This window comes from Budorcas taxicolor, chromosome 20 (assembly GCF_023091745.1).
Source record: "Budorcas taxicolor isolate Tak-1 chromosome 20, Takin1.1, whole genome shotgun sequence".
NCBI classification, from domain to species: Eukaryota; Metazoa; Chordata; class Mammalia; order Artiodactyla; family Bovidae; genus Budorcas; species Budorcas taxicolor.
In genome coordinates, this window is record NC_068929.1 from 41,676,486 (window position 1) to 41,748,574 (window position 72,089).

General features: G+C 40.0%; 1 protein-coding gene across 1 annotated transcript; it reads right to left on the reverse strand.

Annotated features, from left to right (window-relative positions):
• Positions 1–20,989: 20,989 nt before the first annotated feature.
• Positions 20,990–51,910, reverse strand: IL7R (interleukin 7 receptor). Its single transcript, XM_052659308.1, has 9 exons — positions 51,829–51,910; positions 46,894–47,032; positions 32,680–32,837; positions 27,127–27,284; positions 24,905–25,073; positions 23,526–23,711; positions 23,106–23,199; positions 22,115–22,190; positions 20,990–21,493 (listed from the first exon to the last, which is right to left on the reverse strand). The coding sequence occupies exons 1-9, from the start codon at positions 51,908–51,910 to the stop codon at positions 20,990–20,992; spliced, it is 1,566 nt and encodes a 521-aa protein (XP_052515268.1).
• Positions 51,911–72,089: the final 20,179 nt, after the last annotated feature.

A 72,089-nucleotide genomic window follows, 5' to 3' on the forward strand; every position in this document is an offset into this window, starting at 1 on the left:
CATTCATTCAATCAATAAATACTTATTTAGCAAATACTGCTCTAGGTGCTGGGAATTTAGCCTTGAGCAGAAGACATATGATATATTTACTTATGAACATTCAATATAGAAGACAAAATTCTGAAGTTCAAGGTGTAGGTCTGGATGACAGGAAAATCTTGAAGGTGAAAGAGCCAATTAATATAATAAAAAAGGTAAATGTACAGGAGAGATTGGATGACTGAAGGAGCAAGTTTCTGGAGATGAGGGTAGGACTGAGGTAAAGGACATTAATAGTGATATTGTCTTCTACTGAGAGAGGGGCAGCTCATTTTTGATGAGGGAAAGAGTTGGTAGAGGCTTATGGGGATCTGGGAGCTTTCTAGATAGAGATAGTAGACAGAGAGGAGACCCAAGTTATGACTTGGTTTTCTTAAAGTAGTGGCATAATCATCTGAGAATGAGAAGGACTGAGATTCCGTGGAGGACTTGATGTGAAGGTTTGTTTAGTGATGGAGTACATTAGCATAGGGTGCTGCCAAATAAATCAAGAAAAACACAAATTTGTAAGGATACTGTTTGGCAGCCTTATGAGATTTTTTTTTCACTAGGACAGACCAGCAGAGTCATGCAGGCTCCTCTTCAACATGTATTTTTTCTATATGATATTTGGAATAACATATGTATATATGTACATGTTGGCTACACATCAGTTATTAAATATGATTATTTCTTGGGAGTGGGATTGGGGAGCAAGGTCTTCTACTTGTTATGCAATATATGTCTATGTTTCTTAAATTGTAGGGAAGAGGCAAGTGTTATTTTAGTAATAAAGTATTAATAAATATTTAATGAAGTAACTCAGCATATGAAAATACTGTAATCAAAGAGTTTAATGAAGTCTTTGTGCCTTTTATTGTATTTAAAAAATTTGATTAACTTGTGTCCAAATGTGCAATCATTTCATTTGCCTATACTGATCATTTAATTTCCTTCTATGTAGTATTTACACTTCTTACTTTTTTCCTTGTCTGCTTGTATTTCCCAGAATTTCTAGGACAGTGTTAAATGCGATGACAATGGAATTTCTTTTGTGTTATCTCTAAATTCAATGGAGTATAACTTTTAATATTTCACCATTGACCATGATCCTAGTTTATCTTCCATTCTTATTTTACTAAAGCTTTATGTTTAAAAAAATCTTAAGTGCCACTCAGATCTACTTTGGCAGTTTCATACTATAGTTCATAAAAGTTGATTGATATGTTAAAAAAGAGATTTTAGACGGAGGCAGTCCTAAAATGGCAGAGGAATAGGATGGGGAGACCACTTTCTGCCCCACAAATTCATCAAAAGAACATTTAAATGCTGAGTAAATTAACAAAACAACTTCTGAATGCCAGCAGAGGACATCAGGCACCCAGTAAAGCAGCCCGTTGTCTTCGAAAGAAGTGTCCCTCCCTCCCCACAGTGCGACTGAACAAGTGAGCCTAAAAAAGTGTCCACCACCGCCCCTTTGTGTCAGGGTGGAAACCAGACACTGAAGAGACCAGCAAACAGAAGCTAAAACAGAGGGAACTTCCTTGGAAGTGACAGGTGCAATAGATTAAAACCCTGTAGTTAATACCGACTACATAGAAAGGGCGGAGAAGGCAATGGCACCCCACTCCAGTACTCTTGCCTGGAAAATCCCATGGATGGAGAAGCCTGGTAGGCTGCAGTCCATGGGGTTGCTGAGAGTTGGACACGACTGAGTGACTTCACTTTGACTTTTCACTTTCGTGCATTGGAGAAGGAAATGGCAACCCACTCCAGTGTTCTTGCCTGGAGAATCCCAGGGATGGGGGAGCCTGGTGGGCTGCTGTCTATGGGGTCGCACAGAGTCAGACATGACTGAAGTGACTTAGCAGCAGCAGCGGCACATAGGAAGGGGCCAATAGATCTTGAGAAATATAAGCCAGACCAAGGAACTATCTGAAAATGAGCTGACCTCACACTGCCCACAACACCAGAGAAAGTCCTAGATATATTTTTACTATCATTTTTTAAAATAAAAAAAATTAAGTCCTCTATTACCCCTTTAATTTTCATTTTTATAACCTACTATTACTTTGCAAAAAAAAGAGACCTTATTTTTTAAAGCAAACTTCATATATATATATATATATATATTATAATTTTTGTGACTTTTTTTCCTTTTCTTTAATATTGTATTTTTGAAAATCCAACCTCTACTCTAGATTTTTAATCTTTGCTTTTTTTTTAAAATTAATTTTGTACCTTTATGAACACAAACTTCAGTACCCATTTTCACTTGGGAGTGAGATTACTGGCTTGACTGCTCTCTCCCCCTTTGGACTCTCCTTTTTCCCCACCAGGTCACTTCTATCTCCTCCCTCCCCCTTCTCTTGTCTACCCAACTCTGTGGATCTCTTTGTGTGTTCCAGATGGGGGAGAACATTTAGGAACTGATTACTGGCTGGATCTGTCTCTTTCCTTTTGATTCCCCCCTTTATCCTCCTGGCCACCTCTGTCTCCTTCCTCCCTCTTCGCTTCTCTGTATAACTCCATGAACATTTCTGAGTGGTCCAGACTGGGGAGCGCACATAAGGAAATGATTACTGGCTAGCTTGCTCTCTCCTCTTTTGATTCCACCTCAGTTAAATGGTGTCCCTGATGAGATGCATCCACTCAGAACCTCTGAATATGACTTACTTGGAAAAGGGTCTTTGCACACTGCCAGGTGGTGCCTTGGAGAAGGCAATGGCAACCTACTCCAGTGCTCTTGCCTGGAAAATCCCATGGACGGAGGAGCCTGGTGGGCTGCTGTCTATGGGGTCGCACAGAGTCAGACACGACTGACGCGACTTAGCAGCAGCAGCATCTCATGGCTCAGACAGTTAAGCATCTGTCTACAATGCGGGAGACCCAGGTTTGATCCCTGGGTTGGGAAGATCCCCTAGGAAATGGCAATCCACTCCAGTATTATTGCCTGGAAAATCCCATGGACAGAGGAGTCTGGTAGGCTATAGTCCATGGGGTTGCAAAGAGTCGGACATGACTGAGTGACTTCACTTCTTCACCTCATCTCATTTGGGTCACCTCTAACTCCCTCCTCCCTCTTCTCTTCTCCATGTAACTCTGTGAACCTCTCTGTGTGTCCCTCACTGTGGAGAAACTTTTCATCTTTAACCTAGATGTTTTATCAATGGTGCTGTATAGATGGAGAAGTCTTGAGGCTGCTGTAAAAATAAGACTGAAAACCAGAAGCAGGAGGCTTAAGTCCAAATCCTGAGAATACCAGAGAACTCCTGACTCCAGGGAACATTAATTGACAGGAGCTCATCAAACATCTCCATACCTACACTGAAACTAAGCACCACCCAAGGGCCAACAAGTTCCAGAGCAAGGCATACCACACAAATTTTCCAGCAACACAGGAACACAGCCCTGAACTTCAATATACAAGCTGCCCAAGTCACTCCAAACCCATTGACATCTCATAGCTCATTATTAGACACTTCATTGCACTCCAGAGAGAAGAAATCCAGCTCCACCCACCAGAAAACCGACACAAGCTTCCCTAACCAGGAGATCTTGACAAACCACCCATACAACCCCACTCACAGGGAGAAAACTCCACAATAAAGAGAACTCCACAAACTGCCAGAATACAGAAAAGCCACCCCAAACACAACAATATAAACAGGATGAAGAGACAGAGGAATACCCAGCAGGTAAAGGAGTAAGATAAATGCCCACCAAACCAAACAAAAGAGGAAGAGATAGGGAATCTACCCGATAAAGAATTCCAAATAATGTTAGTGAAAATGATCCAAAATCTTGAAATCAAAATGGAATCACAGATAAATAGCCTGGAGATAAGGATTAAGAAGATGCAAGAAAGGTTTAACAAGGAACTAAAAGAAATAAAAAAGAGTCAATTTATAATGAATAATGCAATAAAAGAGATCAAAAACACTATGGAGGGAACAAATAGTAAAATAACGGAGGCAGAAGATAGGATTAGTGAAGTAGAAGATAGAATGGTAGAAACAAATGAATCAGAGAGGAAAAAAGAAAAACGAATTAAAAGAAATGAGGACAATCTCAGAGACCTCCGGGACAATGTTAAACACCCCAACATTCGAATCATAGGAGTCCCAGAAGAAGAAGACAAACAGAAAGACCATGAGAAAATACTTGAGGAGATAATAGTTGAAAACTTCCCTAAAATGGGGAAGGAAATAATTACCCAAGTCCAAGAAACCCAGAGAGTCCCAAACAGGATAAACCCAAGGTGAAACACCCCAAGACACATATTAATCATATTAACAAAGATCAAACACAAAGAACAAATATTAAAAGCAGCAAGGGAAAAACAACAAATAACACACAAGGGGATTCCCATAAGGATAACAGCTAATCTTTCAGTAGAAACTTTTCAGGCCGGGAGGGAACGGCAGGACATACTTAAAGTGATGAAAGAAAATAAACTACAACCCAGATTACTGTACCCAGCAAGGATCTCATTCAAATATGAAGGAGAAATCAAAAGCTTTCCAGACACTCAAAAGCTGAGAGAATTCAGCACCACCAAACCAGCTCTTCAGCAAATGCTAAAGGATCTTCTCTAGACAGGAAACACAACAAGGGTGTATAAACTCTAACCCAAAACAATAAAGTAAATGGCAATGGCATCATACTTATCAATAATTACCTTAAATGTAAATGGGTTGAATGCCCCAACCAAAAGACAAAGACTGGCTGAATGGACACAAAAACAAGACCCTTATATATGTTGTCTACAAGAGACCCACCTCAAAACAGGGGACACATACAGACTGAAAGTGAAGGGATGGAAAAAGATATTCCAGGCAAATAGAGACCAAAAGAAAGCAGGCATAGCAAGACTCATATCAGATAAAATAGACTTTAAAACAAAGGCTGTGAAAAGAGACAAAGAAGGACACTACATAATGATCAAAGGATCAATCCAAGAAGAAGATATAACAATTATAAATATATATGCACCCAACATAGGAGCACCACAATATGTAAGACAAATGCTAACAAGTATGAAAGGGGAAATTAATAGTAACACAATAATAGTGGGAGACTTTAATACCTATGGATAGATCAACTAAATAGAAAATTAACAAGGAAACACAAACTTTAAATGATACAATAGACCAGTTAGACCTAGTTGATATCTATAGGACATTTCACCCCAAAACAATGAATTTCACCCTTTTCTCAAGCTCACATGGAACCTTCTCCAGGATAGATCCCATCCTGGGCCATAAATCTACCCTTGGTAAATTCAAAAAAATTGAAATCATACCAAGGATATTTTCTGACCACAATGCAGTAAGATAAGATCTCAATCACAGGAGAAAAACTATTAAAAATTCCAACATATGGAGGCTGAACAACACGCTGCTGAATACAAACAAATCACAGAAGAAATAAAAAAGAAATAAAAATATGCATAGAAACAAATGAAAATGAAAACACAACCTGAAACCTGTGGGACAATGTAAAGGCAGTGCTAAGGGGAAGGTTCATAGCAATACAGGCATACCTCAAGAAACAAGTAAAAATTCAAGTAAATAACCTAACTCTACACATAAAGCAACTGGAAAAGGAAGAAAGGAAGAGCCCCAGGGTTAGTAGAAGGAAATAAATCTTAAAAACTAGGGCAGAAATAAATGGAAAAGAAACAAAAGATACCATAGCAAAAATCAAGAAAGCCAAAAGCTGGTTCTTTGAGAGGATAAATAAAATTGACAAACCATTAGCCAGACTCATCAAGAAACAAAGGGAGAAAAACCAAATCAATAAAATTAGAAATGAAAATGGAGAGATCACAACAGACAACACAGAAATACAAAGGATCATAAGAGACTACTACCAGCAACTATATGCCAATAACATGGACAACGTGGAAGAAATGGACAAATTCTTAGAAAAGTACAACTTTCCAAAATTGAACCAGGAAGAAATAAAAAATCTTAACAGACCCATCACAAACACAGAAATTGAAACTGTAATCAGAAATCTTCCAGCAAACAAGAGCCCAGGTCCAGATGGCTTCAGAGCTGAATTCTACCAAAAATTTAGGGAAGAGCTAACACCTATCCTACTCAAACTCTTCCAGAAACTTGCAGAGGAAGGTAAACTTCCAAACTCATTCTATGAGGCTACCATCACCCTAACACCAAAACCTGAAAAAGATTCCACAAAAAAAGAAAACTACAGGCCAATATCACTGATGAACATAGATGCAAAAATCCTTAACAAAATTCTAGCAGTCAGAATCCAACAACACATTAAAAAGATCATACACCATGACCAAGTGGGCTTTATCCCAGGGATGCAAGGATTCTTCAATATCCACAAATCAATCAATGTAATACACCACATTAACAAATTGAGAAATAAAAGCCATATCATTATCTCAACAGATGCAGAGAAAGCCCTTGACAAATTTCAACATCCATTTATGATAAAAACTCTCCAGAAAGCAGGAATAGAAGGAACATAGCTCAACATAATAAAAGCTATATATGACAAACCCACTGCAAACATCCTCAATGGTGAAAATTTGAAAGCATTTCTCCTAAAGTCAGGAACAAGACAAGGGTGCCCACTTTCACCACTACTGCTCAACATAGTTTTGGAAGTTTTGGCCACAGCTATCAGAGCAGAAAAAGAAATAAAAGGAATCCAAATAGGAAAAGAAGAAGTAAAACTCTCACTCTTTGCAGATGACATGATCCTCTACATAGAAAACCCTAAAGACTCTACCAGAAAATTACTAGAGCTAATCAATGAATATAGTAGAGTTGCAGGATATAAAATCAACACACAGAAATACCTTGCATTCCTATACACTAATAATGAGAAAGTAGAAAAAGAAATTAAGGAAACAATTCCATTCACCATTGCAGTGAAAAGAATAAAATACCTAGGAATATATCTAGCTAAAGAAACAAAAGACCTATATATAGAAAACTATAAAACACTGATGAAAGAAATCAAAGAGGACACTAATAGATGGAGAAATATACCATGTTCATGGATCAGAAGAATCAATATAGTGAAAATGATTATACTACCCAAAGCAATCTATAGATTCAATGCAATCCCCATCAAGCCACCAACGGTATTTTTCACAGATCTAGAACAAATAATTTCACAATTTGTATGGAAATACAAAAAACCTTGAATAGCCAAAGCAATCTTGAGAAAGAAGAATGGAACTGGAGGAATCAACCTGCATCACTTCAGACTGCTCTACGAAGCTACAGTCATCAAGACAGTATGGTACTGGCACAAAGACAGAAATATAGACCAATGGAACAAAATAGAAAGCCCAGAGATAAATCCACACACCTATGGACACCTTATCTTTGACAACGGAGGCAAGAATATACAGTGGAGAAAAGACAGTCTCTTTAACAAGTGGTGCTGGGAAAACTGGTCAGCCACTGTAAAAGAATGAAACTAGAATACTTTCTAACACCATACACAAAAATAAACTCAAAATGGATTAAAGATCTAAATGTAAGACCAGGAACTATAAAACTACTAGAGGAGAACATAGGCAAAACACTCTCCGGCATAAATCACACCAGGATCCTCTATGATCCACCTCTAAGAATATTGGTAATAAAAGCAAAAATAAACAAATGGGATCTAATTAAAATTAAAAGCTTCTGGACAACTATTAGCAAGGTGAAAAGACAGCCTTCAGAATGGGAGAAAAGAATAGCAAATGAAGCAACTGACAAACAAACAACTAATCTCAAAAATATATAAGCAACTCATGCAACTCAATTCCAGAAAAATAAATGACCTAATAAAAAAATGGGCCAAAGAACTAAACAGACATTTCTCCAAAGAAGACATACAGATGGCTAACAAACATATGAAAAGATGCTCAACACACTCATTATCAGAGAAATGCAAATCAAAACCACAATGAGGTACCATTTCACACCAGTCAGAATGGCTGCTATCCAAAATTCTACAAGCAATAAATGCTAGAGAGGGTGTGGAGAAAAGGGAACCCTCATACACTGTTGGTGGGAATGCAAACAGTACGGACACCATGGAGAACAGTGTGGCGATTCCTTAAAAAACTAGAAATAGAACTGCCTTATGACCCAGCAATCCCACTGGTGGGCATACACACTGAGGAAACCAGAATTGAAAGAGACATGTGTACCCCAATGTTTATCGCAGCACTGTTTATAATAGCCAGGACATGGAAGCAACCTAGATGTCCATCAGCAGATGAATGGATAAGAAAGCTGTGGTACATATACACAATGGAGTATTACTCAGCCATTAAAAAGAATACATTTGAATCAGTTCTAAGGAGGTGGATGAAACTGGAGCCTATTATACAGAATGAAGTAAGCCAGAAAGAAAAACACCAATACAGTATACTAACACATATATATGGAATTTAGTAAGATGGCAATGATAACCTTGTATGCGAGACAGCAAAAGAGACACAGATGTATAGAACAGTCTTTTGGACTCTGTGGGAGAGGGCAAGGGTGGGATGATTTGGGAGAATGGCATTGAAACATGTATAATATCATATATAAAATGAATCCCAAGTCCAGGTTCAATGCATGATACAGGATGCTTGGGGCTGGTGCACTGGGATGACCCTGAGGGATGGTACAGGGTGGGAAGTGGGAGAGGGGTTCAGGATGGGGAACACGTGTACACCCATGGTGGATTCATGTTGATGTATGGCAAAAACAACACAATATTGTAAAGTAATTAGCTTCCAATTAAAATAAATAAATTTATATTAAAAAAGAGATTTTACAGTGTAGCATATTCATCAGTATTTTGCTGAAGGATGTATTAAACCCCTATCTAATTAAACTATTTCATAGGATATAAAATAATATTTCACTATTTTCAGTGGGTAACAGTGTTTTTAGCTTCATGCCAAAGTGTTTTCTGATGATTTTGCATTTTATCTAATGGCTAGTGCAGCAACTTTGCAGCAACTAATTTGTTATTAAAAAAAAAAATCTCCTTATTACTCATTAAGAAAAGAACTTTTCTTTTCTCCTCCTAAATGAGTAATCTTTACCCAGAGTAGAAAGGCATTTACCCTCATGATTTATGATTTAGGAATCCGCCAGATTAAAACTCAAGTATTAAGCATTGAAACTTTATTTTTCAAACCTCTGTGGCTTTGTAAGTTGTTAGTGTCTCATTTCACCAGTGTCTTGAACAGTGTTAACATGTCTCTTGGACCCACCAGGTTTTACGCATCACACTTTCTCTGTCTGAAAAACTGCCTCATTGCAAGCTGTATACAAATCCCACACAAATGCCACAAGTTATTAAAATTTAGAAGCTGAGTTAGACTTCAAATATGGGTCTAAAATATGCTAAATAAATGAGCAAACAAAATTAAATGTAGATATTCATCAAAGAAAGGAAGCTTTGGAAAACTCTTCCCCTCCTTACCGACCCTCTTGTTTCCCATTTCTGTGGTTATGGTGGTTAAGAGTGCAGCTGGGGAGGTAACTGTGGAAGAGAAAACTGACTCCTTGCACGTGGCTGCCCAGATGGGCTGTTCTCTCAGGCGTGCTGTGCCCGCCTCTGCCTAACTTGGCTTTCTTCTGTCTCGAATGGTGATGAGGAATTACCTTGACTAATACAACATCATTCACTAACATTGATCCATTCAATATATTTATGACTGAGTGTCTTCTAGATTTATGATTGAATGCCTTCTAGATTTTAGACACTGTGTTTAGTAGCAGACATAAACCCCAAGTAAGTCACAGTCCTGTCAGGGTACTCAGAAGCACATAGGGGCATCAGACAAATTGTTGTTTAGTCAGTCAGTTGTGTCCAACTCTTCTACTATCTGATGGACTGTAGCCTTCTAAGCTCCTCTGTCCATGGGATTTCCCAGGCAAGAATACTGGAGTGGATTGCCATTTTCTTCTCCAGGGGATCTTCCTGACCCAGGGATTGGACCTACATCTGCATCAGCAGGTAGATTCTTTACTACTGAGCCACCAGGGAAGCCCATCAGACAAGACAGGCAAAAACAAATCAGTGTGATGACTATAGGGGTAAATATATAGTGCTATAAGTTTCCTTCATAAACTCTGACACATGATATTTATTGTGTCATATGTCTAATTAAAATCCTCCCAAGTACCCTCTTCTCCCATCAGTTCAGTTCAGTTCAGTTCAGTCACTCAGTTGTATCTGACTCTTTGCGATTCCATGGACTGCAGCACGTCAGGCCTTCCAGTCCATTACCAACTCCTGGAGCTTGCTCAGACTCATGTCCATTGAGTTGGTGATGCCATCCTCTCATCAACCATCTCATCTGTTGTCCCCTTCTCCTCCTGCCTTCAATCTTTCCCAGAATTAGGGTCTTTTCTAATGAGTCAGTTCTTCACATCGGGTTACCAAAGGATTGGAGCTTCAGCTTCAGCATCAGTCCTTCCAATGAATATTCAGGACCGATTTCCATTAGGATTGACTGATTTGATCTCTTGCAGTCTAAGGGATTCTCAAGAGTCTTCTACAACACCACAGTTCAAAAGCATCAATTCTTTGGTGTTCAGTTTTCTTTATAGTCCAACTCTTACATCCATACACAACTACTGGAAAAAACATATCTTTTGCTAGATGGACCTTTGGCAAAGTAATGTCTCTGCTTTTTAATATGCTATCTAGGTTGGTCATAGCTTTTCTTACAAGGAGGAAGAGTCTTTTAATTTCATGGCTGCAGTCACCATCTGCAGTGATTTTGGAGCCCAAGAAAATAAAGTCTGACACTGTTTCCATTGTTTCCCCATCTATTCTCCATGAAGTGCTGGGGCCAGATGCCATGATCTCAGTTTTCTGAATGTTGAGTTTTAAGCCAACTTTTTCGCTCTCCTCTTTCACTTTTATCAAAAGGCTCTTTAGTTCTACCTCACTTTCTGCCATCTGTGTATGTAAGATTATTGATATTTCTCCTGGCAATCTTGATTTCAGCTTGTGCTTCACCCAGCCTGGCATTTTGCATGATATATTCTGCATATAAGTTAAATAAGCAGGGTGACAATATACAGCCTTGACATATTCCATTCTTGATTTGGAACCAATCTGTTGTTCCATGTCCAGTTCTAACTGTTGCTTCTTGGCCTGCATAGAGATTTCTCAGGAGGCAAATAAGGTGGTCTGATATTCCTGTCTCTTGAAGATTTTACCCCATACACTACAACAAAATCTTAGACTGGCATGCCACATGCTTAACCACTGGTCCCACCAGTACTACCAAGTGCCATCTCATCCATCACTCAACATACTCTCTGGACCAAGGATGCTAAGTTAAGGAGATGCCCAAAGACAGCTTCCACTGAACCATGTGCTGAATGAACTGGCATTCTCCACTCTCTCTCTGAGATACTTTGACTCCTGTATTGGAACTTGGATGCTGTCAGGCTTTCTCCTAGGGCCCAACAAGTAAGATATAAAGTCACCCAAATCAGTTATGTGTTCCCAAACTTGTTTAGGCCTGTTGGACTTTATACTGTAATTACAGGATGCAAGCTGGGGAAATGTCAGTATGCATGGAAAGACTGCTGTTGATCCTGGAGAACTACCTCCAGTGGTTTGAAAAGACTCACTGAAGTCATGTTGAAAGGTTATTGCTGGCAAACAGGGTGGGAAAAGTGATGGTAAAAGACTGGAGTGGAGAGACCCTTTAAAAACCTATGCATCTACACTTAGGTATCTTGGAAAGTGTTTGAAAATCTTTTTTCCATTTTAAAGAAAGCAAAACTAGAAGGAGTAGATGATGTGCTACTGGCATATGTCACTTAAGAAAGACAATGTGGAACTGCAACCAACGACCCAGAGGAATAGCCTTGGCCTTAAGAATGAAACTAGATCACTTTCTAACACTGCACACAAAAACAAACTCAAAATGGATTAAAGATCTAAATGTAAGACCAGAAACTATAAAACTCCTAGAGGAGAACATAGGCAAAACACTCTCCGACATAAATCACAGCAGGATCCTCTATGATCCACCTCCCAGAATTCTGGAAATAAAAGCAAAAATAAACAAATGGGATCTAATTAAAATTAAAAGCTTCTGCACAACAAAGGAAAATATAAGCAAGGTGAAAAGACAGCCTTCTGAATGGGAGAAAAGAATAGCAAATGAAACAACTGACAAACAACTAATCTCAAAAATATACAAGCAACTTATGCAACTCAATTCCAGAAAAATAAACGACCCAATCAAAAACTGGGCCAAAGAACTAAATAGACATTTCTCCAAAGAAGACATACGGATGGCTAACAAACACATGAAAAGATGCTCAACATCACTCATTATTAGAGAAATGCAAATCAAAACCACAATGAGGTCCCACTTCACACCAGTCAGAATGGCTGCGATCCAAAAATCTGCAAGCAATAAATGCTGGAGAGGGTGTGGAGAAAAGGGAACCCTCGTACACTGTTGGTGGGAATGCAAACTAGTACAACCACTATGGAAAACAGTGTGGAGATTCCTTAAAAAATTGCAAATAGAACTGCCTTATGACCCAGCAATCCCACTGCTGGGCATACACACCGAGGAAACCAGAATTGGAAGAGACACATGTACCCTAATGTTCATCGCAGCACTGTTTATACTAGCCAGGACATGGAAACAACCTAGATGTCCATCAGCAGATGAATGGATAAGAAAGCTGTGGTACATATACACAATGGAGTATTACTCAGCCATTAAAAAGAATACATTTGAATCAGTTCTGTTGAGATGGATGAAACTGGAGCTGATTATACAGAGTGAAGTAAGCCAGAAAGAAAAACACCAATACAGTATACTAACACATATATATGGAATTTAGAAAGATGGCAATGATGACCCTGTATGCAAGACAGCAAAAAAGACACAGATGTGTATAGCAGACTTTGGACTCAGAGGGAGAGGGAGAGGGTAGGATGATTTGGGAGAATGGCATTGAAACATGTATACTATCATGTAAGAATCGAATCACCAGTCTATGTCTGATGCAGGATACAGCATGCTTGGGGCTGGTGCACAGGGATGACCCAGAGGGATGTTGTGAGGAGGGAGGTGGGAGGGGGGTTCATGTTTGGGATTGCATGTACACCCGTGGTGGATTCATGTCAATGTATGGCAAAACCAATACAGTATTGTAAAGTAAAATAAAGTAAAAATAAAAATTAAAAAAAAAGAGAGCTGAATGGGCATGCACTCGTATGTTTTAAATTTAAATAAGATGCACAAGTGCAGGCGGGTGCGATGGCGCACAAGCGCAGCCGAGAGGAGCTACCCCACATCCGAGGTCAGGGGAAGAAGCCGGAGGACCCCATGACTGAGGGGCAGCAGCCAAGAGGAGCCACTCCTCGTCTGAGGTCAGGGGCAGTGGCTGGGAGGAGCTAGCCCCTGCCCGAGGCCAGGGGCGGCTGCTGAGAGGAGCAACCCCACGTCTAAGGAGTGGTGGCTGCACAGGCACAGGAGGGCCTAGAGGAGCTACTTCATGTTCAAGGTCAGGAGGGGTGGCGGTGAGGAGATACCCCTCATCCAAGGTAAGGAGCAGAGGCTGCGCTTTGCTGGAGTAGACGTGAAGAGATACCCCATGTCCAAAGTAAGAGAAACCCAAGTAAGACAGTAGGTGTTGTGAGAGGGCATCAGAGGGCAGACACACAGCAACCATAATCACAGAAAACTAGTCAATCTAATCACACTAGGACCACAGCCTTGTCTAACTCAATGAAACTAAGACATGCCCTATGGGGCCACCCAAGACGGGCTGGTCATGGTGGAGATGTCTGACAGAATGTGTTCCACTGGAGAAGGGAATGGCAAGCCACTTCAGTATTCTTGCCTTGAGAACCCCATGAACAGTAGGAAAAGGCAAAACAATAGGATACTGAAAGAGGAACTCCCCAGGTCAGTAGGTGCCCAATATGCTACTGGAGATCAGTGGAGAAATAACTCCAGAGAGAATGAAGGGATGGAGCCAAAGCAAAAACAATACCCAGTTGTGGATGGGACTGGTGATAGAAGCAAGGTCCGATGCTGTAAAGAGCAATATTGCATAGGAACCTGGAATGTTAGGTCCATGAATCGAGACAAATTGGAAGCGGTCAAACAGAAGATGGCAAGAGTGAACGTCGACATTCTAGGAATCAGTGAACTAAAATGGACTGGAATGGGTAAATATAACTCAGATGACCACTATATCTACTACTGCAGGCAGGAATCCCTTAGAAGAAATGGAGTAGCCATCATGGTCAACAAAAGAGTCTGAAATGCAGTACTTGGATGCAATCTCAAAAACTACAGAATGATCTCTGTTTGTCTCCAAGGCAAACCATTCAATATCATGGTAATCCAAGTCTATGCCCCAACCAGTAATGCTGAAGAAACTGAAGTTGAATTGTTCTATGAAGACCTACAAGACCTTTTAGAACTAACACCCCAAAAAGATGTCCTTTTCATTATAGGGGACTGGAATGCAAAAGTAGGAAGTCAAGAAACACCTGGGGTAACAGGCAAATTTGGCCTTGGAATACAGAATGAAGCATGACAAAGGCTAATAGAGTTTTGCCAAGAGAATCCACTGGTCATAGCAAACACCCTCTTCCAACAACACAAGAGAAGACTCTACACATGGACGTCACCAGATGCTCAACACCGAAATAAGATTAATTATATTCTTTGCAGCCAAAGATGGAGAAGCTCTATACAGTCAGCAAAAACAAGACTGGGAGCAGACTGTGGCTCAGATCATGAACTCCTTATTGCCAAATTCAGACTTAAATTGAAGAAAGTAGGGAAAACCACTAGACCATTCAGGTATGACCTAAATCAAATCCCTTATGATTATACAGTGGAAGTGAGAAACAGATTTAAGGGACTAGATCTGATAGATAGAGTGCCTGATGAACTATGGATGGAGGTTTCATGACATTGTACAGGAGACAGGGATCAAGACCATCCCCATGGAAAAGAAATAGAAAAAAGCAAAATGGCTGTCTGGGGAGGCCTTACAAATAGCTGTGAGAAGAAGAGAAGTGAAAAGCACAGGAGAAAAGGAAAGATATAAGCATCTGAATGCAGAGTTCCAAAGAATAGCAAGAAGAGACAAGAAAGCCTTCCTCAGTGATCAATGCAAAGAAATAGAGGAAAACAACAGAATGGGGAAGACTAGAGATCTCTTCAAGAAAATTAGAGATACCAAGGAAACATTTCATGCAAAGATGGGCTCGATAAAGGACAGAAATGGTATGGACCTAACAGAAGCAGAAGATATTAAGAAGAGGTGGCAAGAATACACAGAAGAACTGTACAAAAAAGATCTTCACAACCAAGATAATCACGATGGTATGATCACTTACCTAGAGCCAGACATTCTGGAATGTGAAGTCAAGTGGGCCTTAGAAAGCATCACTACGATCAAAGCTAGTGGAGATGATGGAATTCCAGTTGAGCTGTTTCAAATCCTGAAAGATGATGCTGTGAAAGTGCTGCACTCAATATGCCAGCAAATCTGGAAAACTCAGCAGTGGCCACAGGACTGGAAAAGGTCAGTTTTCATTTCAGTCCCAAAGAAAGGCAATGCCAAAGAATGCTCAAACTACCACACAATTGCACTCATCTCACATGCTAGTAAAGTAATGCTCAAAATTCTCCGAGCCAGGCTTCAGCAGTACGTGAACTGTGAACTTCCTGATGTTCAAGCTTGTTTTAGAAGAGGCAGAGGAACCAGAGATCAAATTGCCAACATCTGATGGATCATCAAAAAAGAAAGAGAGTTCCAGAAAAACATCTATTTCTGCTTTATTGACTATGCCAAAGCCTTTGACTGTGTGGATGACAATAAACTGTGGAAAATTCTGAAAGGGATGGGAATACCAGCCCACCTGACCTGCCTCTTGAGAAATCTGTATGCAGGTCAGGAAGCAACAGTTAGAACTGGACATGGAACAACAGACTGGTTCCAAATAGGAAAAGGAGTATGTCAAGGCTGTATACTGTCACCCTGCTTATTTAACTTCTATGCAGAGTACATCATGAGAAATGCTGGGCTGGAAGAAACACAAGCTGGAATCAAGATTGCCGAGAGAAATATCAAGAACCTCAGATATGCAGATGACACCACCCTTATGGCAGAAAGTGAAGAGGAACTAAAAAGCCTCTTGATGAAAGTGAAAGAGGAGAGTGAAAAAGTTGGCCTAAAGCTCAACATTCAGAAAATGAAGATCATGGCATCTAGTCCCATCACTTCATGGGAGATAGATGCAGAAACAGTGGAAACAGTGTCAGACTTTATTTTTTGGGCTCCAAAATCACTGCAGATGGTGACTGCAGCCATGAAATTAAAAGTCGCTTACTCCTTGGAAGAAAAGTTATGACCAACCTAGATAGCATATTGAAAAGCAGAGACATTACTTTGGCAACAAATGTCCATCTAGTCAAGGCTATGGTTTTTCCTGTGGTCATGTATGGATGTGAGTTGAACTTTGAAGAAAGCTGAGCGCTGAAGAATTGATGCTTTTGAACTGTGGTGTTGGAGAAAACTCTCGAAAGTCCCTTGGACTGCAAGGAGATCCAACCAGTCCATTCTGAAGGAGATCTGCCCTGGGATTTCTTTGGAAGGAATGATGCTAAAGCTGAAACTCCAGTACTTTGGCCACCTCATGCAAAGAGTTGACTCATTGGAAAAGACTCTAATGCTGGGACGGATTGGGGTCAGGAGGAAAAGGGGACGAGAGAGGAAGAGATGGCTGGATGGCATCACTGACTCAGTGGAGGTGAGTTTGAGTGAACTCCTGGAATTGGTGATGGACAGGGATGCCTGGTGTGCTGCAATTCATGGAGTCACAAAGAGTCAGACATGACTGAGCGACTGAAGTGTACTGAACTGAAGATGTTCAAAGTAGCTATGAATTATTTTTCATGAAAGCGTCCTGTATCTAAGTTACAAAAGTAACCGCCAACACCCTGCTCTTCCCATCTGAGACAGATAAGAAGACAGCGTCTCCTGTATTTGAAACTCCCCAGATGGTTCAGGGGCTGCCTCAGCTCCATCACTGTTGAACAAGCTATTTCTTTTGCTGGGAAATGCCCTCTCTCTGCTCCATGCTCTGTTACCTGATACTCTCCTATCTACTTTTCACTGGCTTCACACTACTTCTTCTTGGTTGTTGTTGTTTTTCAGTGGCTCATTTGTGTCTGATTCTTTGTGACTCCATGGACTGCAGCACGTCAGGTATCCCTGTCCTTCACCATCTCCCAGAGTTTGCTCAAACTCATGTCCATTGAGTACATAATACCATCCAACAATCTCAACCTCTGTTGCCCTCTTCTCCTCTTGCCCTCAGTCTTTCCCAGCATCAGAGTCTTTTCCGCTGAGTTGGCTCTTAGTATCAGGTGGTCAAAGTATTGGAGCTTCAGCTTCAGCATCAGTCGTTCTGATGAATATTCAGGGTTGATTTCCTTTAGGATTGATTCCTTTTCTGCTCAAATTAGCCAGAGTTAGCTTCTATTGTTTTATACTAAGGTTCATGATTCATATTTTGACTCATTGCTCTGGTACAACATTGTTAACTGTTGCTCTGTGTCTTTGTCCCTTGTGATTATGAGCTGGAAATATCCCATCTTATGAGTCCAGCCTAGGACAAAGTAATGCAGAGCAGATCCTCAACAAATTACTAATTCATTTACAAATGAATGACTTGACTGATGAAAAAAGTTTCCTATGAAAACCCCAGGCCATAAAATGACAGCAAATGACCCTGATACATCTCCAGTGGCTGAGGAGAGGTGTGGCCCATTCTAGTTAGCCTTCTATTCCTATTTCAAGAAGACAAGGGCAGTCACAGAGAGTTCTGTAGCATTTAATTAAATATATGATTGTAACACACATTGGATACATGTAATATACTTAGCAGCTCTGCAGAATGTTTGTAATGCATGTGGAAGTACACAGTCAAATTAGAGACTTTCAGTGTAGTGAACAATGGATATTTTATAGAATACCTTCAAAAAAAAACCACTGGACTGGCAGAAATGCCATCCAATCTGCATCATTTTAGCTGTCTCATCATGTATGCTCACCATCTTCCTGGTCAATTCCAAATCTTGTAGTCTCTTTTGAAATGCTCTGAAAACACAGGTATGCACATCAGAAACAGGCCATACTTGACTTTTCTGAAGTCAATTCCCCTGAAAATCAGAATGGAAGGTAAAATGTCTGTCGAATAAGCCAGGGTCTTCTAGCTTCAGATATGGTTATTTAATTGACCAATTTTGCTGCCTAATTATCAATTTTCATTTCATGTTGTAAGAACTAACAGTTTACATCTCTGATTTATACACTGTCCCTGACCAGGAGTTTTTCTGTTTTAATGAAATCCCAAAGGGAGTTGGTCAGAATAAATTTGTCATCTTATACATTGTCCCTGAGTACATAATCAAGCATTAGCAGCAGTTATGATTATAAGAGTATGATACATAGATTTTATATAACTCTGGTAACAGAGACATTCACTCACTGAATTCAAATGATAATCTGCATTAAACAACATTAAAACAGGATTTTAAAGCTGGAGGGAACTTGATCTTCCTTGAGACCTATCCCTTTCTTTCTTTGAGAGATGATTTATTTACATGAGGGATACAAAGTTACAACTTCCAGTCCTAACTTGACATGTAAGGTTGAGTAACTTACCTGTCCTGTCCATGTAACCAGTTTTCACATAAGGCAAAGATAATGAAAATAAGTAAATAGGACCTCTGTGACTAAGGTGCAAGAGGGCTAGCTTGTGAGGTTTCCTGTGATAACCTATTCCTTGAGACTTTGTTCACATTTCTCCAGAAGGTAAAGACCCCACGTCTACCTGTTGGCAAATGTCTCCTGCTCACATGCCAGGCAGATTCTGTTTTTCCTCCACACAGATGAGCACCCCTTCTTGTGGCATTTTCCCTGACTGTCTTCCAACAGGGCACTTTAAACATGCCTCCATTACAGCATTATTAAAGGTAGCATATTAAAGCTACCTTTTATTAGATATTTAAGGGCAGAGTCCCAATCTTGTCTTTGACCACTGTGGCTGGCACAGAGCAAGCTTTCCATAAATACATACCAAGAAAACTAAGTGGATAATGCTAATGGATAATGGAAGTGCTTTGAAAAATCACAAAAGCACTGAGCAAATCTAAGGGATTATGGGACTATAGTCATTACTACTGATTCAGAGAAAAGGCCTTGGAAGGCACTTTGAGGAACTCCCTTCAGAGACATTACAAAATAAAACCAACACAAAAATCAAAAAAATTAAAAACACTTGGTCTCCTACCCAAACAAACTAAAAACAGAACAAAGAAAAAATGCAAAATGTAAACAACAACAACAACAAGGGCCAACTCCCAAACAACAACATTGATCTTAGACCGGTGTCCTTGGTCTGTGTACACCCAGAGTCCGGGTTGTGTTGGGGGTGGTCTGGGGATCTATTAAAAGGTATCAACTGCACAGCCCTGAGCTGAGAGTGCTCTGCTGTCTTAACTTGGCTTGAGACAGTCTCTAATTATTTATCTGGACCAAGTAATGCAAGAGGACACACATCATATATTCTCTAAACCTTCAAGAACATGGCACAATTGGCTCGTGTGCAGCATGAGCTTGTAATTCCTTCTCCCTGAAGTTTTTGGCAGCATTCATACTTGTAGAAATTGGGGACAGCAGATGTATTTGGGTTGGGGAGTCTCTACACACAGAGGAGAGTTTGCCCTGGCTCGTTGCTCAAATACACCAGTGTCCAGAGTCAGTAAGAGGTTCTTCCATTATCAAGGGAGGTCATTGGGTGGGAGGAGCAAGAGGGTCCTACCAGTGAGTAACAATAGAAATTCTGGGCATCTAGTTGATTCTCCTTTAAGCACTTGTTAAGAAAAATAGAATAAAATGGGCTTTGTAGCTTTTTGTAGACATGGCCAGTTGTGGTGCTTCATACATCATGAGACCATTCCTCCCCACCATCTTCCTTGTAGCTCTTTTAGTTCCAGTGACCACAGGTCCCCATTTTCCTGGGATATTTCAGTTTACAATTATTGTCCTGGAGTGATAACTTATAACTTTTGTTTTCACTTGCAAAATTGACCCAGTTTGGACAATGCAGGGGTCCCCAACTTCCATAATCTAATGCCTGATGATCTGAAGTGGAGCTGATATGATTATAACAGAAATAAAGTGCAAAATAAATGCAATGCACTTGAATCATGCTGAAACCATTCCCACCCCCACTGCATCATCCTTGGACAGACTGTCTTCCATGAATCCAGTTTCTGGTGCCAAAGAGGTTGGAGACAAGTACATTATAGAGTGACCAGGATCTAGGTGAAGTTTGGCACTGGAGAGTAGGACAGTCCCTGACTGAGGAAGGCATGTGACTTGGAAGAGACTCCTGGGCAGCAAATCTTGATTCTACCTCTTGCTGAGTGGGGAACATGGACAGATTAATTAAAGCCACAGTTTCATCATCTGTGACACAGGGAATGATGCTAATTGAGCCCACCTCCCAGGATTACTGTGAAGACGCAGTGAGACAAGATGTGCAGAGCGTGTAGGACAGCACTGGGGACATAGTGAGTCCTGATCATGGTATCCAACACTCTGTTCTCCTTTTCCTCTTTCTTCCCTTGCTCCCTTTCTGTCCCCCCCACCAACCCTCTGTCATTTTCTCCACCCTTTCTTTCCCCCTTTCCCTTTTTTCCTTTCTGAAAGAAATGAATCATTGCGTTGCCTGAAACAGAATGCCCCTGTCTCCTGCCTCCTGCCACAGAAGTGCTGCTTCAGAATCCTGTGACCACATAGAGGGGCCACATCCAATTTGTTTGTTTGTGCTGTTGGGGAGAGTGGGACTCAGTCATCTTCGTTCATCATGATGGTTCTGATCTTGGGTTTCTTACAACTCACTGGTTTTGGTAGAAGCTGGACATGGTGACATAGGCTTCTTCTTGACTTGATCCCAAGGAAGTGAGGATGGGCTGCCCCTGGGCAACAGGGTTTAATGTCAGGATTCCGGGTTGGAATGGAAACGAAGGGGACAGGGAGCTGTTTGTAGTTCCAGGTCCGAGGAGCAGGTCCTGGTACACTAGAGGTCTGCTCTTGCCACCTTCCCTGCCATTAGGAGACCTGGAGGAGGGAAGCCCAGGGGCATCACACACACTGGCATTCCCAGCCAAGCATCTGAATGGTGACTCTCCTCTGAAAATTTTAGGCGTAATGCCTGCTTGCTCAGAGGGCCAGCTGGGACCCTGCATCCCGCCTCTGAACCTCTGCTTCTCACTCTCCTCTAGCTGCAGAGAAAGAGGGTCTTGCAGGAAGCCTTCTGCTTCATCTCTAGCTTGAATGCCATCCACCTTATGAATCTGGCAGTCCAGGAAACTTTCAGGATTGAAACTCACATTCAAATTCTGCATCAAAAAAGAGAGAAGACATTAAGACTACGCCAGACAGATATATCAGCAAATGATCTGTTCAGGAGAAGAGCTAAAAACTTTCTGACAAGGGTTTGTTTACAGGGGATATCAGAGAAAGGGTTTCCCTGGTGGTGCAGAGGTTAAAAGCATCTGCTTGCAATGTGGGAGACCTGGGTTTGATTCCTGGGTCGGGAAGATCCCCTGGAGAAGGAAATGGCAACCCACTTCAGTATTCTTGTCTGGAGAATCCCATGGATGGAGGAGCTTGGTGGGCTATAGTTCATGGGTCGCAAAGAATTGGACACAACTGAGCAACTTCACTTTCACTTTCACCCAAGTTCTAGCTGCCTCTGCCTCTGGAGGTGCTGTGACATTTCAGCATCTAAAGTGACCACTTGCCCACCCCTGGGGGAGCCCAGGAAATTCTGAGACTTGTATTGCATTTTAGCTTCCTACTTACTTCCAGAAACCTGCCACTGGCATCATCTGAGGGACCCTAGTTATGTGATGCACAAAAGACCAGCACTTGAGGTTCAGCCTGTCCACATCCTACAATGCCATTCTTGGCTATTGGGATGCCTTTTACAGAGTGACAGAAGTATCAGAAGCACTCACTTTTTTTGGTTTCTTGCACAGTTGTTCCAGAGTCTTCTTATGATCAGGGAGACTGGGCCATATGATAGGCTTAATTCTGAAATAAGAGGACATTGACAATGAAATGAAAGAGTAGGGAGCAGACACATAAATCTTCCCACTTATTCTGAGCTAGTAGTCAGAAGAGCAGATTTTTCCCCTTGGCTCTGTCTCACTAGGTGGATGACCTTGGACAAATGACCTGCTTTCTCTGGGTCTTGCTGTCACATTGGTCCATGGGGAGGTTGGACCAGAGACCGTGGTCAGTGATCTACTCTGTGAACAAGACAACAATGATATACCCCTGGGAACGAGCCCCAGAGAAAAGGGACAATGAGGCTTGGCAATGGTGTAGCTATGAAAGTAAATTATGATCTGCTCATCTACTTCCCAGAATAGGCATTGTCATTTTACTCTTCTCTTCACTGGCAGCAACTCCTCTGTGCCGATTTTAATGGAAGAGAAACATATTTTCTAAGTTGCCCAGGGAAATTGCTTTAGGTTGGTACTTTCCAAACTGGAGTATCTTGGGGATGTGTGACACTCTGAGGACATCTTGCTAAGACATTAATAACCTGATGGGTCGTGTCTAAATGATGAAACAAGCATGGCCTTCTCATGGGGCAGAAGGCAAAAGGGCCTTGAGTTTGTGTGCTGAAGACTTCAAAAACATCCACATTTCCCAGGGTGCCTTCACTTGCACAAGCATTCTGGAGGGATGGCTCTTAGTCTCTTAGGACACTTTAGTGGAAAGGTTTGAGGGGAGGGCTTATCTTGTGTTCAGTTTCTATATTTTTACCTCTTGTGAAATTAACTATGGAAATTCACCAGTGCCTGAGGACGAGGATGGGCACTGTAATTCCTGAAATACCTTATTTCCCTTTGTAGTTTTCTTATCCATAAGTAGGATTAGAGCTCTGTCTGGAATCCCAAATAACCGTAACCACTCTCTTGATTAGTTAAAGAAATTCACCTTTTTTTCCATAACACACAGGCCAGAGTGACCATCAGAGCCACAGAGAAGAAGCTCAGAATGCTGATAGTTAGTAACACAGGATCCGTCTCCCCTGGAAGGCAAGGACAGATCTTGGTTAGTAGTCGTTAAGCATGTGATGGGGAAGACTTTCAGGATGCTTTGAGTTTGTTGAATAACTTGAGCCCATTTAATATTTCTTAAAAGTTGCTTTTCAGTAAAGAGGATGATGTACTAGCTTTTATGGGGGAATTTTAGCTTCAGTAAGTGGCACTGTTGCCAAAATTCAGCCTCTGTTTACTGGTGCTGAATAGAAATATATAGACAGTATTTTGGGTGAATTAGAAAAGATAGAGTTTACTGTTTTGCCAGGCAAAGGGGGTCACAGTGGGCTAATGCCCTCAAGACTATGTGACCTGCCTTGGATGGGAGAATGAGAAGTCTTATAGTATTCAAAGAGCAGAGCATGATCAACTTGTGGACATTCTTCTGATCGGTTGGTGATGAGGTAATGGGGAGTCAGCATCATCAACCTTCTGGTTCCAATCAGTCTAGGATCTATGTTTTGGAGGTCGGCAGTTTTCATCTGGTGGAGAGGTCTGTTTCCTGTTAAAAACAACCTGGGAATGTGTGTCAGGTCTTTATCTGTATCTTTCAGGAAACTATGAGTTGCTAATTCTGCTGTGTGGTGGATTTGTAACCTAAATAGTTTCCAGTTCACCAGTCCAGTGGCTTCCCAGGTGGCTCAGTGGTAAAGAATCTGCCTACCAATGCAGGAGACATGGGTTCAATCCCTGTGTTGGGAAGATTCCCTGAGGGGGAAATGGCTACCCACGCTAGTGTTCTTGCCTGGAAAATACTATGGACAGAGGCGCCTGGCAGGCTACAGTCGATAGCTTCACAAAGAGTGGGACACAACTGAGCATTCACACACATCCCAGCTCGACAACTATTTTATGTTTCTACATCTTTACATGTGCCAATTGTTAACTCTTAAATCAGTCTTTTACTTTAAAAGACAAGGACACAGGGGCTTGTACACGGTTTCAGCGCTGACTTAGGTGACCAGGTCTAGAACAGCTGTTACTTGAAATTTAAAAGGGACTCAGCATTAAAGATAGCAGCACCCCCTGCCTGATTCCCACCACCACGAGAAAGAAGCTACAAGCAAGGGATAATAAGGGGATTCTCTTCCCTACAGTGCCCTCAGCAATTCCCAGGGTGATGAGAGGAGCCTGGTATGGCAGAGTGGTTCCGCTCATCCGCTAAAGGGAAGGTATATGGGGGGGAGGGGTGTGGTTTGGGTTCCCAGTGGTCTGCCTGAGCTGTGTTCTTTGGTTCTTGTGGATGTTCTTAATGCTTAGACCTCTGGGATATCTTCATTCTTCTAGAAAAAGAGGCATGGGAAAGCCACATCAGCCTACACATCTGCCATCTGCAAAGGTATTCCCTAGAAGGGCCTTAGAGATATGGGGCATTGGGATCCCAGTCTGAACTGGTAAAACTAGAGGCAGTGGTGGTGCTTTTGTTCAGAATAAGAGGCTCCCAGGAGCTCCTAGGGACAGTAGAGTCCTGACAGACTGTATCAGCTGAGCAGCTACTTAGAGTCCTACTCCCACTCTGTCTACATTCTTCACAAAGGGGCAAAGACAGCAAGCCATTTTTCAAAGAAAGTGTAAGAATGCCCTCTGGGAGCCCTATCTTGCAGGTTCGTTTCATGTTTCTGGCTCTTACTGTCACGCACACACTTTGACTTTGAGGTAAAGTACCAGCGGGAACAAGTTCCTGTCATGTCTCACCTGTGCCATTGGTCTCTGGAGTTCTAAAGTGGAAACTTGGACTCCATTCACTCCAGAAGCCTTCAAAATAGTTGGCGTAAGGGATGGACCGAACTTTAATCTCATACATGGCATTGGGTTGCAGTTTCCTCTGTAGGAGTGTCAGCTTGGTACTGGTTAAATTCACACGCTGAGGAGCAAAAAAGGCACTACATTTTTAAGGTGGAAAAAGAGGCGCTGGCCATGTCTCCCAGATCATTTCGAGCTGAGTGTCTTTTGTCATGTGGGCACTCTCTTGAGGCTGTCTCACATTAGTTACACAAAGGGGCTCTGATGTGGTGGGGTCAGCAGCAGAACTAGGGCAGAGGGAGCGTGTGAGCTCTCAAACGATGCTGCAGGTGGTCAAGGAGGGCAGTGAGGCAATGGGTCTCTATCTTTATTCAGGTGAGTTGGGCTCTCCCACTGGGGTATCAGTAACTCCCAGGCTCCCACCTTACTTTCTACATTCCAGTATCTTCTTTTTCTTTCTCTCCTTTTTCACATCCCAAGGAGAGATGAAAGGGAATGGTAAGATTAGTGAGCAAGAATCATTTTCCTCTGGAGAGATATCATTTTTCATCATGAACAAATACAGAGATACAGTCTTTCCAACACTGCCTATCATCCTTAAGAGCAAAAAGTGCTCTATCAACCTGATGGGGATGAAGTAATACCCATTGTTATTTACTTTTGTATTTATTGGATTGTTAAATTTTTTATACTGTTTTAAATTATATATTTCCTATTTCATGAGACATTTCCAATTTTCTTACTAATTTTTCTATCACCCTTATTTGTCCTTTTCTTAATATTTTATAAGACATCTTTATATTTTTAAGAATATTAACCATCTGTCAGTTGTATGCATGGCAATTTAAACCTAATTTCTAATTTGCTTTACAATTTTGATTATTGTATGTGCTGATATTTATAAACACTTATTTTTATGTAGTTACATGTTTCCATGTTGTGCTTTCTTTTACTGTTTTTATACTCAGAATGTTCTTCTTCATTTTAGGATTATATAAACATTTATCTGTAAATTTTTTAGCCTTTTTGGAATTTCATTTTTACATAATTTCTTTAAATCATCTTGTATTTTAATTTTTTTTATATGGAGCAAGTTAAGCATTAAACTTAATTTTTCCCAGTTAACTGATTGTCCTGGTACTATTTATTCAGAATTATTCCTTTCTCTGGTTTCCCACTGATACAATTTTCAGATAAACACCAGAAGAGGACAGGCTCAAGGGCTCCTAATAGTTTGTGTATGTGTGTCAATGGAGATAGAAGGAGGTCTGGGGTGGGCATTACACTTATGTAAGTAGTTTATAGCAGCAAATTGCAAACACAAAAGACTGATCATGGCTTGAGAAAAGAAAATAGTATGGATAAGTAGGATCTCCTTCCCCCTGAGAAAGCAACTGTCATCAGTCTTCTGTTAGTGTGGTGCAAAAGGATTAAAGTTAAGCTAGTGACTTCAGAGGAACCTGAAAGCCCTGAGACCTTCTAATTCTCTTCCATTTTCTCAATACAGATTGTGGAGCCAGTCAGACCATTCCAACTGCAGCGACTCATGGAGTCTAAATAACCCTCCCGCTTAAAAGGATGAAAATTAAACTGTTACTTCAAGGATTTAAGAACTCAGACTTGAAAGAATTTGAAGGACGTATTTCATCTCCTCTCCTACTTACTTCAGGCTGTTTCCACAACTCCATCAAACCAGATCGTGGCTACAACGTGGTGACTTGTCTTTCTTTCTTTCTTTTTGCCTGGTTTGCCTGTGAGAGTTGTGCTAAATGTGATTCTTTTTCAGACTCCCAGATAGAGAGGATGGATTTGATCTCAGTCTACAATGGTTAATCATTAAGAAACATTATAAAGACGAAAAATAGGGCAAGGAAAAAAATGAGAGCTAGGACAAGAATGCGCCAGAGAAGATCCAGGTTTTGTGAAACCTAAACCTTTTACACTTTGGGGAGATTTTTTAAATAAAAGGTTCATTTCAAGCATAAAATTTATAGGGACCTTTCTCAGGTAAAGGTACCTCTGAGATTATGAAATACATAGCATTAAGAAGTTTCTATTTTATAGTTTTATATATTTTGTAGTTTTTATATGGTTTTTACATAGAATTTACTTAAGATACTTTCATACACATCTGCATAAATTTTAAAATGCATAAATGTAGTTGACCTACATACCATCCAATTATTTTCATTTTTTTCCTGACGGTAGGCTACCTCATGTATTAATACTTTCACATACTTCTTCTGCAAGTGTGATGTATTAAATGTCACCACAAAGTCATTTGCTCCTTCACGATAGATGACTCTGACATCAAAAGGAGCCTCAGGTTTAACTGGAAAAGAAAAAGAAATGAGGTCATTCTATAGGGTAATCAAGGAAATAATTATAATTTTTAAAGTTCATCTACTCTGAAAATCACATTCCTTTCTTGGGTCAGTAAAAAACATTTCTTATTCTTCCCAGTTCAAAGCATGACTCCCTTGCAGTTGGGTGTGGTCTTGTGCAGGATGTGGGTGGAAGTGATGAGTACCATCTCCCATCCTGACCCAGAAACCCCACATGCATGACTACCTGGTGGATCCCCTTCCGCTACTTGGCATCATAGGTGGAAGAGAGTGGAGCCACAGGATGAAGGAATCCTGAATGTTGCTTGAAGGAGCACCTCCCCCAGGTTAGAAACACACATTTTGGCTCTCACATCAGCAAGAAACAAATTCTATTGGAGATATCTGTTTTAGGGCTTATTAGTTAAAGTTGCTGGTACTGATTTTACATGAAAACACATTTCTTCCCCTTTTGAGTACTAGAGAACTTGTTACCAACTACCCCAAAGCAGGAGTATTTGAACTTTGAGTATTCATTATTCCAATAAAACTGGGGGCCTTATATACCTAATCTCAGCTACATGGAAGCTGGGTGTTTGCATCCCAGCCCTGGCTTATAACTTTCAGTGTGACTTCAGGCTGCCCACTCCTTCAGTCTTGTTTGCATTACCTCTAAGTTCCTCTTTGGCTTCTTCCTCCCGCATACCTGCCTAGGATCACAGGCATTAGATATGAAATGTTGTTGGAGGAAGAGGTATTATTTCAGGTTGAACAAATTCTGAGAAAGGTACTGAAATCCTAGGAGTGCATGTGTGTCAGGCCACCTCCCACCCTTGACTTGGGGTTCCCTGTCTTGACCTCTTTGCTGGTCTTTCACTAATGCCTGGGAAGTTAGTTGTCTAGGGATGGGACAGCTACTTGTTTGCATGGCTGATTTCAGACAGAGCTTGGGGGTTGTATAGGTTAAAATCTAACCTAAAATTATTGTTCATGAGAGAGTGTGTGTTCATCACAGTTTCACTCAATAGATTGAGCTGGATTTCAGACTATGTGAGCTGGGCTTTAAGACTGACTTACTGACCCATTAAATGAGCTCACATGTTGAAGTTTAACTCCCTTGTCATAATCACTTGCTTGTAGTGGTGGTTGCCTAAGTGTTTCCAGCCTTGATTCCCCAGCTGCTGCTGCTGCTAAGTCACTTCAGTAGTGTCTGACTCTGTGCGACCCCATAGGCAGCAGCCCACTAGGCTCACCCACCCCTGGGATTCTCCAGGCAAGAACACTGGAGTGGGTTGCCATTTCCTTCTCCAAAGCTTGAAAGTGAAAAGTGAAAGTGAAGTCACTCAATTGTGTCCGAATCTCAGCGACCCCATGGACTGCAGCCTACCAGGCTCCTCGGCCCATGGGATTTTCCAGGCAAGAAAGTACCTCCCCTAGAGGTACTGAAAAAGAGGAAGTGGTTCTTTCTTTACCCTTGGATATCTTGTGCAAGAGCAAGTTGACCCTTTTTTACCCTCAGAGGTACTATAAAAAGGCAAGATACCCCAAAGGGAAGCAGGAGGAAAGGTAGTGGCTGTAGAGAAACAGGCGAACAAAGAAGACCGTCAGCCCCCTGCCACCAGCCAAGCCAGTTCCTTCTTGCCATTCAAGGCAGTGATTAAGAGTCACATTCTCAACAAAATCTCTGATACAGAATTCCTTGCCTCATTCCCATCTCCCAAGGCCTCTCAGTAATGGAAGAATTGAGGGAAGAACAGACCAATGGTGATTATACACATACTCAGTGTCAAGTTTACTTACACCATCTTGTGTCAATGACCACTCAAAGCCACTATAATGATGAGGAAACTAAGAGGTTAATTAGCTCCAATAAGAAGTTCCAGGCCTCAGTTCAGATGAGTTGAAAGAGAGTGTTAGTCATTCCGTCATGTCCGACTTTTTGCAACTCCATGGATTGTAGCCATCAGACAGCTTCTCTGTCCATGGAATTCTTCAGGCAAGAATACTGGAGTGGGTAGCCATTCCCTTCTCCAGGTGATTTTCCAGACTCAGGAATCAGACCCAAGTCTGCTAAGGTGTAAATCTAAATCTGTTTCATTCTGAGTCTCATGCTCCTTCAATTTATTTATTTTTAAAAAACTTATTTATTTACTTATTTTTTACAGTAGTTCCTTATTGGCTATCTGTTTTAAATAGAGCAGTGTGTACATGTCAGTCCCAACCCCCCAATCTATTCTTCCTCCTCACACTTCCTGCCTGGTAACCATAAATCTATTCTCTAAGTTCATTCTGTGAGTCTCTTTTTGTTTTGTAAATAAGTTCATTTGTATGGAGAACAGTATGGAGGTTCCCTCAAAAAACTAAAAATAGAGAGCTGCCACGTGAGCCAGCAATCCCACTCCTGGGCATACGTCCAGAGAAAAGCATGGTTTGAAAGGATACATACACCCCAGGGTTCATTGCAGCACTGTGTATAATAGCCAGGACATGGAAGCAATCTAGATGTCCATTGACAGATAAATAGATAAAGATGTGATACATATACAAATGGAATATTACTCAGCCATTAAAAAGCGTGAAATAATGCCATTTGCAGCAACACAGATGGACCTGGAGATGATCATACTAAGTGAAGTCAGTCAAACAGAGAAAGACAATACAGGATAGCACTTATATGTGGAACCTGAAAAAATGATACAAATGAACTTGCTCTCCTTCATTTAGCTTTCATTTCTGTGCCTCACTCTCTCCCACCAGCTTGCTCAGACTCTCCCACACCAGTCTGCTTCTAGCCTCAAGGAGGCATTTGAGCAAATTAGAAAAAGGTGTTCACTCCTCAAGCAACATTTAAAACACTTTATTCTTGACACAACCTGAACTATTATATCAACTTACTTTGACAAGAAAAGGGGAGAAATAGACAACTGTCCCTCCAGACTTACTGGAGGCTCACACCTAGAGAAAGGGAGTGTAAGTGACAGGGCAGCTGGCTTCTGGGGAGCTGGACTCTGGGGATTAATCAGAAGCATCCAATTTCAGTTTAGTTAAATGACAGTTCTAGTAATGAGATGTCACAATAGGAACCAGAAGAAGATGCTACTGGGAGACATGTCTTCACCACCACTCATCCTTGCCCGGCTGTGCTTTCTGAAGCCCCGAGGTGCTCATGCTACCCCTTCACAGACCCATGCTACCAAAGGGGTGCACACGCTGTCTCTCCCCTGGTCCCTCAGAGGAGGCAACCGGTCAGGTTTGCTGTCTGCTGGATGGCATAGAATGTGGACTTCTAAAAGTGCTGGGTATATGAAATTTGGGGACTTCCCAGGGGACAGGGTGCCATCAGGAGCCTGGGAGTGTGCCCTGAGTAGTTCACAGGCTCTAGCTCTAAGAGGCTTGTGAGTTCTGTGAGCTGGGTGGGTTTCTGTAGGAAGGGGTTCTCCTCTGGGGTTCCAGGACTCTGGCACAGGACAGAGTCTCTGCCCTCTCTGCCTGCTCTCCAGGACTGAACATGGATTTGCAGTGTAAATGGTGAACCTTTAGATATAGTGCCCTGTACAAAACCGAATGTCCATCCATAGAGGCCGAGCCCCCAGACGACCAAAACGCAGCTTGCTTGTGTCCCATACTCAGAGACACCCAGTCGTGCCACCCATCTGAGGCACTCACACTGGTTGTGTCTACAGCCTGTTTTCTACTCTACTTCTGCTTTTTCACAAGATGCTTGTTCACACTTGAAACATCTATGTTCACTCTTTACCATCTTCCATCTTAGTGGTACAAAGCTGAGAACTAGGCTCCAAGTTTCTCTTTGTCGTCTCTAATGAGCAGTACTCCTTTACCTTCAATTTTCTTTCGGAAGGGTGAAGGGAGGGGTTGCAAATAGGGAGAGACAGAGCCATAGTATTTAAAACCAGCAAAAAAAAAAAAAAAAGCACCCTTTAATCACTTTGAATAGCTTCCCCCTTACATGTGTTGTTTCACTTGTCAATCTCCACAGGCAGAATGAATACAAGAAGTTAGGATTCCATTGCACCAACATATCAAAACTGGCTTAGACATTTCCCCTCCACCAGGGTATCTCTGAGGTTTTGAAAAAGAACCTTAGTCACCTCAGTGTCATAAATTTGTAATTAATGGGAAAAAACTTTTTGTGCCTATATTCCCAGTCTATCAGATTGATTTATTTGTTTGTTAACTGAATGGAGAACTGGTAACTAATACTGACGTAACTGGGCTTCCAGGTGTTTTTGTGGTAAAAGAATCCACCTACCAATGAAATAGGCATGAATATGATCCCTAGGTCAGGAAGACCCCCTGGAGAAGGAAATGGCACTCCATCCATGGGTCTCCCAGGCAAGAATACTGGAATGGGTTGCCACTTCCTTCTCTGGGGAATCTTCTCTGACCCAGGAATTGAACCCCTGTCTCCTGCTTGGCAGGCGGATTCTTTACCATGTGCCACCTTGGGAACTCCTTTAAAGACACGACTAACATTTCAATCAGTAGACTGAGTAAAACTGATTACTCTCTTCCATCTGGTAGCCCTTATTCAATCAGATTTAAAAGCGAAGACTGAGATTCCCTGAAGAAGCCATTCTGTCCTAAGACTGTAACATAGAATCACTGCTTGAGTTTCAAGACTGCCTGGTCTACCCTCTGGAATTTCGACTCTTTCCTGTCCTCTGGAATATCCACTCTTGCCTGAATTTTTAGCCTTCTTGGTCACCCTATAGGCTTTAGACCTTCCAGCTCCTACAACCATGATGGTTGATTCCTTAAAATAAATTTCTTTTTCTCCTCTCTCCTCTCTCTCTCTCTATCTATCCTATTGTTTTGGTTTCCTCTGGAGAATTCTAATACAAAAGGCATATTTATATGTATGGCTGAATGGCTTCACTGTTCACCAGAAACTATCACAACATTGTTAATCAGTAATACTCCAATGAAAAATAAAAAGTTTTCTTTTTCAAAGGTATATTTACTTAAAAAAAACTTGGTAATTTAGCTAAACACATTCAGAATATATTAGGCATATGGGAGAAGATTACAAGGAATTCCGGAAAAGGTAAAGTGAGATAGGAAAGGATGTGAGTTGGTAAAGTACTGGAGGCCCAGCTCCAGCTAGACACTTCAAACAGATGAACGCTTCCTGCAGGCTGTGCCAGTCACCCTTTTTCATAGCTGAAATTGAAGACCCTCAGAGTTCTCTCACAGTAAGAATTAATAACATCAGTTTCAAATTTTCATTTCTCTTAAAAAATTATGTGCAATAGAGAATTTGATCTTTTCTATTGTAAGCAGTTTCCATGATTTGTCCACTTTTAACACCCCAAAACTTTAGACACAGATATCTGTCTTCAGAATCAGAAAAGTGACAACATATCCCCATATACAACTTCTTACCTATCTTGACTATGTTCACTTTTCTGCAAGTCATGTTCTTTTTTTCAAGCTTCACACATATTTTACTGTCTCCAATCAGTAAGAATTTCTTTGTCTTGAGGAAATACCTCTCTTGCAGTTTATTAAAATTCAGGCAATATACATCCAAAAGCGCCCCACTGTAAAAACAAAAAAGGAATTTGTCTTAATTCAAGTATTATTGTATAGAATGGAATAGCGTCACATCTACATTTCAGTTGTGTGGCTTTAAATTTGTCCATAGAGTAGATCCACATTTGAGAGTTCAGTTCTGTTCAGTTCAGTCGCTCAGTCATGTCCAACTCTTTGCGACCCCATGGGCTGCAGCACACCAGTCCTCCCTGTCTATCACCTACTCCCGGAGTTTACTCAAACTCATGTCCATTGAGTCGGTGATGCCATCCAACCACCTCATCCTCTGTCGTTCCCTTCTCCTCCTGCCTTCAATCCTTCCCAGCATCTGGGTCTTTTCAAATGAGTCAGTTCTTTGTATCAGGTGGCCAAAGTATTGGAGTTTCAGCTTCAGCATCAGTCCTTCCAATGAATACCCAAGACTGATCTCCTTTAGGACGGACTGGTTGGATCTCCTTGCAGTCCAAGGGACTCTCAAGAGTCTTCTCCAACACCACAGTTCAAAAGCATCAACTCTTCAGTGCTCAGCTTTCTTTATAGTCCAACTCTCACATCCACACATGACTACTGGAAGAACCATAGCCTTGACTAGATGGACCTTTGTTGGCAAAGTAATGTCTCTGCTTTTTAATATGTTGTTTGAGAGAGAGAAAATTAAAATAGCTTTTTGCTGCCATTCTAATGTGCTCATTTACTCAAGCTCTAGTCAAACATGTGCATGAAAATAATGAAACATTCTTAACTTTTAGACTTGATTATTAGCAGAGAAATACTTTGTTTAGATGGGAAGCTAATTTCTTTCTTTCTTTCTTTTTTTGATGTTCTGCAGAAATATATTGAAAAAAATAACGCATGTAAAGAAATATTGACAAAAAAGTTTAAATTAATCTAAAGGATTATATACAAGAAGCCATATACACTACAGGGATTTCCCTGATGGTCCAGTGGTTAAGAGTCTGTCTTCCACTGCCGGGGATGCAGATTCAGTCCCTGTTTGAGGAACTAGTAACAGGCTCCCACATGTCCTGGGGCAGCTGGACCCCCGTGCCAAAACTACTGAGGTTGCACATCACAGCTAAGGCCCAGTGCAGTCATAAAATAAAATGTGTGTGTGTGTAAATTGCTCAGTCATGTCCAACACTTTGCAACCCCATAGACTGTAGCCCGCCAGGCTCCTCTGTCCATGGGATTCTCCAGGCAAGAATACTGGATTGGGTTGCCATTTCCTCCTCCAGGGAATCTTCTCAACCCAGGGATTGAACCCAGGTCTCACACATTGCAGGCAGAATCTTTACTGTCTGATCCACCAGGGAAAAACAACCCCCCCCCCCCCCACCTACCCGCATATAAGTAAATATTCAAAAAATACACTTAATAGGTAATTTTGGAATTTTTATAGATAATTTTGGCTGAGTTCCACTTTTAATTGATCAACAAATTGTTAAATCAACTCTTCTCCCCATGCTTCTTGGATTAAATGCTCTAGGAACTGAATTCTGTCACTTCTGTGACCACCTATTCCCTAAAAGATCAGACTTTCAGGAAATGCAAGAAAAGAAAATGTTGCCTACAATGCAGCTCCATCTAAAGCTCCAAATTGTATTTTTTCAAAAAATTCTTCCAGGGATGGAACCCATATCTCCTGTGTCTCCTACACTGCAGGCAAATTCTTTACTACTGAGCCATCAGGGAAGCCTACATGTATACCCTGCTGTATTAAAAATAGATAACCAACAAGGACTTACAGTATAGCATGTGGAACTCTGCTCAGTGTTATGTGGCAGGCTGGATGGGAGTGGAGTTTGGGGAAAATGAATACATATGTATGTAAGACTGAGTCCCTTTGCTATTCACCTGAAGCTATCACTGTTTATTAATCAGCTAGATCTCAATATAAAAAGTTTTTCAAGTATGTTTCAGTTCCAGAATAGCTTATATCACATTAACCCTCAACAAAAACTACAATAAACTTTGAACAAGATATTTTTGAAAATACTATTTAAAAGCATTGGAGAATAATCAAAAGTAGGCAGAAACTAAAGGGAATTTAATTCTTTAGAAAAGGGTGGATTAGATCCTTCTTTCTATGTTGTTTGTTTTGTTTTATCTAAGGGTGCTTTGTGGTGGGCATTTAGAATCTAATAAAAGGCCACAGTTCTACTATCTTAAGTGAGAGGACAGAATTTCATTTGGCCTGAATGGCTGGGTATTTTTAAGGGGGGAAAGCCTAGAAATGAGAAGCTTTAGAGATAGAAGACCCCGGGTCTATACGTAAACTCTGCTTTAATTATTATATGTCCCCTTAATTATGCTAATGTGGAGAAAGCTCCAAGGAAACTGTGAAAATAGCTAGATAGTTCTAGAAAGAACTAAACAGATATTTTTGGTGCCGCCTGAAAAGAAAAATTTGGAGATTAATCCAGCCTAAGTTAACTGAGTAACAGAGTTAAAATTAATGCTTGCCAGAGGAAGTTAGGCAGAAGGCAATGGCAACCCACTCCAGTACTCTTGCCTGGAAAATCCTATGGACGGAGGAGCCTGGTAAACTGTGGTCCATGGGGTCGCGAAGAGTCAGACACGACTGAGCAACTTCACTTTCACTTTCATGCATTGGAAAAGGAAATGGCAACCCACTCCAGGATTCTTGCCTGGAGAATCCCAGGGATGGGGGAGCCTGGTGGGCTGCCGTCTATGGGGTCACACAGAGTCAGACATGACTGAAGTGACTTAGCAGCAGCAGCAGCAGAGGAAGTTATCAAAACCCAATAAATAAATAAACTACCCTATTTTCAAAAGCACCCTTCCTACATTCAAAAGCTGTTGCAAAGCAGCAGAAAAAGAAAAACATGACACATAGTCAAGACAAAAAGCAGTCAATGGAAATTGACCCTAAGATGACTTGGATATCGGAACCAGCAGAAAAGAACTTTTCAGCAGCTTTTGTAAATATGTTTAAGGGCTAAACAAGAAATGGTATCATAATTATTGAACAAATGTATAACTGTAGTGGAGAAGTGGAAACTAGAAAGGAAAGCAAAATGAAAATACTATAACCGACAAGTACAAATTTAAAGTTTTTAAAGGATGGCCTTAATAGCAGATAGAAGATGGCAGAAGCAGAGGTTGGTGAAGTTGAAGATAGATCAATAGAATTATTCAGTCTAAAACAACAGAAACAAAGTCTTGTTGACCTATGGGACAATATCAAGGGGACAAATAAATATGCAATTAGAGTTTCAGAACAAAAAGAGAGAAAGAATTTGGCTGAAAAATACTTAAATAATATTCCCAAATTTCCAAAATGTCAGAAAGCATATCAACTGCTGGGCTTAAAAAACTCAGCCAATTCAAGCAGAATGAGTACAAAGGAGACCATACTTAGGTACATCATGGTCAAATGACTGAAAAGCAAAGGCAAATAAACCTTGAAAGCATGTAGAGAAGTAGATCACTTCTCATCAGAAATTATGTGACCCAGAAGACATTGGAATAATATATTTAAGACTCTGGAAGGGGAAAAATTGTCCGTTTTGAATCCTTATAATATAAAATATTCTTCAATAAAGAAGGCAAAATAAGGATATTTCTAGCTATATAAAAGTTGAGATAAGTTGTTTTAGAAACTTCTTTAGACCAAAGGGAAATAATACTAGGTGGAATTTCAGATCTACAGGAAGCAATTAGGTGTACCATAATAAATATAAAAAACTCCACCTATTTTCTTTTCATAAATTCTTTAGAGATAAAGATTGTTCAGGACTTCCTTGGCAGTCCAGTGATTAAGACTCTGTGCTCCCAATACCAGAGGGACAGGTTCAATCCCTGGTCAGGGAAATAAGATCATGCATGACACATAGTGTGACCAAAAGAAATGAAAAACATTTTTAAAAACAAATAACGTAACATTGTGGAATTAACAATATATATAGATATAAAATATATGACAGTAGTACAGAGGCTAGAATGTGTTAAGTACAATTGTATTGTCCCAAGGTCCTTATATTTTTCATGAAATAGTATATTAACTCTAAACTCTGATAAGAAATGGTTGAATATTGCAACACTTAATCTAAAAAGAAATAGTGCCCAAATGTGAAAATAAGGAAGTCATAGAATGTTTAAATAGTTCCATTTCTTTCAGAGAAATTAAATTGATTACTAGTAAGTTTTCCTACAAAGAAAATTTTATGTCCAGATAAAACTGGTGAATTCTATCATAAGTGCCAATCTTACACAAATTCTCTCAGAAAATTGAGGAGAAATGAACTTTCCCAACTTGTTTTATGAAGGTAGCTCGTCTGGAACCAAAAGCTGGCAAAGATATTACAGAAAACACATGTACAAATTAATATTCCTCAATTAAATGTTAATATATTGATGTTAACACATAATGATAAAGTAGGATGCATTGCAGGAAATCCAAGTAGGGTCAACAATCAAAGATCAATCAATATGATTCATCACACGAACAAAATAAAAAACATAAATAATCTGATCATCTCAATTGGTGTAGAAAAAGCACATGACAAAATTCAACATCGATTTACAACTAAACTCTCAGTAGACACTTCCTCAACCTGATAAGGGGTATTTATGAAAAGTCTATGGTTAAGAACACACATGATGGTGAACTAGTTAACAGTTTTCTCCTAAGGTAAGGACAAAGCAGGAATATCTATTTTTCCTACTTTTATTCAACAATATACTGGAGGTTCTAACCAGTGCATAAGGCAAGAGAAACAAATAAAAATAATTAGTTTGGAAAGAAAGAAAATGAAATTTTCTTTATTTTCAGATATGTCTGTTCACATGGAAAACTATAAAGATATTCCAACACAATTACAGGAACTAATATAGTGATTTCACTAAGGTCAGTTTATAAAAGTCAATCTTATTACTATAGACTAGTGTCCAAAAATTGGAAAATAAATTTAAAAAATAACAGCTCCACTTATGATAGCAATAAAACACAAAATTCTTAGAAATAAAATTAATAAAATATGTTTAAGGTCTTTCCAAAGGAAATTACAAAATATTCCTGAGAGCTATTAAAGGAAATCTAAACAGAGAGCTACATTCATGGATTAGCAAATTGAGTGCTGAAAAGATGAAAATTTTCCCCAAATTGGTATATATGATTTTAATCAAAATATCAGCAGGATTTTTAAAAAATCGGGCAGCTTATTCTAAAATTTATGTGGAAACACAAAGAACTCAGAATAGCCAAATAACACTTAAAAAAAAAGTAGAACAAAGATGAAGGACTCAGAGACTTGATTTCGAACTTACTATAAGGCTCTGACCATCAAGCAGCTTAACACTGTCACAAAGTTAGAAATATTGATCAATGGAAAATATAATGTTCTGAAATAGACTCATACATATAAGGTTAATTGATTTAAAATACATGCACCCAATGAATTCAGTGGAAACAAATCTCTTCAGCGAATAGTCCTGGAACAATTGAGCAAATATGTGGAAAATATGAACCTCAATTTCACAAAAATTAATTGGGTATGGCATATAGTTCTAAATATAAAGACTAAAATTATGAACTGTTTAGAAGAAAACATGAGAAAATAACTTCCTAACTTTGGGGGTAGACATAAATATAGTCATAACACAAAAACACTAAGTATAAAAAAGAAAAATAAAATAAATTGGGCTGCATCAAATGAAAATCTTTTGCTTATTAAAATATGCCATTAATAAAATGAAATGGGAATAGCAGATTCATTGATAACAATTCATTAATAAAATGAAATAGCAGAAAATAGTTGTAGTACATATATCTAACTTCATAATTGTATGTAGAGCATATGAAGAATTCGCACCCAAGGGACAAATAATTCAATGAAAAAAGACAAAAGTCTAACAGATATTTGCCAAAAGAATATATATAAATGGCCAACAGTACATGAAAAAGTGGTCAACATTATTTGCCACTTGGAAAATGTAATAAAATCATGAGATGCTATTTCAAAGTCAAATATTGGGAATGATGTGCAGTTCTCATATATCGAGAGCAGGAGAGTAGAACGATATAACTACTTTGGAAAACTTGTTGGGCAGTTTCTTATAAAGGTAAATACACACCCAACAGTGATACAGTAATTCCACTCCGAGGTTTTTACTTCAAAGAAGTGAAAATTTGTATTAAACTGATTTGTGAAAGAATCTTAATGACAACTTAAAAAAGAATAATCTCAAACTTGAGAAAACTCAAATGTCCATCAAAAAAAAAGCATTAAAAATTTGTGATAAATTTGTTGGAGTATAGCTGATTAATGATGTTGTGTTGGTTTCAGGTGTACAATGAAGTGATTTGGTTATACATATACATGTATCTAGGGCTTTCCAGTGGCTCAGCAGTAAAGAATCTGCCTGTCAATGTAAGAGACACAGGTTTGATCCCTGGGTCAGGATGATCCTCTGGGGGAAGTCATTGCAACCCACTCTAGTATTCCTGCCTGGGAAATCCTGTGGACAGAGAAGTCTGGGAGTCAGAAAGGACTTAGTAGGTAAACAACAACAACAAAAAGTACAACAACGTACATGTATCAAATTTTCAAATTCTTTCCCACTTAGGTTGTTACATAATATGAAACAGAGTTCCCTGTGCTATACAGTAGGTCTTTGTTGGTTATCCATTTAAAATATAGCAGTGTGTATGTGTCAGTCCCAAACTTCCTAACTATCCCTCTTCTCAACCCTTCCTCCCTGCTAACTATTTATAGAGAGATATTTGCTTAACTTATATATTCAGGTAAAGAAATAAAATCTCACAATATAACTTTGATCAATAATTTGTAAAGATGGATGAGGATAAGAGTAAAAGTTCCAAAAAAAAAAAGTTCATATATTTGAACAGTGGAATTAATATTCAGCAATTGGAAAGATGAGCTATGAGATAAGCATAAACATGGATAAATCTCAAAAACATTTTGTTGTGTGAAAGAAGTCACAGAAAAGAGGGAGCAGTGTATTGTTTCATTTAGAAGAACTATCAGAAACCAGCCAAACCAAAGGGTGATAGAATTCAAAACTATTTCTCACAGAAGATGAGAGATTGAAAGGGGACATGATGCATCCTTCTAGGGTGAAAGGAATTTTCTGCATCTCAACTGAGGTGATGGCAGCATGTCATATATGTTTCTCAAAACTCATTTAGTATTTGTACATTTTACCATAGGTAAACTTTATCCCCCAAATGAACTGTAATCAAAAAAGAAAGTAAAATGAAATTAAGAAACAACACAAAAATTAAAGAAGTAAAACAGAGTACGTATTCTCACTGTAAAAGTAAACAACGCAGAGTAAAAGGAAAATTACTCATTTCTTTCCTTCAACCCCCAGTTTGATTCACATCTCTTGTGATAACCATGGTTACCAGTTTGCTTTCCCTACATGCCCTTTAAATCCAGCCGCAGAGTCCTAAAAAGAAGTGAACTGGGTCAAATTGGAAGTGAGGATTGTGGAAGAAAACGGTTGGCTTCTGTGAAGAGAATTCTTCTCATTAATCAGATTTTTTTAGAAAAAAAAATATGGAGAGTATATTCTCCAAAGGTCATTTGCTACCCACAATGTAGAATGTGTGTTGGTTTTCTGGGATCAGATTGGATGTGTGTACACTTTTCTCTGCATGTGCATATATAAGCCCTTTCCAGGATCATTCCTGAGCTCTCTAGTAGACGTGTGTGGAATGTTCAATTACAGATCCGTAGCATGTAGGAATGTTCCAGTACTGTTGGACATTTGAGAAGAATCTAAAATGATATTCTCAATTCATTCTTGCTTTTCAAGAAATGTGAGTAATGAGCAACAACAATAAAGCATTACCATCTGGCTGTCTTACAAGGCTGCTGTTGCTGCTGCTGCTGCTGCTAAGTCTCTTCAGTCGTGTCCGACTCTGTGCGACCCCATAGACGACAGCCCACCAGGCTCCATCGTCCCTGGGATTCTCCAGGCAAGAATACTGGAGTGGATTGCCATTTCTTTCTCCAATGCATGAAAGTGAAAAGTGAAAGTGAAGTCGCTCAGTCGTGTCCGACTCTTAGCAACCCCTCAAGGATGGGCACCCTTTAAGGGCCCTGAGCGCTAGGACCTGCTCTTTGTGGAGGGGAAGCCATGATGGGACTAAGAGACAACTGCGGTCTAGAACAGACAGCCTCATTTCATGCCACTGACCCTGGCTTCAGGTGACCAAAGGAAACTCAGTGTCTCCCATGAGTGGCTCAAGTCGAGTCAATCCAATTCATTTCCATTCACTTAATTAAATTAAAACAACTTACTTGGTGCTAAGTGTGTATTGCTAGGATTCGGAATGTTCTAGGACTAAACAGAAGAACTGTACAAAAAAGATCTTCACAACCAAGATAATCACCATGGTGTGATCACTCACCTAGAGCCAGACATCCTGGAATGTGAAGTCAAGTGGGCCTTAGAAAGCATCACTATGAACAAAGCTAGTGGAGGTGATGGAATTCCAGTTGAGCTGTTTCAAATCCTGAAAGATGATGCTGTGAAAGTGCTGCACTCAATACGCCAGCAAATTTGGAAAACTCAGCAGTGGCCACAGGACTGGAAAAGGTCAGTTTTCATTCCAATCCCAAAGAAGGGCAATGCCAAAGCCTGCTCAAACTACCGCACAATTGCACTCATCTCACACACTAGTAAAGTAATGCTCAAAATTCTCTAAGCCAGACTTCAGCAATACGTGAACCGTGAACTTCCTGAAGTTCAAGCTGGATTTAGGAAAGGCAGAGGAACCAGAGATCAAATTGCCAACATCTGATGGATCATCAAAAAAGCAAGAGAGTTCCAGAAAAACATCTATTTCTGCTTTATTGACTATGCCAAAGCCTTTGACTGTGTGGATCACAATAAACTGGAAAATTCTGAAAGGGATGGGAATACCAGACCACCTGACCTGTCTCTTGAGAAACCTATATGCAGGTCAGGAAGCAACAGTTAGAACTGGACATGAAACAACAGACTGGTTCCAAACAGGAAAAGGAGTACATCAGGCTGTATATTGTCACCCTGCTTATTTAACTTCTATGCAGAGTACATCATGAGAAGCGCTGGGCTGGAAGAAGCACAAGCTGGAATCAAGATTGCCGGGAGAAATATCAATCACCTCAGATATGCAGATGACACCACCCTTATGGCAGAAAGTGAAGAGGAACTAAAAAGCCTCTTGATGAAAGTGAAAGAGGAGAGTGAAAAAGTTGGCTTAAAGCTCAACATTCAGAAAACGAAGATCATGACATCCAGTCCCATCACTTCATGGGAAATAGATGGGGAAACAGTAGAAACAGTGTCAGACTTTATTTTTTTGGTCTCTAAAATCACTGCAGATGGTGACTGCAGCCATGAAATTAACAGTCGCTTACTCCTTGGAAGAAAAGTTATGACCAACCTAGGTAGCATATTGAAAAGCAGAGACATTATTTTGGCAACAAAGGTATGTCTAGTCAAGGTTATGGTTTTTCCAGTGGTCATGTATGGATGTGAGAGTTGGACTGTGAAGAAAGCTGAGCGCTGAAGAATTGATGCTTTTGAACTGTGGTGTTGGAGAAGACTCTTGAGAGTCCCTTGGACTGCAAGGAGATCCAACCAGTCCATTCTGAAGGAGATCAGCCCTGGGATTTCTTTGGAGGGAATGATGCAAAAGCTGAAACTCCAGTACTTTGGCCACCTCATGCGAAGAGTTGACTCATTGGAAAAGACTCTGATGCTGGGAGGGATTGGGGGCAGGAGGAGAAGGGGAAGACAGAGGATGAGATGGCTGGATGGCATCACTGACTCGATGGACGTGAGTCTGAGAGAACTCCTGGAGTTGGTGATGGACAGGGAGACCTGGCGTGCTGTGATTCATGGTGTCACAGAGTCGGACATGACTGAGCGACTGAGATGAACTGAACTGAACTGAACTGAGGACTACACTCCCCAACACAATGGCCACAACCCCAAGTGTGGGTATTGAATCTTTGAAATATGGCTTGTCTAAATTGAGATGTGCTCCAAATATGAAATAACAGATTTTGAAGATGTAGATATTCAAAATACCTCATGAATATTTGTATTCCTACTGTTCATATTTTTTGTTCATGTAGGTAGAAATGATAATATTTCGGCAAAATTACATTAAATAAGATGTTATTAAAATTAGTTTTCACCCACCCCACTCCAGTACTCTTGCCTGGAAAACCCCATGGATGGAGGAGCCTGGAAGGCTGCAGTCCCTGCGGTCGTGAAGAGTCAGACACAACTTAGCGACTTCATTTTGAATTTTCACTTTCATGCATTAGAGAAGGAAATGGCAACCCACTCCAGTGTTCTTGCCTGGAGAATCCCAGGGACGGGGGAGCCTGGTGGGCTGCCATCTATGGGGTCACACAGAGTCGGACACGACTGAAGTGGCTTAGCAGCAGCAGTAGACAATTTAAATTACGTGTATCACTCCCACATTTGTGGGTCATATTATATTTCTGTTGGATAGTGTGGTTTCAGAGTATTTTGGTGGGGAGAAAAGATCACTACAGGTGCCCAAGTAGACCCATAGGCTGGCAAAATCGGCCCCATGGAGGACATCAACCCTAAGCTACTTAGACAAATTCCTTTTTTTCTGAAAATAGAGACTGCTGGGGACCACAGGATTCTTCACCTTAATGACACTTTCTTCAATCTCCTACAAATTTGTGTAGTTTAGTGTGATAAACACGTTTCTCTTGTTGCTGCAAACAGGAAATACTAAAAACAAACCACAGAGGTTATTCCTCATTTGATCCTAAAAGACAGAGTCTTCTCAAAAGTTAGTATGGTTTAGAAAGGACTAGATTAACAGCACTTGACAGATATTGCTAGTTAAGTCAAGAACATGAGGTAGCCTGGGTTGGATGTAGCCTCTGATGTTGGAGGTAATTGATGAAATAAAAAAGAGATATTTGAAGTGGTATCTGTAGGTGGCACATAGGAGTGACTGTGGTGCCTCCACGAATGTGGAAATAAAGGAAATACAATTACCTTCTGAGAGCTGCCTGTGAAAATTATGCAAACAGCTAAAAAGCAGGGGCCCAAATTTACATGTCTATGGTGTCCACATGGGTAGTAAAAATGAGAACAGTGGGCTAACTTCAGGACTGAGATTTAATTCCCCATCTATAGAAGCCATCAGAATTCTGTTCAGTTAATTTTTTCTGTCTGGGACCAGTATTACCAGATCTGATTTTCAAAAAGAGATACCTAGATTTTAAGAGGCTAGCAACTAAATTAAAAAAAGAAAATTAACCACTTTGAGATCTGAATCAAATAACTCTGGTTTTATCAATAAAATCAACAAACAGATTTCCTTTGTTTTGCTTCTATATTTACTGAACCTTTGGATCACATATTTAAATGAAAATCCCATGACACAAAATTAAATATCATTTACAGGCACCAACCATAAGCCAAACACTAATCCTCCTACCCCAGTGTGAGTGGTTGTTATGATCAGACTTTAAATGTGATTCTTGGGTCACAGAGCTAGTTATTGGGTTATTGGTTATATTGATTATTGGGATAACAACCTCCCTGCCTGTTTCCAGAGCTTCAGCTTTGTCACTGCCAGTACCTGGGAGCCGGTCAGGGTGCTGGTGAACAAAAAATTTCTAGATCCCCCAGTGAGAGTGCATTTATACTGATGTATGATCTACTGCCCTCTCTGCCACCTCCCCTCAAAGACTTGAGCGTGGGATGAATATTTGGGTCACTATAAGAGTTGCATTTATCCATGTGAGGTTGTCACTTGGCATGCTGGTCATTTGCTTCTGTGATTTTGGCTAACCCAAGTCCATCCCCGAAAGATGGATCCACATATCGAACACTAAATTATTGATTTCTAAGTCTGGGAGTCTGGCGGCCAGATCAGGCAGGTGGTAAGTGCTTGTTGGAAAATAACCCTGGTGAGCCCTCTGGGAAACATCTGGTTTCCATCAAAAATCCCACCTGTGTAAAGATTTCAGCAGAACTCAGTTTTCAGTGATTTCCAATTTCTTTCTTTATAAATTTATATTCACAGAAAAAAAGAGAAAAGCTCGCATAAAGCAATTTTGGGGGAAAGAAGTCCAAACTTTGCAGCAAATTCAACACTATTTAAGGGGCTTTAACTTGAGCTACAGCCCCCCATGTGCCCCAGGTGGCCCTAAGTGGTAAAAACAAACCAAAACAAAACAAAAAAACCCTGCCAATGCAGGGGACATAAGAGATGCAGATTCGATCCCTGCGTCAAGAAGATCCCCTGGAGGAGGGCATGGCAACCCATTCCAGTATTTTCATCTGGAGAATCCCAGGAGGAGCCTGGTGGGCTATAGTCCATAGAATCACAAAGAGTCAGGAATGACTGAAATGACTTAACACACACTTAACTTGAGCTACATGGCTGCTCAGAATCCAGGAGTTGCATGAATCTTCCTCTCAAGGTGTGGCTAGCTTTGCAAAAATGACTGCCTTCCAGAAGCATCTTAGCCTACTGAGGGCTTCATACTTACTTTTTAACATGGAAAACATGTCTTAAAACAATCCTTTTCCAATGGAAATATCTGAATCCAACATAGCAACCCAAACGGAGGCTACGGACAGGTTAAAATATGACAGGAGAAATCAAGAGACTCGTGAAAGGAAGTGAGGAAGTTTGTTCAAGTGGCCAAGGAAGTGGTCAGATACTGTTATGAGTGAAAGTGGACAGAAGGTCAACCTCCACCTCCCCAAATAAAACCACTGCTGTTTACCACCAAGCTGACTGGAGAGGCAAATCAGACCTCTGTGTCAGAGGGGTTTTGCCCACAAAAATGATGTGCATCTTTTGAATGAGTTGTTCAGCAGCTTTAGTGTAGTGTACTTGTTGCACAGACCCTGGACATTGTAGGTTCCTTTTCTCTAGATGTATGTTATTCCTGGAAAGCATGTGATAAAAGTGAACTGACAGAGGCAGACTGAGAACACACTATGGCATTCAAGTTCAAGGTCATATTTATCCAAAGACCTTAGCAGGAGATATTGCATGCACAGAGGCAGGGAATTAACATAAGACATGGGATCCAGGATTTGTCAAGACCATGTGTCATGGGAGATTGGCTGTCTATGGAATATAAGAAGCCCTCTTTTACTACTGGTAGATTTTGACTCATTTTTCTTACTATACAACTAACTAAAATTAGGTCATCTGATATGAATTTGGAAATAGCCACAAGTCAGAATTTCATGACAGAGTATTTTTTTCAAGTCATCAGAGATAGTAACTCTTGGCAACAAGAGATGTTTTGTGGAAGAGGGAGAAGATAAGTTCTCTGAGCTCTTTACTAAACTTTCAAACCCACTAAGAGACTTTCTCTTTCTTTTTACCTTTCTTAGTGGCTCCATGAAACCCAGAGTCAATTTCTTCCTGTGGATTTTTAGAAAACTGGTATCGGCAACTGGCTGGGTGGCAGTTGGGTCTAGATTCACAGAGTTTTGACTTAATGTCTGTTTTTCATTACTTATTACATACTGGATGTGTCATCTAATTAAATAATTGAAGTATTACATTATTTAACCATCACATCTCCCTATGAGGTGGTATTTAACAGGTGAAGAAACAAAGGAATAGATAAGTTACACAACTTACTCTAGGTTAAAAAGCTAGCTAAGTGCTTGTGTTAGGATCAGAAACCAGGCACCCGCCCAGGAGTATGGCTTGAAGACACTAGATTGTTTCATGTTGGGCAAAGAGCCTTTAGGGGAGGAATGAACCAGGACAATCAGAATTTAAATTCTGACTTGAAGTCAGGAGGGATGTGGGACCTCCCATATCCACACCATCATTTGGTTGTAGCAGCGAAGACCTGATAGATGAGCTCCTGAGTGTTTCTTTGCTTGAGTCTCTTGGTGAAAGACAAGGAGTTTGAGTAAATTTTTGGAATTTACTCAATTTTCATATTTGATAATTAGCCCCCATACTCTCCTTTGCAGCTGTTGCTGTATATAGTATACAAAAGAGAGATGGGGGATTTCTAAGCACCCTTTGAAGGCACCATTCCTCACCATATTTCAAGTTCCAGATTGGTGCTGTTGATGTCCGAGTCATCAAACGTGCAGGTCAGCAAGTGCTGGAGTCCATCCACTTCCAGCTGACTGTAGCATGAGAATGAGTAGTCATCCAGTTCTGTGTCATCAAAATCTCCTGGCAAGGAACAAACCTACAGATGTTAATGAAGCCAATAAGTGCCTCCTTGTGCAATCCGGACTGATGTTGCTGGAATGGTAGCCTTTCATGGCAGACATGAAGGAGTGTTGATTGTTTGTCTAAAGAAGGAAAGCCCAAGGGCAAGACAAGAAATAGGACTTCGAAAAAAACAAAAATAAAAACAAACAAAATGACAAAACTCAGACAAAGCTTAATAAGCATAGATTTTTTTTCTAATAGAAAAAAGTCATCACAATTAATAAATAGTCTCCAAAGATTTATAAATATCTCACTATTGGGCAAGAGCATTGGAGATCCAGAACGAGACACTAAATGCATCCTTTCTTTTATATAATGAGTATTTCTTTGTTAGTCTATACATTTAAATGAGATACTCTATTATTTATGTGCCACCTAATCTAACCTTGTACTTTATTACTAACTTTCCTTTATTGCCTCCCAAGAATATTTTTTGAATGAATGATAGAAGATGATAGCTATCTTGCAGTCAGAAGTTCACTTCTTAAAACAGGAGCTTTCCCTTACCTAAACAGATATCCCACCTAAAAATCCCATTGATTTTTCCCACTGTGTGAATATTTATTTAAGGCCGCTTGTCTTAAGCTACTAACTGAGGCAAACAGGATCAGAAAAAATTACATCACAAGACTCAGACCTGGTGGAGCTTCCCATAAATCTTAAAGATACTACTTCTGTGCTAGTATATCTTCCTTTTACAGATATTGTGTTTTATGAATATGTGAAAAATTCTAGAAGCATGTGGGAAACCAGAATTTTTATGCCATTGCTTTTTGAAAGTACTGTCTTTTAGAGAGAGTATTTGATTTCTTAAGATAGATTGAAACCCGTAAGATTAAATATATATTTTGTGTGTATATTTAATAGTATTTAAAAAAGAAAAATATGTCATCAAAGATACTCCATCTGGGATCTGAGAAAATCCAGAGTAACCAAAGCCATTCTCAGAGAGACTGAGTGTGAGCTATGACTGCTTCAAGGTCCATTGATACTGAAATTACTTTGGCCACTGGTACTAGAAAATTGAAGCTCCAGGGGTTGGGGAGATCCCCTGGAGAAGGGCATGGCAACCCACTCCAGTGTTCTTGCCTGGAGAATCCCCATGGACAGAGGAGCCTGGCGGGCTACAGTCCACGGGGTCACAGTCAGACACGACTGAGCGACTAAGCACAGCACAGCAGAGCACAGGCTTTAAATAGGAGAGAGAATATACTGAAAATTAAACCCCAACTGAGTATCCTGAAGGCCGTGGGGTTATAGACAGAACCCTCTTTACTTCAACAACCCAGTATTTCTTTGGGAGAATTAGTAAAGCTGGTTGTGAGTGGACCAACCGATTGAGAGAAAGTTCAGTTCAGTCAAAGCAACAAATCTTGAAGAGCCACACCTAGGTAAGAGCTGCAGGCACTGTTCCTTCTGACTACACCTAGAGTCCATCGAGCTCACAATTCTGCCACCAGCAGACTCCTGATGCTGGGGAAGATTGAAGGCAGGAGGAGAAGGGGACGACAGAGGATGAGATGGTTAGATGGTATCACCGACTTAAAGGACATGAGTTTGAGCAAGCTCCGGGAGTTGGTGATGGACAGGGGAGTCTGATGTGCTGCACACCATGGGGTCGCAAAGAGTTGGACATGACTGAGTGACTGAACTGAACTGTATTTCAGCTGGATATGGCCCTCTTTTTAATGGCAGTTTTAAATAATGAGGGGCAGCCCACTATTTGGGGCTCCCATGTCAAAATATTCACTCCTAATCTTACCGACTGAGATCCAGTCCCTTAACTGCTGGCACCTTTCTTGATGGAATGGTTCTGGGTGGCTTTAGCCTGCCCTTATATGACAGTACTCATGCACTCTAAATATTTTCTCTTCCTTAGAACGCCTACCAATCTGGTACAACAGAACCTACATTACTCTTTGGATTCAGACATTTGTGGGTCAACTTTGTCTCCAAAACTCTTTAACATACAACCTAAGCCAGAGAGGGCAGACTTTAGTAGATTCTGGGTATCAACAGAACAAAGCACTCCTGCTACCCTTAGCCATCCAATCTGGCGAAGCAAATTTGCTGTGTATTCTCATACCTTCTATAAAGCAGTGACCACTTACAATAGCCAAGACATGGAAGCAACCTCAAGGTCCATTGACAGTTGAATTGATAAAGAACATGTAGTGTGTGTGTGTGTGTGTGTGTGTGTGTGTGTGTGTGTGTGTGTGTAATGGAATATTACTCAGCCATGAAAAAGAATGAAATAATACCATTTGCAGCAACATGGATGGATGTAGAGACTATCATACTAAGATAAGTAAGTCAGAGAAAAATAAATATATGATATTTCTTATATGTAGAATCTAAAAAAAATGATACAAATGAAATTATTTACAAAATAAACATAGATTGAGAGCCATAGAAAACAAACATCTAATTTACCAAAGGGAACAGTGGAAGGTGGCGGGGGGAGGCAGATAAATTAGGAGTTTGGGATTAACATATACATACTACTATATATAACATAGGTAAATAATAAAACCCTACTGTAAAGCACAGGGAACTATACTCAATATCTTGTAATAATCTATAATGGAAAAGAATCTGAAAAAGACGTATACATATGTGTGTGTCTCTTTCTATATACGTATAACTGAATCACTTTGCTATATAATTGAAACTAACACAACATTGTAAATTAATGATACTTCCATGAAAGAGAAAAAAGTGGTGGTCATACAGTTAAAGTGGCTGTGTTTTGAGAAATAGCTCATTGGTTGTTTAGCAGGTTCTGAGCTGATTGATTCTGAGCCAAAGTTGCTTTGTAAACAAGAAAAGTCCCCTCAATAACCTGAAAAACTGCATGGCATTTTACAAAGAGAATGTCATATCTGCTCTCAGCTTAATTAAGAGTCATATACAGAGTGGTTAAGACCTCCAGCAGCAGAGGTGGACAGGTGTGGATTTAAATCCTGGCTGTTCCACTGTGTAGCTGTGATCCTTCATCAGGTCCTCTCTAAGCTTCAGGGTTCTAATATTTAAATTCGTGTTACTAAGAGGAATCACTGAGTACAAAGATCTTGCTTAGAACACAGAAGGCACTAAATAAGGGCTAGCTAAGACTATTATCACATTCTTTGAGAAATAGAGAAAAGGTAAAAAAAAAGGAATTCTAATTCGAAGAATATACATGAAGTCTTTGGGGGCTCCTTTGAAAAAGAGTGTTTTGTCAAAGGTATTATTATGACTACAGCTTTGAAATTACATAGAGCTTATGAACAGTGAGTTTTTAAAAAATGCTCACTATAAAAATTAGAATTTTTGAAATATGTATTATAGACAAGACAACGTGGTTTAGAAGTTTTCCTACTGGAAGGGCTTAGTTGATTAAAAGTATAAATGATTTGGATTTTTAAAAAGTATCTTCTTCTCTTGATAACTCTTATGCTTATCAGAGAACTAACTTCTCTTTAACAAAGAGCAGTTGATTATTTTGAATTCCTGACACCTCAAACCGAGAAGTATTTTGAAGTAATCATGTGGATGGGTGGTTACAGATTTCTTAAAAAATACCCTGAAATTTAAAAAGTTGAAGTGAAAACTCAGCTTTCAATGAGAATCATTAATTTGTTTTTAAAATAAAATGACCACTGTGGGGGTTGGGGGAGCAGAAGGGTTATATTATATTCCAAAGGGTAAGATTTATGTGTTACGTGCCAAGCATCTATATGTACAGACACAAGAAAACATTTACCATGAAATAATTATCATCCCCCACAAAGTGATTCATTCACAGTCACACTATGAAAAATGTCAACCCTCTGACAATTCCATTAATGAAAATATGCTAGGGATTTCCTTCCTTAGTGATTACATGACTGAAGCTATCTAAGCTGAGTCATTAGGCTGATGTGCTTAATAGCTTCACTACACAAATACTTTTAAAATCTTAAAGTGAAAGCATTTAATTTTCAGGAACAATTTGGTGGTCCAAGTCTCCAGGTGGCTCCTCTGGGCCACTTCATCTTTGCAAAATTTCAGTTGTAATTACAATAGATTTACAAAGTAGACACCATCTGCCTCTAGGTACTAAGTATTTAAGGATTCTAAAGAGACTTATTACATGATGATAAATTCATTGGCCTGGATACAGTTAAATATATTTCAAAAAGAACTCATTCAGATCTTACCCCTATTCAGTTATTCACCAAGAATATAACATGATCACACCAAAACTAAAGTATTTTGAAGAAATCTTCAAATATTTGTTAAATGTCTGCTATGTTCTAGATACTGGAATAGGTGCTGAGAAAACGCAAAGGTAAGTGCAGACAAAGTGGTTGTTTTCTAGATATTATTTTATCTTGAAAGTGATATTTTTGGAGCCTCCTAAAAAGATAAAGCAAAACAAAATGAGCTTCTTTTCTTGGCAAGGTAAAGTTACCTTGAAGGTTCTCTAACAAGCATAACCATTGTGTCTCTATGGGTATTCTTTTTGTAAGATCAGAGGCATCAACAAATATTTAAGATTCACACTGGGAGAGTCAAGTGCATCCCTTGACAATTCTAAGGCTTTACAGACCACTTGCAGTGTTGGCCCCAGGCCCCCTGTCCTGGTGGTTAGAACAGGCAAAATGGTGGTAAGCCCTCAAACTCCCTTAAATTTAACCCAGTGCCCCACTCCAGTCTATTAGGGATCTGAGCAACTGAAGTAGATGCTAGGAATCATCTGAAATCATGAAGAAAAATCAGAAATGACTCACCATTCTCTGCATAGCCACTTTCTCCAGAAACGGCTTGAAGTAAATAGAAAAGCATACCCAAAGCTCTACTTAGAAGTGTCATTCTGAGAGAGAAATAGAGGAGACAGCCAGCGCGTGAGCCTATGCGTAGGAATGAATGAGAGAGAGAGAGCGAGCAACTTAAATCTATAGCTTTAGGACTTTATACTTGTTTAACCACAGGGGGGAAGTAGGGGGGAAGTCTAAACAGAAGAAAAGAAGGCAAGTGCCAGAAACAGGAAGTGTGAGTAAAAGTATTGCTGTTGTAAGCAGAAGAAGAGGAAAGGAAGGGATGGAGCCTTTCAGAGGCTGGTACCTCTTCGGCATCCCTGGCTGCCCCCAAATGTACTGGCCTTACTTCAGATGGAGGTGGTGGATTCAGATCTAGGCTTGAACTATCTTAGATCCACTTTAAAAGATTCATGAGACAAAAATCTAAACAGACAAAGTTTATCAATTGCTTTTCTGAGTGAGTGTTGCTGTAAAGGAAGATTGTGTACTTAATGAAGTCATTTACTGCAGGTCTATTTTAAATTGTCCTGCCTCCCATCTCTGAACATACATGATAGAGTTCCACAAGCTTTTCTGTTGTGTTTTTTTGTGTGTATCCCTGGTGGTTACTTATGCCTCATCCATCATAGTAGCCACCTGAGAATTATTTGTTTAATGTAGAAGTTGGCAAGCTATGGCCCAGGAGCCAAATTTGGCCCACTACTTGTTCTTGTAATGGGCTTCCCTGGTGGCTCAGAAGGTAAAGAATCAGCCTGCTATGCAAGAGACCTGGGTCCGATCCCCGAGTTGGAAAGATCCCCTGGAGAAGGGAATGGCAAGCCACTCCAGTAATTTTGCCTGAAGAATTCCATGGACAGAGGAGCCTGGTGGGCTATGGTCCGTGGGATCACAAAGAGTTGGGTACGACTGAGCGACTAACACATACACTTGGTCTTGTAAGTAAAGCTGTGTTGATACATGGTTGCTTCGTGATTCTGTCACCAACTGGACATCACTCAAAGTGTAAAATCTTCACTATCTGGCTCTTTACAGAAAAAATCTCCTGACCCTTTGTTTAATGGATTAGACAGTTTTCTCTGTGTATTTAAAATAGGATTCTAGTTGTGAAAATCTGATTCCCACACAGCTTTTCAAGAATATAAGATACATGCGCGCCACACTGGTACCGACGTATACAGGACAGAATTCTGAGACAATGATAGAGGTCATTTAGACTCTCCTTAAACTAGTTTGTCCATAAAAATTGTCCTCAAAACAGCCTCTTGGTTAAAACCATGATATTTGTCAAGCCTGGCTGCGTGCATGCTAAGTCGCTTCAGTATCCAACTCTAGCCTGCCAAGCTCCTTTGTCCGTGGACTTCTCCAGGCAAGAATACTAGAGAGGGTTACCATGCTCTGCTCCAGGGGAACTTCCTGACCCAGGGATCAAACCCACAACTTCTGTGTTGCAGGAAGATTCTTTACCGCTGAGTCACCAGGGAAGCCCAAGCCTGGATGACTTTTTAGTAATTGTTGGATGCCCTTCCACATCATTTATGTTCAAAGTCATAAGTAGATAACAGTTCTGTCATCAACAGACTTTTGCTCACGTCTGACTTGTCGTGGATTATCTAACCTGGATTCTGGCCATGGAACACCACTGTCTTGATTCACCTTTTTTTTTTTTTTAAGAAAAATCCACAAGACTGTGAATATACGGTGACAATTCCAGAGATGCTGAATGGACAGTGACTTATAAACTTCTGTTCAATTCACTGTTATTGAGTAGCTTTGGTCCTATGGACCTGTAAGAATGCTATGGGAAAGTGGGAAAGTGCACTCAGTCGTAGCGGAATCTTTGAGACACCATGGACTGTAACCCGCCAGGCTCCTCTGTCAATGGGACTTTCTAGGCAAGAATACTGGAGTGGCCATTTCCTCCCCCAGGGACTCTTCTCAACCCAGAAATTGAACCCAGGCCTCCTACATTGCAGGCAGATTCTTTACTTTCTGAGCCACCTGGGAAGCCCCAAGAATGGCTATAGTAACCAAGATGAATAACATCCTTTGCCCCAGTGTAAAGCAGTCTTAGAAAGTCACATGAGTTAGCTTGTCTTATTGTTACATCAGCTTCCCTGGTGGTTCAGTTGATAAAGAATCTGCCTGCAATGCAGGAGGCCTGGGTTTGATCCCTGGGTTGGGAAGATCCCCTGGAGAAGAGCATGGCAACCCACTCCAGTATTCTTGCCTGGAGAATCCCCATGGACAGAGGAGCCTGGTGGGCTGCAGTCCATGGGGTCGCAAAGAGTCAGACAAGACTGAGCGACTCAGCACATTGTTACAGGTACTGTGACAAACTCATAAGAGGTGAAAGGAAGAGGTGGGGCATTTGTGCTAGTCCCTGGAAGCCCCTCTTCAGAGTTGAGGCAGGTCCAGTGTCAGACATGGGGTGCCCTGTTCATAACGTCATACAATGGATTACAAATTCAAGGAACATATCAAAGCAAGAAGCCAACTGAATGGGACACAATCTACCTCCTCCATCTGCTGAGGCCTTCTTTTGGCATTTTTCACACATCTTCCATGAAGAGTGACATAAATAAACGGTGACAATTTTGTGCATCAAATGATAATTTGTGTTCTCACTTCTGATTTTTCTTTGAATGCTCAGTTAGACAATCATAAGCCTGATTGCGTGTTGGGCTGAACATCCTTTCAAGAAAGCTGCAATTATAAATTTCCATGAACTAAGTGTTCAAAGAGAAATCACAAGTTATAGCCATCCAGCAACACAGACCTCGTGAACTGCTCACAGGCTGTCACTCCACGGGTGAGTAATTGGGTCATGTCTCTTTAAATTCTCTTGTTTATCATTCAAGTGGACTATCATTTTGATTGTATCTCTTTCCTTTAGTTGTGAAGATGTAAAAGAACAAAGTCAAGACACAATATTTTGGTACAGCATGTGCTAGTTGGCTCAGGGGATTTCCACGGGTATACTTACTCTCTTCGGGTGGGGCAGGAGATGCTGAAGGACCTCAGAGAAAAACCTATATTAAATGTGGGGAGCTCAAAGATGAGAAGCTTCACTTATCACTCTAGAGATTCTGGGGGAGCAGTGGTGCCTTCCCTACTTTCTTTACCCAGATCTCGCTGCTCCTTTGGAAACTTAGAAAAGCTAAGTTTCTAAGAAACTTAGAAAACCCCTTGCTCCACCTACCACCTAAACAGAGACATTTACTCTATTTCTTGTCATTATTGGCTTTGGGAGAAGTAGAGAGATGAGAACAGCAAAAGTGGAAAGATGCTCAGGGCACCGGAGCCTCTGACCATGGAATCAGGATCTGAGCAAGCAGTCTTTTGATGGGGCAGCTTGACTGGAGCTGACATTTTCTCCTTCTCATCTCTCATCATTTCTTCTCATTGTGTCCTTTCTCTTCCTTCTTATGTTGTCTTCCTCTAGCTTCTTGAGTTCCCTATGATGTGGTGAATCATAGCAAAGGTGTTTTATTTTTTTCTCAAATACAAGCAGAATAGAGTGAGACTCCCAGGATCAGTTGATCCTGTCTCTCCTTTCTTCCTTTTTTTGTGATCGTTCAGACCATTTGTGAAACTGACAAAGCACACGGAAAAGATTTTCTTAAATTTTCACACTGTAGTAAGTTACATGCCCTTTGTGTATAACTGGTTAGAGTCCTAAAGAGCTCAGAGAACTGACCTTCAACAAGATTTGAAATTTTTATTCCAGTTGGAGGGGTGTGCACTCTTGGATTGTTGGTTGTTTTTCACTTGGTACAAGTTCCTTTAGGAAATCCCATGTTTTCTCTTTTTCCTGGATTAATAAGGATAAAGATGCTCCTGGGAAAATTCAGGCTGAGATCTTAACTTCTTGCTAACCTTCACTATCTCAACTCTTCTTTTATGAACAGAAATTTTATTTCCATCCTTGACAGAAGTTATAGAGTTAGCGGGACAGACATCAATGTATTGCCTCTTTCAATACCCTTGGGAAACAACTGTTTCAAGACCAAAAGTATTTCTCTGAGTCAGTTTTTAAATGAAGCCTATAAAATAGCCCCTTAAACACTTAGTAATTTGTCCCAAATGAGAAAAATGTAAAATTCATTCATCTTGAGATTGAATATTAAAGGACAATAAAGTAAAATAACAGCAACAATAGTAATAATAGATAGCATGTTGCTATAGAAATATACTGGCTATAATCTGTTGTTGAAAAAAAACTCAAAAAGTCCCAAAAGACATTCTCTGAGATCTGTATTAACCTCCCCCTCTCACTGTCACTTACCTTCTTTGATTAAAGATTAGATTTTATCCGTAAAGTGGAAAGCAACCATGGGCCCTGCCTTCTGCCAGAGAAGAGACATCCAGGCCAGCTCAGTGGAGTGACTGGGGAGCCCCGAGCACTATGGGAAAAGTAAAAGGAAAACACCCAAGTGTATCAAGTAGGCGAAGATGGCTGTGGGGAAGTCTCTCTTTGCTCTCCTCCTGAGCAAATCCTCTTTAGCATTTATCAGCGTGTGCTGAGTCAGGACCCAGGCTTCTAAGGGGGAGTCCCAGCACCGTGAAGTTTCATTTCCAGGAGCACAATATTTTCCTTGTTGTGGCTCTTCTTTCATTTCCCTTTCCTCCTTACCCCATGTCTTCAGCCTCATGCCTTGCTGTCATTTGTGTTCTTTCTGGGCAGAGATGACATACCAGAGCTGTTGTATCTTTACAAGATTTTAGTCTTTGTCTTCGGAAGCAACAAAAAGGAAATATTGAAGTGCCAGTTGGTCACCCTTTGCTAAAGATGTTTCTGTCAGAAGTAGTGTCTGACAGCAGGAGGTGCCCAAATTTCAATAAAAGTGCTAACAAGAGTGTTGAGCCTTTAGGAAAGTGGGACGCTGTCTGGCTATGGCTATAGGTTCCAGAGCTTCAGTGGGCAGCTGCCAAGTTGTGGGTCTACCTACAGCCTCTGATCTCTCCCAGGCCCTTCCTGAGATGGTCCATGGCATGCTCCTACTCACAACTGTCAAGCACAGCAGCTCTGCTGTGTTTTGGAGAAAAATCTGGATTGACACTATCCTAGGCTGTGACTCGTGAACTTGCACAGATTTCTTTGCCCTGGGGTTAGCTCCTACCACCCCACAGAATACTTTTGGAAGGACTGTTGTGCTGATGGGCATACCTGCCTCTAGACTCAGGCAACCAGCAGAATTAGCAAGAGCCCTCAATTCTACATCCCATGCTCCACCTATTCTTTTAGATCCCAGCACCTCCAAGAACTGCCAGCAGAACAGGCAAAGTCCACATGAAAAGTGACCCTGACTGATACTATTCATGGAATTGCCACAGAGAGGCAAAACAGTTTCCACATGATATGACCCTGAGCCAAGTTTTTAAGGGGTATTCCTGGTGGCTTAATGGTAAAAAATCTGCCTACAATACAAGAGCTATAGGAGACCTGGGTTTGATCCTTGGGTTGGGAAGATTCCCTGGAGGAAGGCATGGCAACCCACTCCAGTACTCTTGTCTGGAGAATCCCATGGATAAAGGAGCCCGGTGGGCTATAGTCCATGGGGTCGCAAAGAATCAGACACAGCTGAGTGGCTAACACACTTTTATCTTTAGCTTCAAGAGAAAAGGGAAAATGTAGCCTGTAAAGGGGTAACTATGTCCTTGAGTAAAACGAGATTATATTAGTAAAATGAAGAGGAAGAGAATGACTGTTGGGGAGAACAAGTAGCCTGTGCAAGAGCTATACACTTAGTAGTTTTGCAAAATTGTGCTCGAGGAAGAACACATGTAGTAGTATCTTTCTCCACTTGTGGGATATGGGGTAGGTATCCCATCTTGGGATGAAAGGATTCTAAATGCCCTATCAGATGAGTGGACTTAGATCTGGGCAGGGCAGAACTTGCACTTGGTCCTTAGGGAAATAAAACTTTTAAGGCTTATATCAGGGCCATTTTCTCTAATTTCCAATTTCTGATCCTGAGAGACTTCAAAGACAATCAGAAGTCTAAAGCCAGGGTTCCAAATCTGCGTACTCCACGAATCTCCTAAAACTTGAAGTGGTCAAAGGTCTTTTCTTTTGTTAGAATCTCATTGTGAGTGATTCAAAACTTTAAATTCCCCCACATTGACCCAGAAGGGAATTCCATACTGAAGCAGTTGACCTGTTATCACAGGGACCCTGGACTATGAGCAGCCATGTCTGAGACTCTTGATTTGGATTTCTGTGTACTGAGATCCTGCAGGATCCTGGCTGGTTCTTTCCCCTCCATCTTGTCAGGTGAGGAGAGTGCAAGGGACAAGAGTGCAACTCATGCATTGAGCGCATGTGCTGGTCATACCTTCCCTGCTCAGGAGAAGATGGCAGAAGACAGCCCTTTCTTATTCCAGCCCCATGACTGGAGGGAGGTTGGCCTTGCTCCTGGGGAAGCTTCCCACCATTTCTCCTTTGTAAATGCTGCCTATGCCTTTTCCAAAGCAACTGTCTTCCTGCTGGAAGCAGAAGGGAGGAGATTCCTTTCTGTTAAATGTAAAATAATAAAGGATCAGGGGCAAACAGGGAACTAGTTTATATCAATGCACGTCTTGTACTTGCTTTTTCACTCAAAGGACTCTTAGCTTTGCCAGTTCCTTATGGGAGTCTGAATTTTGCCTACACTGATCATTTTAGAGAGCCTCCCCCAAAAGAAAAGAATCTATTTTAAGTAACATGCCCGGTCATTGTGAGCAGTGTTTTGTGCCCATGTTTGCAGCATGTCCTTCATAAAGGACTTAGGAACCACAAGAGTTTGTGGGAGGGAAGGGGAGGAGGCTGAGCCAGTATGTTGTGGGTCTAGCTCCAGTCTGCTGGTGTTTTGTAACTATTAATTACTGTCCCTCCCTACCCCTACCTATGGGTTTTACTTCCTTTTTTTCTCATCGCATCCTCTATTTCTCGTGCAAGAGCCAGGCATTTTGAACACTTAACTTGAGGAAGAAAGATGCCAGTTGAAACCACTGATGAGAAAAATCTCTTTCAGGCATTTGAATTTGAAAAACCTGGAGACTTGGAGGTAATTAAAGAGAAGAGTGGCATAAGTAGGGTGACAAAAGAAAGGATTATTAACTCCTCTGCCCTCTAAAATACCATTCCATCCATCTCTCAGATTAGTAAAGGATTCATGTTGGAGAGAAGTGAATGGAGAGAGGATGGGAAAGAGGGCAGACTTCTAGGCCAAGAGGGAGAATCTAGAGGAGATCAGATGGCAAGTGATGGAACCCAGGGCTGCAAAGTGTCCACCTTTATCCAGGGCCTCCTTACCAGGAGCGCCAGACCTCCATCTCTCCACTCTGGTGTCTCTGCATACCTCATAACTCAGAGCTCTGTCATGTATTGTTCCCATGGGCCAATGAAGAGTTTACTTCAACACAGCAGGTGGTCTGATTTTTCTCCCAAAAATGTTTCAGGTAATTGCAAAGTCCCAAGAAGAAGAAAAGTACAGCCTTGGATATTGAAAAGAGATTAGAAATAGGGAAAAGAGAATCCCCCTCTAGAAAAGGGAACCCTCTTACGGTACTGGTTGGAATATAAATGGATACAGCCACTATGGAGAACAGTATGAAGGTTCCATAAAAAACTAACAATAGAGCAACCATATGATCCAGCAATTCTTCTTCTGGGCATATAGCAGAGAAAACCATAATTCAAAAAATACATGTACCCCAATGTTCATTGCAGCACTATTTACAATAGACAGGACATGGAAGCAACCTAAATGTCCATCAACAGAGGAATGGACAAAGAAGATAATGTATGTGTACAATGGAATATTACTGAGCCACAAAAAGGAATGAAATTGTGTCATTTGCAGAGATGTGGATGGACCTAGAGACTCTCATACAGAGTGAGGTAAGTCAGAAAGAGAAAACAAATATCATAAATTAACACATTTATGTGGAATCTAGAAAACTGGTGTAGATGAACTTACTTTCAAAGCAAAAATAGAGACAGACATAGAGAACAAACGTATGGATACCAAGGAGGGAAGAAAGGTGGGATGAACTGGGAGACTGGGATTGAAATATATACATTCAGTTCAGTTCAGTTCAGTTCAGTTCGGCTGCTCAGTCACGTCCGACTCTCTGCAACCCTATGAATCGCAGCACAGCAGGCCTCCCTGTCCATCATCAACTCCCGGAGTTCACTCAGACTCATGTCCATCGAGTCGGTGATGCCATCCAGCCATCTCATCCTCTATGGTCCCTCTATATACACTACTATCTATAAAATAGATAGCTAATGAGAACCTTGTGTATAGCTTAGGAAACTCTATTCAATGCTCTGTGGTGACCTAAATGGGAAAGAAATTAAAAAAAAACAACAACAGGGAATGTATGTATCAGTTCAGTTCAGTTCAGTTCAGTCGCTCAGTCGTGTCTGACTCTTTGCAACCCCATGAATCGCAGCACCCCAGGCCTCCCTGTCCATCACCAACTCCCGGAGTTCACTCAGACTCATGTCCATCGAGTCAGTGATGCCATCCAGCCATCTCATCCCCTGTCGTCCCCTTCTCCTCCTGCCCCCAATCCCTCCCAGCATCAGAGTCTTTCCAATGAGTCAACACTTCGCATGAGGTGGCCAAAGTACTGGAGTTTCAGCTTCAGCATCATTCCCTCCAAAGAAATCCCAGGGCTGATCTCCTTCAGAATGGACTGGTTGGATCTCCTTGCAGTCCAAGGGACTCTCAAGAGTCTTCTCCAACACCACAGTTCAAAAGCATCAATTCTTTGGTGCTCAGCCTTCTTCACAGTCCAACTCTCACATCCATACATGACCACTGGAAAAACCATTTATAGCTGATTCTCTTTGCTGTAAGCGGAAACAAACACAGCATTGTAATGTAACTATTCTACAATACAAGAAAAAAAGAAAGTCTCTCTCTTTTATCCTCACCATGAACCCATCTATACTTGAAGAATGGACAAAAATAATGTCAGAGTGCTCTGAGACAGAATGGTAAACTTCCTCTTGCACAAAAGACTGTTTCATAGTATAGTTCTCTGTGTAGGATATAAAGGAGCTCTACTGCTTAAAATTTAAAAATCTTTGAATTCTAGTAAATAGTGCATATGCTTGGAATCATACTTGGGTTCTGATTCTGTCCCTGGCAGTCCTGTCCACCTGCACTTGCCTAACCTGCAAAATGGGACAATAGTATCTGATTCTGAGAGTTGCTCTCTTGTTGAAGTACATGGTTCCCTGCCTGTCACACAAGTATTCCATGCATGTAAGTTTTTTCCATTTGCTTTTGTCAAGAAGGTAACAAATGTGGCATATGATACTGTAAAATGTTAAACCATGTGTCTTTCCCCCATTAACTTTAAAAAGAAGCTTTTTAGTTTGTATTTGAGTATAACTGATTAACAATGTTGTGATAGTTTCAGGTGGACAGCAAAGGGACTCAGTCATACATATACATGTATACATTCTCCCCCAGTCCAGGCTGCCACATGACCTTGGGCAGAGTTCCCTGTGCCATACAGTAGGACCTTTTTGGTTATCCATTTTAAATATATCAAAGTGTACATGTTGATCCCTAACTCCCTGACTGTCTTATCCCCCCATTCTTCCCCTGACAACCATAAGGTTGTTCTCTAAGCCTGTGAATCTGTTTCTGTTTTGCAGATAATTTCGTTTGTGTCTTTTTTTTTTTTAGATTCTGTGTATAAGGGATGTCATACAATATTTCTTCCTCTCTGTCTGACTTTACTCAGTATGACAATCTCTAGGTCCACCCATGTTGCAGCAAATGGCGTCATTTCATTCTTTTTAATGTTTGATTAATATTCCATGGTACCACAAGTTCTTTATCCATTCATCTGTTGGTGGATATTTAGGTTGCTTTCATGTCTTGGTTATTGTAAATAGTGCTGCAATGAACATTTTCCCCATTAACTTTTAGCCCTTCCTCCCACAGTTCTCCAAGTGGAAATTGTGATACTAGAAAACAGAGACTTTAAATTCTTGGTTTTCCATTTCATAAGCCACATTCCAAAGACAGGAAAGATTTGCAACAATTGTTAGGCAAGACACTTCTCCCTTCCCTCCCTCATCCTAAGCCAATCCACTTCTCTCTCTCAACTAAATAAAGGGAATCTAACTGGAAAGGGGGAGGAAAAAAGACTGGAATATAGAGAGTTGCATGCTGATGAATACTTTAGGAGAAAAAGCCTAGAATCCCAACACCTCCCTGCACTGGGCTATAAGTCCAAGGAGAAGGAGAAGCAGGCTTGGGGGATGTAAGGGTAGAGGGAAACTCTGCTCCAATTCTCACTTGCATGCTGGAATTTGGACCACCCCATAGGTTTCCCTAAACCATCAGGGTGTTGGGGAAGAGAGTAGAGATGGGTGCCAAGGGTGCCAATGCAGAGAGACTTGAGCTTGTCTCAGAGTCTCTGTGTGTCCCAAAGTCCCAGGAAGAGCCTGAGATTTCTCTCAGCATTTCTGACAGCTATGTAGATATGCCACTGAGATGCTCTGGGGTGAGGGACTACTGTCAACAGATTTCATAAGCATGGAAATGTTGGGGGCCAGGTAGGATCTCAGACACCTCTACAGATGCCACTGGGAGAGATAACCTGCATGATATCTGGGTAAAATAACACATTCTATAATATGCCAGAAAGGGGAAAGACACTTTTGGAGGACCATGGGCTCAAGGGCTACTCCTCTGATGACATGAAAATCCAAAACTATCAATGTCAACCCCCAGACAAAACTAAAAGTCAGCCATAGAAGAAGAGCAGGGAAAAGAGAAAATCCTAAATGAATCATTGTAGCTGAATCGTAGAATTTCAAAACTGGAAGTGGGACACGGTGTGTTTAGGAGACTATTTACATGGATCCTTTCTTTCTAGAGAGAAATAAAATAAAGGAGGTCTATTTTAAGTTTAAATTCTTGTCTAAAGAATTGGATTCAGCAAATCAAGGGGCAGTTTTATAGGTGGAGCTCTCTTAACTGCTGCAAGAAGACGATTTTGGATGTTACCTAAAATTGTTTTGGTTCAGTGAGACCTTCTGGCGAGCAAGAGATTCCTGATCAGCTCCACTGAGCATTGTATGCTGTGCTGATTCTACTGCAACTTGTCTTTGTTTCTATCCATGTGGAGTCACAAAGAATGCCTTGATATTCATGAGACGTTTATTTTTGTAACTCAATTTTATTTTTTTTCTTACTTTTCTTTGTAGTTTTCAGTTTAAAAGTCTCACACTCTTTCTTTGTTGTTGTTGTTCTTATTTTTATTCCAAAGTATTTTAATGTCTTTAATGGTCTTGTACATCAAAGGCTCATCTTCTTAATTTCCTTTTCATATTGTTAATTGCTTAATTGTAAAAATACAATTGCTTTCAGAATATTTATTGAATATCCTGCAATCCCTTTGAACTCATTAGCTATTATAGTTAATTTTTTCTTGTGGATTTCTAAAGAGTTGATACCCACAAAATCATATCATTGATGAGTGAGTGAAGTCGCTCAGTTGTGTCCGACTCTTTGTGACCCCATGGATTGTAGCCTACCAGGCTCCTCTGTCCATGGGATTTTCCAGACAATAGTACTGGAGTGGATTGCCATTTCCTTCTCCAGGGTATCTTCCCGACCCAGGGATCGAACCCAGGTCTCCTGCATTGTAGACAGATGCTTTAGCATCTGAGCCACCAGGGAAGTCCATATCATTGATATATAGATGATTTTACTTTTCTCTTTCTAGTCTGAAATACTTTTATTTCTTTTATTTTACTGATTGCCTCAGTTAAAATTTCCAGTTCAGTACTGAATAGAACTGAAGAGAGTGGACATCCTTGTTTTGTTCCCAGCTATAGATAGAAAAAGAAATAAAAGGAATCCAAATTGGAAAAGAAGAAGTAAAACTCTCACTCTTTGCAGATGACATGATCCTCTACATAGAAAACCCTAAAGACTCCACCAGAAAATTACTAGAGCTAATCAATGAATATAGTAAAGTTGCAGAATGTAAAATCAACACACAGAAATCCCTTGTATTCCTATACACTAATAATGAGAAAGTAGAAAAAGAAATTAAGGAAACAATTCCATTCACCATTGCAATGAAAAGAATAAAATACTTAGGAATATATCTACCTAAAAAACTAAAGACCTATATATAGAAAACTATAAAACACTGGTGAAAGATATCAAAGAGGACACTAATAGATGGAGAAATATACCATGTTCATGGATCAGAAGAATCAATATAGTGAAAATGAGTATACTACCCAAAGTAATCTACAGATTCAATGCAATCCCTATCAAACTACCAGTGGTATTTTTCACAGAGCTAGAACAAATAATTTCACAATTTGTATGGAAATACAAAAAACCTCAAATAGCCAAAGCAATCTTGAGAAAGAAGAATGGAACTGGATGAATCAACCTGCCTGACTTCAGGCTCTATTACAAAGCTACAATCATCAAGACAGTATGGTACTGGCACAAAAACAGAAATATAGATCAACGGAACAAAATACAGAGCCCAGAGATAAATCCACGCACCTATGGACATCTTATCTTTGACAAAGGAGGCAAGAATATACAATGGATTAAAGACAATCTCTTTAACAAGTGGTGCTGGGAAAAATGGTCAACCAATTGTAAAAGAATGAAACTAGATCACTTTCTAACACCATACGCAAAAATAAACTCAAAATGGATTCAAGATCTAAACATAAGACCAGAAACTATAAAACTCCTAGAGGAGAACATAGGCAAAACACTCTCCGACATAAATCACAGCAGGATCCTCTATGACCCACCTCCCAGAATACTGGAAATAAAACTATCTATAGATAGAAAGCATTCAGTCTTACATCATTACAAGACCTTTATTATGGCTTTTTTATAAATAATCTTTATCAGGTTGAGTAATTTTCTTCTGATTGCTACTTTGTTGAGTATTTTAATCATGAAAGCAAGTTGTGCTTTGTCAAATGCTTTTTTTTTTTTACAAAAATTATTGAGGTGATTATGTGTATTTTGTCTTTTATTTTACTAACATAGTATATTATTTTTATTAATTTTCAGATGTTAAACCAAACTTACATTCCTTGATCATGGCTTAATTATGGGGCTGGATTCAAGTTTGTAAGTATTTTGCTAAGAAATTTTGTGTACATATTCATACAAAACATTGCCTGTAGTTTTCTTGCAATGTATTTGTTTGGTTTTGGTGTAGGGTAATACTGGCATCATAGAATAAATTGAAAAATCTTCCATTCTCTTCTGTTTGGGGGGAGTAGTTTGTGAAGAGTTAGCATTAAATCTTTAAATATTTGGTGGAATTTATCAGTGAAGACTTAAATTTACTATTTAAGACTAGGCTTTTCATTGTGGGAAGTTACAAAATTACTAATTCAATCTCTTGTTTAGGGTTATTTAGATTTTCTATTTCTTCTCGAGTCAGTTTTGGTATTTTGCATCTTTTTAAGAATTTGTCCACCATCTACATTACCTAACTTATTGGCATACAGTTGTTTATAGCATTCCCCTTATGATTCTTTTCGTTGTTGTAAGATCAATAGTGATGTCTCTGATTTAATTCCTGATTTTAGTAATTTGAATTTTTCCTGGTCTATTTAAAAGTCTGTGTAAATTTTGTTGATCTTGTCAAGTGTTTTTCTAATTTACCATATATATATATATATTTATTTTTTTAAGAGAATAGTTGAGAGGAGAAAAGAGGAGAAGATATTCAGTAAATTTCCTTTCTCATATTGACTAGGTAAAGTATTACTAACAAGAAAGTCATAGTTTAATATTCTACTCTGATTAGCTAGAATCACAGCACAAATATAGGAAGAGATGAGTCATAGTTAAGATGATGTGATTTGAAGAATTATATATTGTTCATGGGACTCCAGTGAGATTGATTGAAAATCTCTCTTTCATATTAAGTGATAAAGCTCACAGAGGTTCATGGAGAATGGGGGTCTCTCTTTCAAACTGCATTTTATTTCATGGTGGCTACAAGTGTGCTGGAAAGCATACTGGACTAATAGGCCCCTGATGTGTTCTCTTTGGGCCTGAGAAATTGGACAGGATTAGTGTGTGGCTGAGAGAATGGTGGCTTGCTCTCCAGGGGCTTGGTCACAGGCATGGTGATCCCATGTGGCTGAGAACCAGGTATTAGTATTGATGGACAGCTGAATTGCTCTGTTTTCCTTTAAAAAATAAATGGCTGCTGTGTGTATAGGAGAAAACATGGGCATGGATATGGAGAACTTAAGTAGCTAGAGAAGAGAAGGGGATGAGTGATGGATAGACAGAGACACACTGAGCTGATGTGACAACCACCATATGGCAGAGACCTTTGGATTAATTGAGAGTCTTAGGCTATGCTGTGGCATTTTGTAGCATATAATAGCTCTGCTCCAAATTCCTAATAAATCTGCAGTAAAATTTATTTTTTCTATTCTTTTTCAAATTATTTTGCCATTTAGATTATTACAGAATATTGAGCAAAGTTCCCTGTGCTCTACAGTGGATCCTTGTTGGTTATCTATTTTAAATATAGCAATGTGTACATGTCAATCTCAAACTCCCAGTCTATCCCTCCCCCCACCTTCCCCCACTGATAACCATAAGTTCATTCTCGAAGTCTGTCTTTTTCTCTTTTGTAGATGAATTCATTTGCATCATGGATATTTAAAAAAAATATTCTCCATATAAATGATACCATATGACATCTTTCATATGATTTGTCTTTCTCTGTCTCACTCACTTCACTTTTACTGTGGTGTGTGTGTGTGTGTGTATGTAATTACTGCTAGGTTTAGACTGGCCGGCAGGAACAAAGTTATGAAAGTATTTGATGGCTTTCACAGAGCTCTATGCCTCTGTGGAGATCCTCAGCAGACCTGGGAAGAGTGTAGCACCAGCACCACCTGCTTCCTCTATAATTAGTACAGGTCCCCTGTTAGTTTTTTGATACATTGGAACTCCTTTTACAATGTGAAGAGAAAATTTCACTCTTAAGAGCTTTTGACTGAAAACAAGGAAGTAGATGATCTCCAAAGTCATTGCCGTAGAGTTACAGAAAAAATGTGAACACATTAAAGAAAGAAATCAGAAGACATATCTGAGCTTTTGCGTTTTCTAGCACTTTTGTTATTAGCAATAGTAAGGGAGAAACAGAGGGGGGCAGTGAACACTCAAGAGAGACAATCTAAAGTCTTAAAGAGGTGAAATTTATTTCTGCAATTTATTTATCCTGCGACTCCATTCTTTGGACTCCTTTCTTGTCTAGCTGAAGCTTTGGCACTGCCTACATCTTTCCATCTGCCTTCCTTTGCATCTTGTTATTCAACATGAAACTCAGGAGGCACAGCAGTATCAATAATCTGATAAATTGATCCAAGAAGGTAAGACTAAGCTGTCTGCTTTTCTTTTGACTGGAGTGTTTAATACGTTCTGTCCTAGGCTGTGTGCAAAGAGAGGGAACTGACTGTAATAACCTTATATAACAGATGCTTCCCATAACTGACTTGAGATTAACCAATGGTCTTTGCACACACATACTATAAATACATACACTCCTCTATAAACACATACTTGGGGCACACTGACCACTCCAGAAACTCTGCTCTGATCAGCAGAGCTGTTTATTTACTGAAGGTAAATTGTATTTGTCTGCCACCTTGTTTGTGTCAGATGTACTTGTTGTAATTACACAGATTGGTTAGAATGCTACATAAACTGATAAACTATTAATGTAATATACAAATAGTTATTTCTAGGAAGACACATTTGGATTATTTGAAAAAGAACTTTATTCATCCTTTGCATTGAAATATTTGGGTCAAATTAGGCGTGAGACAACTAATAATGACTGTAAGGAAAATTCATAAACATTTAATCATATTCTTCACTCAGTTTCACAAGTAACATTAGTGTATTAGCCCATTTAAAAGAAATATAAACTCTTAACTATTGGATGAAGCCTTGGGTGTGTATGTGGAAAACAACACTGAACTCCAATAGTGAAACTGCACAATTCAAATTGGGTCTTGAACCCACTGTCTTTTAATTGAAGTCACACACTGGTCTCAGGACTTAAGGAAGCTCAAGTTCCTTATGTCTCATCACAGAAAGAATTCAGTGAGAGATAAAGTGATAGAAGTGATTTATTTAGAGAGGTACACATTCCATAGTCAGAATGTGGTCTGTCTCAAAAGGCAAGACAGTCTTGGAAGAAACACACTCTGTAGACAAAGTGTGGGCCAGCTCAGAAGGTGAGAGGCCCCCAAATATGGGTGATTACTTTTTATGGGCTGGATAATTTCATAGGCTAATGAGTGGGAGAATTATCCCAATTATTTTGGAGAAGAGGTAGGGATTTTCAGGAATTGGGCCACCACCCACTTCTTGGTCTTTCATAGTTAGCCTTGGAATTTTCATGGTGATGGGGTGTGTGTGTCATTTAGCATAGTATAATATTACAATGAGTGTGTAATGCATCTCAGGGGTCCACTGGAAGTAGAATCTCCTGCAATCTTGAACCTGGTTGGTTCTAACCAGTTTATATTGTATCCTCAATGGGTCTGTCAAACTTTTAAAAGCTGTGCTCTGTCCTCTTCTTTCCTGTTTCAGTAAGAGGACATATACAAAACAAACAAAAAAAGGCCTTAGTCTTATATCAAGATATTGGTAAATGGATACATATTACTTTAAGTAAAAAAAAGTTTAGATTATGGGTTTTAAGTGATTCTACTCTCTATTATTTTTGAAACTGAACAGGACACTAGGGGTACCTCTTGGGTACAAATCCTTTCCTTGTCTCATTTCTTGTTTGTAGGAAATAGTCTCTTTAAGCCTCTGAGAATTTTGCTGAGTTCTGAAGGGCAGATTCAAACAGCTTCTAATTAGGATAGTGAGGGGGTGCAAAATGAAGGAGGAGCAGTCAAGGAAAAAAAAAGAGCAGAGTCCTGATTCCTTTTCAAGGAATATGTATAACACTATATCCTTGAATGTACCCAAAGTATATTTATAGGAACAGTATATCTTTGAATATGTCCAAAGTATATCTATAGGAACTAAGGTCTTTACCTGGGTGGAGGATAGTAATTACATGCTGAGACCCTAGACTGGTTGGAACCAGAAAGTTGATGATTGAGATTTTTGGAACACCTCCCTGTTATTTCACCACCAACCAATCAGAAGAAAGTCATGTCCCATGCAGCTCTCACCTCAAATTTTTCCTGTACAAATTCTTCCCCTAAAACCATCAGAGTTCAGGTTTTTTGAACACAAGCCACCCATTCTCCTTGCTTGACCCTGCAATAAACCTTTGTCTGCTCTAACCCCTGACATTTAAGTTTGTTTAGCCTCTCTGTGTGTAAGGTACACAAATTTGCCTTTGATAATAGATGCAACATTTGAGCATCGTCTCCTAGTGAACCTGACCCCACAATGTTGGAGGAGACGGGTAGCTGGGGAAGAAGGAACAAAGTTGCTCAGTGTCTGGAGTGATTTTAGAAAGTCATCTTTGACAGAAGGAGGGTATCAATTAAGCAGTCTTCATGACGGTCTGCATTTATTTCAACACTTCATGGTAGACAAATATTTCCTACATTTATCTTTTCTTCTTATATGAGTTTTTATTTGCCTCTCACTTGGCTAAATAAAGATATTTTTGAATTGTCATACTGTTGGTTTTTATGAATGTAAATAGAGTTTTTTCCCCTTTAGTGTTCCCATCAATTTTGGTTCACAGTTGTGCAGAACTGTTTTAGTCATTGAGGTGATAATTCATCACTGTGTTTCACATTCACAAATGAACAGAGAAATGGGATCCAGAAGTTTATTTCACTATACTCAAAGTTATAGTTATTTGGAAATTTTAAATTTCTTCACCTGGAAAATTTAATAAAAATTTAATTAGTGAAAAAGAATGTAGGAAGTATGTACTTAATGCTAGCCACCAACTCCATTCAACTTGAATAGTCTCATTTCTTCAAAAGTTTAGTCATAAGGCATCACTTTCAGTCTTTCTCTGATTAACACTGAAAAAAGAAACTGGTGCCACTACTCCTTTCCCTCAACTTTCTAGGTAGATGTTTTGCAATTACAAGAAGTGTTTGTTTATGAAGTATTTAAGGGGTTGACTGTGATGCAAAGTAAGAACCCTTTATGAATGCTAGCAGACAGGAATCACTAAGACAATATTTGAGGGTGGAGAATCATGAGGGACTTTTATCAAAAGAAAAGTCTGAAAGTTCTGAAAAGTGAGTGGAAAGAACTCCAGGCAGGAGAGAGAAATATAGCTCATAGTAGGAAAACTACCAGTGAAAAAGCAATTCCCTGATTGGTGACATTGCAGTGAGGGAAGGGCAACTCTTAGCAGGCTTGCAAATAGCAATGCGAGCCAAATTAGCATGTGCCTATGCACCAGGCTCACTTTCCTATATCATCTTCATTGTCATCAGCATGATCATTGCTAGTATGTGCTAAGCACCTTATTTGATCTCATTTAATTTTTGCAGCCTTATTTAGCAGGGGACTGGAACTTTGAGATGTTAAATAACCTCCCAGGACCACACTGCTATTTTTAGGAGAATGCAAATCTGTATGATTTCAAACCCATTCTCTTCAGTGCTATACTAATCTGTCCCAAAGTACACAATTTAGAGATATGGTATACCTTGGAATAAGCCAAACTCTAAAAGTTGGTATAGACCTAGAAAGATTCTGAAAACCATTCCAGGAAGAGGAAACTGAATTCTGTCTCAGAGAAATAGACTCATAAGCTTCTTTGGCTCCAGTGCTAGACAGTCCTTTTGTACTGGGCAGAAACACTCTTCAATTGTCCCTCTGCTGCATTCCCATTGCCTCCTAAGTGCTCATGGTAATGGGGAGTAATGGCCTGTTTATTGGTCAGTGTCCTTTAGTGAGTGGGGAGTTTCTGAAAAGCAAAAAAAACAAAAACAACTTGATGCCATGTCCATTTCCGTAGCATCATTACAGTATCTGGTACACGACTGCTACTCAAGAAATACTGACAAAACAAATGCATTGGTGAATATTTGTAGTTTTTGTTGTGGAGCAGGAGTTCCAGAATTGTATCCATATGGAACTTCATTAGAAATCTTCTAGTTTAATTTCTTATGAAAAGTTCCCTGAGTAACGAAAGCTCTTGAACGTTAAGCTCATTCCTTCATGCAGTAGTTTAGGCTCATTTTCTTTTGTTGAAGTCAGTAAACATCAAGAATTGCTACTCATTGCTTTTCAGAGGAGCCTTCACATGTACGAAGAAAGGACGCACAAAGCTTAAATCCTTTGTATTTTTATTGCTGTGTCATCTGCATTAGGGCTTCCCTAGTGGCTTAGTGGTTAAAAAACCTACTGTCCAATGCAGGAGCCCCAGGAGAGGCGGATTTGATCCCAGGGTCAGGAAGATCTCCTGGAGGAAGAAATGGCAATCCATCCCAGTACTCTTGTCTGGAGAAGCCCATGGACGGAGGAGCCTGGCGGGCTACAGTCCGTGGGGTCGCAAATAGTCGGACACGAGTGAGCGACTGAGCAGGCATACATACACATCTCCATTAGCTCTCTCAATGGTTTTTTAATGTCTTTACAAATTCTTCTGCCTGGATTAAGATCACAGAATGGGATCTGGAATGTCAGCAAATGCCCATTAGCACTGAGTCTCTTGAAAGTCCTTCCATATTTGCTATAATCTGAAAAAATACTCCTGTACCTTTCATGAGGGCAAATGCATATGTTGATATTATTTCAACGAAATAAATAGAAAAGAACAATTTTTCAGTTTTTTTTTTTTTTAGGGAAAAAGTGGTTTTTTTATATGAAGACTTTAATATTAAAATAAAATAAATGGATTGACTTTGAGTTTAAAAAGAAATTTGTTAAACAACCCAATTCAGTATGCCCTCTCATTATTTCAATCAATAAAAACAAGTCATAATCTTAAACATGTTTTTCCTCCTCTTTCTCTTTGGTCCCTTTCCTGCTTTTTTTTTTTTCAGATAACACAAAATTGACTCATCTGATTGGCTGCAACTATTCCTGCCTTGTTATCTTGCTATGAGTTACTAAGTAAGTTGCTACATTAAAAAAGCAGAATCTCAACCATTGCTGGCAGCATCTTGATTTACCAACACGGTTGCTGAACAACAGCAAAAGGTGCTCAGGTAGGAAGTTTTAGAGACTTTAGGTTTTCCTGTTTAC

Bases quoted from the DNA above. Each gene is read 5' to 3' on its own strand.
- IL7R (XM_052659308.1), bottom strand. From the start codon at position 51,910: ATGACACTTCTAAGTAGAGCTTTGGGTATGCTTTTCTATTTACTTCAA. The intron at 47,033-51,828 runs GTGAGTCATTTC...GTTCCTTGCCAG, and splicing joins AAGTGGCTATGCAGAGAATG to GAGATTTTGATGACACAGAA. The intron at 23,712-24,904 runs GTGAGACATGAC...TGTTTTTAACAG, and splicing joins TCCAGAGACCAATGGCACAG to GAAACAGACCTCTCCACCAG.